This window comes from Triticum aestivum, chromosome 1B (genome assembly GCF_018294505.1).
Source record: "Triticum aestivum cultivar Chinese Spring chromosome 1B, IWGSC CS RefSeq v2.1, whole genome shotgun sequence".
Lineage (NCBI taxonomy): Eukaryota > Viridiplantae > Streptophyta > Magnoliopsida > Poales > Poaceae > Triticum > Triticum aestivum.
In genome coordinates this window covers 639,732,669-639,804,757 of record NC_057795.1, presented here as the reverse complement: position 1 = coordinate 639,804,757, position 72,089 = coordinate 639,732,669, and the positions used below count along the sequence as shown (strand labels likewise).

The following is a 72,089-nucleotide window of genomic DNA, read 5'->3' as shown; positions in this document are numbered from 1 at the left end:
TCGTTCCCAAGGTTCAAATATTCGTCTGCCGCTAGGTAGACGTCGTCGCAATCACCAGAACCATGTCCTTCATCATTGCTAGCCATGTTTCCTACGATTAAATCTAGTCAATTAATTCTAGACCTAATAAAATGAATAATGACATAAAAAAGGCCTATCTTTTGCAGGAACATTGATTCCTTCCCGGTGCGGCAAATCCCAGACACTCCATATGTCCTAGTTTGTAGCACAAGTCATCCTGAAATTCACGGAAAATTTCGGCATGACCTTTGCTGAAAAGTGGACAAATCGAGCACCTGAAATTTGCCGGAACGGAAATGAATCAACATTCCAGCAAAACATAGGCCACTCTGCTTCATTCCCTGGAAACAACAAAAGGCCACTTGGGCACAATCGAGGAATTTTCATATATCATGACCACTTCAATGTTTCACACTTCAAGAAAATCTACACAAATTTCAAATTATGAACCCTAGAACTCAATTCAAATTATGTCCTACGTACTACCCTAACCCTACTGCCCTAGTACTTAAGCATCTATAAGTACTAACTAATTAGATGAACCCTAGCTAGCTACTTAAGCATCTACAACTAATTAAGCACTCATTGATGAACCCTAGGAATTATACAACTACTTAAGCATACATTGGGTGCAGAACAACTATATAAGTACTTAAGCAACTATATATACAACCCTATAATATATTTAGTTAACTACTTAAGCATATACAAGTTTGTCCTAAAAATAATATTTAGTTAAGTACTTAAGCATATACAAATTTGTCCTAAAAATTCAGCTAACTACTAATTTCATTCATTTAGGTCATTTATTTAACTTCACCTAATTAACCTAGTAAAACCCTACTTCCCTAACTAAAAAACATCTAATTAACATCTACTAGTACCACTACTGCCCTAACCTAATCTACATGTACTTAGTTACCTAACCTAGTTAGTTAACCAAATTAACCTAAATTAACATCTACTTAGTTACCTAACCCAATTAACATCTACTTAGTTACCTAACCTACTTCCCTAACTAAAAAACATCTAATTAACAGTACCACTACTGCCCTAACCTAATTAACATCTACTTAGTTACCTAACCTAGTTAGTTAACCAACTTAGTTAACCAAACATCTAATTAACCTAGTTAGTAAACCAAATTAATCTAGCTAGTTCACTTAGTTACCTAACCTAGTTACTTTACCTAAATTAACCTAGCTAGTTCACTTAGTTCACTTAGTTAACCTAATGAACTAAATTCACCTAAGTTAATTAACCTAGAGGGACACTACTAGGAAAAACCTTATCAGTAGCGTGGGTTTTTCGCATACCAGTAGCGTGGGTGCCGGCGCTACTGCTATGGCGCTACAGCTAAATATTAGCAGTAGCGCGTTTTCTACCCCACGCTGCAGATATGCTAAGTAATAGTAGCGTCACTAAAAGAAATATGTCAACTTGCGACCATCACTATTGGTCACTGAAAGGTCATTGTTTTTCATTTGCGATCTTTTCGTGACCAAAAATAGAAGGTCAATAGCTGGCAGTCGTAAAATGAAATTAATGACCTTCTCTGCGAAAAGGTCGTGGAATTCCATGACCAAAACAAAAGGTCATTGATTCTATGACCTTCTGTTTTGGTCGCTAGCTCTCTGTCCAGGCCACGTTGGATCCGACGTGGCAATCTGACGTGGCAAAATTGCGACCAATTGAAAAGGTCGTTAATAAGATTCAGCCCGGTCCAATTCGACGCTTTACATGGGCCGAGCCCACTAATACAGCCTTTTTACTGTATATTTTTCTGTTAATTTTCTCTAGCTACATGGGCCTGGCCCAACAATTTGACCTTCTTTATTTTGGGCCATGGCCTTTTTGCGGACCATTTCATTAAGCTTATTTTCCTTGTTTTTCAGAAATGCACAAGGTTCTGATCCACTATAATTTGGACCGCAACCTTTTTAGAGCCCAAATATTATTTTGTCAAGTAAAACATTTGGTCTTTTTCATTCACATATTTCAATTTACACATTTGAACATCAAAATATCAATAAATCTGTCAATTAACTGATTAAATCCAAAGATCATCCAGTCAAATACTCACAAGAGCAAATACAGGTATGCACGTCCAACTTCCACATACAATCAAAAACAGATACACAAGGGTGGCACAGCGCCAGCTTAATTCCTACAGGGCCGCGGTGGTGGTATCTACGATGTGTGGGAGAAACGTTCAGGACCTCCTCTTCCTCTTCTTGTTGCCTGCGTTCTTGAGCTGCAAGAGGACACAACACCGTTAAGCACAGTTGGTCAGACCATATTGACACGAATCACAAATGTTGGCACCCAATGTATACAATGTAAGTGTTGGTATATTTTTACTAGCAAAACCATCACTACTGTGTATGCATGCTTGGTTTATAAGCTTCATCCATATGGTTGGCACCATCACTACATATTGTTGCTACCGATGTACACAAGTGTGCACATACACAGCATGCTGCATGCATATGTGCGCATGCCAGTATAAAGCTGCATCTCGATGCTTTTCATTGCTGATCAAGATATTGTAATATTTTAATAATCCACTGCATGCGCCACATAGCTACTCCTACCTAGGTAGCTATACGTAGGTGTACTAGAAGCCAGCCTAAAGGCGAGTTGATCAGCAATTCAACATACACTAGCTAGCCAGCAAGCTACTGCTATGTCCTATCCTAGCAGCAGCAACGACTTTGTTTGTCATGTGTGTAAAGAAATGCATGCATTTCCAGTAAATATTAATGTATGCATGCTGCCATTGTCCTGGACCACACTAGAAAAAAATGCTCGTAGAGACCAGCAGATAGATCGACCTAGGTGTGCGCTTCTTTCCAGTCGCCAATTCTAACTGCCATCGACTTGCAAGCTTTACCTACATGGTCACCATGTAGTAATGGCATGCGCACCAAAAGGAAGAGAAGAAACCTAGCATACAGTTTCATGTCGAAGGATCGACATGCCAGAAGAGGTCAGGCCACCGAGGTACAGGTACTCCCTGCGCTTGGTGATGATGGCGGCGCCGAAGAAGCACCCTAAAGCGATGGCGGTTCCGACAAACCCTGTCACGCGGATGCTGGTCGCACAAGAGCAACAGGCAAGTTATGTCAGCCAACATAAATAGCAAGGATGAGAAACGAATGTGAGCATTGAGCAGCAACAAACTAGAACTGTAGGTACATAAATAGCAAGTTATTGTCCAAGTAACAAAACATTCAGTCATATCAATTTTGTAGAACTGTAGGTACACAAATTCAGAACCACCAACAAAAATGAAGGCCCAAAAAGTCCATGCTCAGGCCCAAAGTTCAATAACAATAACCCAGACACAGGGTCCAAACCCCACCGCGAAGGGCCCATGTACAAACTGTCAATATAGGTAGCATCAATTAAAAGACTATAATGATAGCAGCCCATCCAAACAGCAGACAATGTAGGAAAAAGGAGGGTCTCACGAGAACAATAGACTAATCCAGAAGCAGAATTTGGGACCTACACAACCTAACTAATAGTGCTTGCAAGAACAACCAGACAATGATGGATAAGGACATATAATCAGCAGATATCCAATAATCCAATCGCAGGCATTCACAAACAGTACATGTCACACTCCCATGACACATGGTTTTGTTACTCTCTACAAGACAGGGACATTTACAGCAACAACAAAAGCAAATTCGTGTTTACCTTGGGTCAAAGTCTATGGGGAGCTCAATCAGAGGTCCAACCGAAGCCCCATCCAGGAGGGCTCACACAGCTCTTTACGCTGTATCAGAATTAACACATATTTTAGATGACGGAAATAGAATCCTGAACACACCAGTAATAATTGACTTCTGACTAGCAACGGAAAACAGATTCGGGCACAAGCAATTTTATAGCAGGATGAAAAATCTATGTGCAGAATTCATGAATGAAATTATAGTAGTAGCACAAAGGACCCTCACAAACATTTGTAATAGTACGCAAAGGTAAATAGAGTTTCCTAGCAGACAATGTATTCCAGTTATTGAACAAATGCTCACCAAGATAATCAGTACAGTGGTGAACCAAACACAGTAATAATCCAAAGCTGATACTAATAAGCAGCAGGAACCTCCCTACTTTTGTGATATAAAACTAATATCAGACCAATTTTGTACCAAGTTGTACATAATCAGTGATGTACAACATGGGAATGTCCAACAGTCAGTTGTTAAAAACGTTCAACAACCTTTTAGTTAACTATAAGAGGGCTTGTAGGCTTTCCAAACTATTAATTGACAGAACCCAAAGTTGTATAACGAGATCATGTTTTTATTATATGACAAAAAGTTAACTAAAGCCAACAAAACAGTAAGGATCAGTGCAATATTAACGTTGACATATTTACATATTGTGGATGTGGAGATCGACATCATCAAGGAGCAGGGGTTAATAATGGACAGGTTTAATCTAGACATCTACTAGTTAAATCAGCTTGATTAGCGTCCAAGCTCTATATTGTTTACCACTCACTTAGACTCAGCGGCACCTACTTACCAGTCCTAAATTGACAAGAGAATGCAGTTGGATTTGTTGTGGAGCATGTGTGTGTAATACAGTTGGATTTGCTGTGGAGCATGTGTGTGTAATACGTACTAGCAACGAAATGAAGTGTCGATTGGAAAATTCCCCGTCGACGGGTGAGAGCTGAGAGGATGATTTTGCATGGGAGGGAGTGGAGTGGTGAAAAGTGTACAGTGATGCTCATATTGCCGGCTTTGGCATAGCAGAACGCAAACTGAATAAAAATGACTTAGTTCGCCCACTTGAATAAGAATAGCAAGTCATGAAACTACTGGTGCCACCACACAGATAATGTGTATAGAAATGGTAGCTAGAAACTGACCCAGTACCACGTGAATGATATTTATAGATGATTCATGAAACGAATATTGCCCCCTGCATAGTTATTAACAGGACTTAAAAGTGTATAAGAATTCACCTTCTTATTACTCTCTCCGTCCCATAATGTAAGACATTTTTGCAAGCAATGTTAGCTTGCACAAATGTCTTATATTGTGGGATGGCGGGAGTATGTGACAAGAAGGTAACTAACGCCAACAGAGCAACAAGGACCAGTGCAATATTAACAATGACACATTTTATATCCCGTGGAGATAGACACCATCAAGAAACAGGGGTTAGTTAATAATGGACAGGTTTCAACTAGTTAAATTAGCGTCCGAACTCTATACTGGGTTCCACTTGGACGGTGTTGGCGCCAGCCGGCGGCGCTTGGTCCAGCAGGGGCAGCAGCAACACAGGCAGAGGCACCAGCCGCTGGCATAGGCGGCGACGATGACCTGGTTGATGAACACCAGGAACACCCCCAGGATGCCGAGACCCATCGCCGGCGGGCTTCGGTACACGCAGTTCGTCCCGTTGTACTGCACGGACTAACATATACTCAGTTAGCACAGATCTATTGAATTGATGAAAAGAGAATTGTGATGTTCGATCTTGGATCCATGCCTTGGAGTTGTAGTTGTTGGCGACGAAGCCGAGGGTGACCGCGACGGAGCCCAGAAAGCCCAGGACCATGCACACCAGCACCGCGTCTTTCTCCATGTTGCCCCTTCTCCTTTTTCTTCTGGATGAACTATCAGCAGTTAGAATTGCATTGAACTGTTTACACAGATGTATAAAAACAGGGTCTTATAAATGTGCAGAAGGACTTAAAAACAGAGTCGCATTGGCTATTTAGAGTCTTGTAAAGCATTTAATTACCTTGAAGAACTTGGCAGCTGGTTACTTGGTCCATCAATTTCGTTGGGATGGTGCCAATGCCATGGGCCTACACTAGAGGAAATCATGGATACGAAGTTAGTATTAGTATGGTGGTGCTCGACCCCCCAGAAAAAATGGAATTGGTAATTAACACAAACAGGTGGCGTGCTTCGAGGACGGATGTTCACGCATTTACCTCCGTGGGCGTGGAGCTCCTGCTGAAGCCTGTAGCAGTCGAGCTAGTCGACCATGTCGTCGGCGTGGTAGAGCAGCTGCTTGAGGGCTGCGAGGGATCTGGCCACCGACCTGTTTCGGGCCGCCCTGCCGTTCACGGCAGAGACGACCCCGTCGACTTGCTCGATCTCGTCCCTCAGCCCCTCCACCTCGCCGGAGGGCCCTGCTTGGCGAATCCACCCGTCCAGCTTGCCGAGGCTCGGAAGGATGGTCTGAAGCATCCATCGAATCACCGCCTGCATAGAACTGGTGTTGTCTACCGCCTCCATTCCGTCGGCAGATCCCGATGGCAGCGGACAGCGAGGGAAGAAGACGAAGGCGAGAGGGGGAGCACTAGCCCGCTTATATGGTCGGAGGAGCCTGAGCGGAGGCGCCTCGTACTCCTCCACGGTCGCGGTGGTGGTGGTGGCGGCGCGAGGGAGGGGAAGGGAGAGAGGAGGGCCTGGGGGAGGCCATGGACGGCGGGGAGCTCCGCGGGAGGGAGGTGGCGGCCACGATCTGGAAGGAAGGAGGTGGCGGCTGCGATGTGGAAGGGACGAGCGCGGATCCGACCGCGGCCGTGGGAAAGAAGGGGAGGGGAGGGGTTGTCGGTGACCGGGGTTGGGGGAGAGGACGGAGGACAGCGGCGGCGGCTGGGTGGTTGGGATTGAGAGAAGGTGCGAGAGGGTTGGGGGTGGCGGTTGTGGGATGAGAGGGGGAGAGTGGATTGGGGGAGAGGAGTGGATTGGGGAAGTTAGGGTTTGGGTGAGAGGGTGAGGGGGTGAGGGCTGTCGTTGGATCCAGAAGCATCCGACGGTGGTTGATGTGTGATCTGCGTGATATGCCTATGGACCAATCACAGCGCATCAAATAATTTGAAGATTTTTTGACCATATAAATTGGTCATGATTGATTATATACAAATTTTTCATTTCATTTTTTAATGCTCAAAATGAGTTTTTTTGTGAAAGACCTATCAAATATTTGTTCAAATGATGTCATATTTTGGACAAGTTTACATCTTAGGTTGGCAAACAACAATGACAAAGGGAGTTTTTATTTCTTTTGCATGAAAAACAATTTTCCATTTTTTGAATGCCCAAAACAAATTTTTTTGTGAAGAACTTACCATATATTTGTTGCAAAATTGTACCAAATTAATTTTCTAAAATACTAGGCCATATATAATGCACAATTGACCAAATAGTTAGGTGTCAAAAGTTTCGATGCACCTCTCATTAAAAAAAACAAATTTCCACCGATTCAGTAGAAAGCGGGTAATTTGTACTACAGCTGCCTCATAGTTTGCTCTTTATTTTTTCCAAAAATCATTTCTAGGTACATAAGTATCTATTTAATCATAGAAACACAAAAAAATCCAAAATTCATTCACTATCTAGGAACGACCATGCCCGCCGTTTTGACCCTATTTTGAAACGTGCATAAAAAATTCAAAAAAAATCAAAAAATTGGAAACCTTCGCATTGTGTCATTATACGTGACCAAGTTTCTAGGAAAAATAATACACTTGTGATACGGAAATTATTTTAAAAAAATGTTCTCAGAAATGAGCTATCATGCGTGAAGATTCATGGCTTTCAAGCCAAATGGTCAATCGTATGGCCACATTCATGGCATAGTTATTTCAAATGATCTCATATTGTGCACAAGGGTGTATCTTGGAATTCCAAACAATGTTGCCTAACGGAGTTTTCACTTTCATTGCACAAAAAAGCCATTTTCCATTTTTCGAGTGCCCCAAATGAGGTTTTTTGTGAACGACCTACCAAATAATTATTGCAAAATTGGACCAAATCATTTTTCAAAAATACTAGGCCATATTTAATGCACAATTGACCAAATGGTTGGGTGTAAAAATTTTTGATCCACCTCTGGTGAAAAAGACAATTTCCCGCCGATTTAGTTGGAAGCGGGTCAAATTTGAACTGCAGCTACCTCATAGTTTGCTCTTTATTTTTTCCAAAAATCATTTCGAGGTACATAAGTATCTATTTAATCATGGAAACATCAAAAGTTTTCCAAGATTCAACCACTAGCTAGGAACGGTCAAGCCTGTCGTTTTGACCGCATTTTGAAACGGGCATAAAAAATTCAAAAAAAATCAAAAAATTGGAAAACCTTCGCATTGTGTCATTATATGTGACCAAGTTTCTAGTAAAAATAATAAACTTGTAATACGGAAATTATTTTAAAAAAGTGTTCTCAGAAATGAGCTATCATGCGTGAAGATTCATGGATTTCAAGCCAAATGATCAATCTTATGGCCACATTCATGGCATAGTTTGTTCAAATGATCTCATATTGTGCACAAGGGTGCATCTTGGAATTCCAAACAATGTTGCCTAAGGGAGTTTTCACTTCCATTGCACAAAAGAGCCATTTTCCATTTTTCGAGTGCCCCAAATGAGGTTTTTTGTGAACGACCTACCAAATAATTATTGCAAAATTGGACCAAATCATTTTTCAAAAATACTAGGCAATATTTAATGCACAATTGACCAAATGGTTGGGTGTAAAAAGTTTTGATCCACCTCTGGTGAAAAACACAAATTCCTGCCGATTCAGTTGGAAGCGGGTCAAATTTGAACTGCAGCTGCCTCACAGTTTGCTATTTTTTTTCCAAAAATCATTAATAGTTACATAAGTACCCATTTAATCATAAATACATGGTTTGGTGGCGATACGTCGAGGTCTCGATGGTGGCCGAGGGCCCCAAATCTAGAGCGCGTAAACTCGCATGCCCGCCGCGTGGTCACCGCGTGACCGTGGCGTTGCCATGTGTTCTAGGCTGCCTAGGCATGTCTAGTGTGTTGGGCACGCCCCAGGTAGGTGCTAGGAAGAAAATCACAACATAAGATTCTCACGAGGAGACCGATCGATGCTCAAACATGAATAAGCAGCCAAGTGTTTGATTAGCGGTACGGGAAATGCACATGGCTAATGTGCGTGAGCTTTGGCTGACGATGATCAGTTACTAAGAAGATTGTCTTCACAAATTTTCAGCTCAAAAGGAGGACCCTAGGTGGTACTTGCTTTGCAAAGTACCACACTGGACATAAATACGAATGTTGAAGCTGGGCTTAAAATGTTGAATGGATTGAGCTGGCATTTGGTGGAGGATGGTTATTTGGGCATAGGAAAGCACTGTAGAAAATAGATACCATTTGGACATGCCAAAGTAGCACTTCCTTCACAAAGTGTTTTTCTGAACAAAATAGGAAAATGAATATTTTTGTATTATTTTTGAACTAGGCAAGGAAGGTTTTTTACATATTTGATGAAGATATGATCCAAAGAATTTATGAGATTTTTTGGGAATTTTGGGAATGACAGAAATATAGGTTGCTTCACAACCTAGGGCAAAAACTGCCACATGGACATGACACATAGGCAAAACTGATGAGGTGGTGCCTAGTCATGGCAACCCACCATAATTTACAAGGTTATGACCATCTATATTGGTCATGATCAGCTAGAAATAAGGCAGCGGACTAGTGCTATCTGCTTTATGACCATTTCATGTAAGGAAATTACGACCTTTCTGACCAAAATGGTCGTTATTGTTTAGAGTTTGGAGCCCCCCGAACAACTTTTGACCAATTGGTCTGAAATGGTCATAGATCTATGACCAATTCTTCCAGAGTCACTGACAGAAGGTCATTAGTTGACATATTTCTTGTAGTGCGCTGCTTCCTCCACACACACGCTACTGCTATCGTATGTACTAGTAGCGCTTCTTTCTCCACCCCACGCTACAGCTAATTAATTAGAAATTAAAAAACAAATGCAGTATTCATGGATGGAAATTTAGATGCATTTGTTTCACCAACAATGATTAGTAGTAGCATCAACATAGCCTCTAATTCAGCATAGGGGTTGCAAGTAAGGGAAAATTACCACCGACACTAGCTAATAATCATCATAGCTAGTCATTACCACTAACATTGTCTAATGATCATAGCTACATAGTGTAGCACATCATCATCCTCTTGAAATTCATTCTAGCTAGCTAATCACTCATGCTGCTCTCTCTCAGGTAAAATAGCATAGAACATGTGGAGCGCTCCTGATTCATCATATTGAAGCATGCAAATGAACCTGTCTCCTAATTGTGGGCTACGCTTCTGATTGCTGCCCCCTAGTACTTCTCTGCGATCCTTCACAATTTTGTTCCAGTCTTTGACTATTAAGACTTGCTCGCTTCTAGAAATCTTGAATGCACTAATGTGCAATGTAGGAAGTCTTGGCCGTATGCTAACTATGGACATGCGACCTTTAGTTTCGATCCACTGAGGTACAACTATCATCAGGAGTCCCTGTTGAAGAACATCATAGTAACATACTTAGCAATGAAGTTTAGCTTAAAAATAATGTATGCAAAAGATGCACTGAGGACAAATAGTAAAAATCTTACCATCTTTCCTAAATAGATGTGACCGTAGTTCAATACGAACACTATTGATGTGAGTACTAACATTTCTAAGTCCAGGAAAATAATTTGTCTTGACAGTATGAAGATCCTCAAGCCATGAAATATAATGACTTGTCTCCTCGCAGTTTAGTTCAGCCCCGAGACAGTAGTAAGTCATGTCTACCAAGCGCCGGACATGTTTGCTTGAATGGAAATAAGCTGACAATAGAAATTAGTTGTCAACTATTTTTGAATAAACAATATCCAAGACATAAATATGGTTGAGAAACTTACATAAAGGTAGAACTAGAGGCGTCTACACATCGACCGAGATGTCGATATTATCTTCAATATCATCTTCTGGACAAATATCAAAGGTGATAAGCATATCAGGCTCAAATGCATAAGCCTTGCATAGTGCTCTCCATTGTTTGCATTCAAAATGGGTGTAGGTGTCTGTATTGTATAACTTTGTGAGAGAACTATAACTATGCTCGGTCCTCAAGTTAACTCTTTTTACCTCCATAGTTTCCATAGTATTGAAACCAATCTTATCCAAGACATATATTCTTGCATGGCATGGGATACGCTAGTAGAATAGTAAAGAAAAAACTTAAATTATAAGTTGAAGCAGAAGTCATGCTTAATTATGAAAAAAGACTTGTCGTTGTGACTTACTGTATGCACTTCGAAGTTCTCATCCAGCTTGATGCTGAAGCGCCTACCACCAACTAGGTGAGGCATGTCGCACTGGCCGCGCTCATCTTTGCAGTACTCATACATACCGAATTCCCTTTCGCTATCATCGTCAGACATTTCCTATGTTCATATAGTTGAAACAGACATGCATTCAATAAGCAAACTAAATCATAAAACAAATTAGTATTCAAATTAGCATGCATTCAATAAGAAAACTAAATCATCTCTTGCGTCCATACATCATCGAATATTATCACTAATACATCTCGAATAGTATCATACATATAACATCACTAATACAGCTAGAACCCTAGCGAACGACGGGTATCGGCGCGGGCAGTGGACACCCAAAGAGAAGGAACCACCACAGGATCATAGCTCCAGTGAGATCCCTGAAGAACCATCCAGGTACTGTCGGGCCTGCCGTCCAACGCAACCATGTAGCGACGGACGTGCTCATCCTCATCGTTGACACGGTGAGATACCACCTCTACGGTGGACAAAAACCTCCCCACCATCACTGGCCCACACGACCGCCACCAAATAAGGTCCGGGTCAACGACGGGCTGCCTCCTCACCAAGCTGCGCACCCCGGAAGGTAGCACCTCCAAGTACCAGCCAGGCGGAGCCCAGTCCCGGACATGGCCCCTATAATCAAGCAAGCCCCTCCGCCGAGTCGACGACGAGGATGCGGGCCAACCATCGTCGATGTCTAGAACAAATGCTTAATTATGAAAACAAAATTAATAAACACTTAGCAAAATTCGACATGACCTGTGCTAAAAGCAGGACATATCGAGTGCCTGAAATTTTCCATAACGTAAATGAATCGACATTCTGGCAAAACATAGGCCACTCAAAAAAATATGACATGTCCAAAATGTGACATGTTCAAAATATGACATGTCCACTGCAAATTTGCATATAACAGGAAAAATTGCTTTAACTAAAAAAATAACAACAATTGCTTTAACTAAATAAATACCTAGAATTTGTTAACTACACCTAAAACAACTAAAACACCTAGAATTATGTTAAATACACCTAAAACACCTAAATTCTATTAACTACACCTAATTAAAAACCTAGATAAATTTCTGTCCTAATTTTAAAACCTAGCTATTAAAACCTAGGGTTCATACAAATTAACTAGGGTTCATACTACCTAATCTGTCCTAGCTAGGACTTGATCATAACCTACATTATTCTAAGAACCTACATTTTTTCAACTATAAAGGATTCAAAATAACTACTCTCTAATAATTATAACTAGGGAGGGAGGGAGGGGAGGAGGAAGGAGGGAGCAGTACCTCTCGGTGGAAGAGGGTCGGCGCGGGGGAGGGGAGGATGACCGCCGAAGGGGAGGGTGGTCGGCGGGGGAGGAGGGCCGCCGCGGGGAGGGCGGCCGGTGGGGAGGAGGGCCCGCGCGGGGAAGGGCGGCCAGCATAGGACACGGGGGCGGCGGCCGAAGCGGGGGATAGAGGGATCGAGTCTGTGAGTGTGAGCATGTGAGTGTGAGAGTGAGTGAGAGAGAGGGGCGCGCGCGCGGGCCGGAATAGGGAGGAAGCAGAGGTGGGCTTAGCAGCAGTGTGGGGGAGGAGGCCCAGCGCTATATCTAAAGCTGCAACATGGGGCCGAGTGCGTGGCCCATTAACAGCAGCGCTAGCCGGGAAATCACGCGCTACTGCTAACGCACGCTTGCAGCGCTGGTTTTGGCTGGCACTACTGCTAAGTAGCAGTAGCGTGGGGTATATAACCAACGCTATTGCTAAATGTCTACCTATAAGCATTTCCCTAGTAGTGGGAGGGGTGTGGGGCTTACAGAGAGGATGGACAATGAGGGAGCAGGGGTGACGAGGAGCGGGCGAGGGTGGCAGGGGCGAAGAGGGAGCAGGGGCTCCGGTGACGTCGACGGCGGCTCTGGCGGTGATGGGGCAGGGGCGACAAGGGAGCAAGGGCGACGAGGAGTGGACGAGGGTGGCTCCGCGGGCGCGCGGCTTTGGTGGCGGTGATGGCGTGCGGCTCCGGTGGTGGCTCTGGCGGCGACGGAGGTAGGGCGACGAGGGAGCGCAGGGGCGGCGAGGGAGAGGTTGGGGTCTGGCGAGAATATTGGGGAATTGGGGGAAGGAGGGACGCCTACGAAGCGGTAAGTCAAACATAGTAGTAGCAATTTTACAAAACATGCACTATAGCTACTTAGCTATAGCGCTTTCTTCATAAACGCGCTACGGCTATAGATAAGTTAGCTATAGCATGTGTTGCGAAAACATGCTATAGCTAAAGTAGCTACAACGCTTTCGTAGAAACGCGCTGCTGCTATTGCTTTCATTTCTTATTTTTAATTAACTTTCCTTTTATTTTTTCCTTTCATTTTTTTCCTTTCTTTTCCTTTCGTTAGTTGCAGCACTGTCGCCTTAAAACACGCTGCTACTATTTTGTTAGCACTAGCGCGGTCCTTAGAAGCGCTCTGCTACTATACCAAGCCTGATAGCAACCGTTCTGGTCGTCATAGTAGCAGCGAGTTTTATGGTGAACGCGCTACTGCTACCTTTGTGGTAGTAGCGCGCTGTCCTGACACGCGCTACTACTACGTAGCAGTAGCGCTACACTTTAACAAGCGCTGCTGATAAGTGTCTGTGTATAAGCTTTTTCCTAGTAGTGTGACTGCATGCGCTCCAACCTGCTCTGGGATGTCGACACGACCTGTTGTGACACAGAACAAGAGGAATATCCCCAGGTCAAACACCTCTGGCATCCAGTCAACGCTGTAGACCATTGTCGGTATCAAAACCGGTGGATCTCGGGTAGGGGTTCCCGAACTGTGCGTCTAGGTGGATGGTAACAGGAGACAAGGGACACGATGTTTTTACCCAGGTTTGGGCCCTCTCGATGGAGGGTAAAACCCTACTCCTGCTTGATTAATATTGATGATATGGGTAGTACAAGAGTAGATCTACCACGAGATCGAAGAGGCTAAACCCTAGAAGCTAGCCTATGGTATGATTGTTGTTCGTCCTACAAACTAAAACCCTCCGGTTTATATAGACACCGGAGAGGGTTAGGGTTACACAGAGTCGGTTACAATGGTAGGAGATCTAAATATCCGTATCGCCAAGCTTTTCTTCCACGCCAAGGAAAGTCCCATCCAGCCACGGGACGAAGTCTTCAATCTTGTATCTTCATAGTCCAGGAGTCCAGCCAACGGTGATAGTTCGTCTATCCGGACACCCCCTAATCCAGGACTCCCTCAGTAGCCCCCGAACCAGGCTTCAATGACGATGAGTCCGACGCGTAGATTGTCTTCGGCATTGCGAGGCGGGTTCTTCTCCAAATTCCATATACTTGTCGAATAGTGTCCGGCTTCTGATAAATGCTGCGCTCCTTGGCTTCCATGCCCAATAATGGCCATCTTCCACGTGGCAAACGAATGCGAGAAGCCAGGGTATTTTTACACTTTCCCCCCTAACTGCACAAATGAGCTGCCTATAAAAAGAGACGAGGATCTAGATCCAAATCACACCATCCCCCTTTCGCAAGCTTTCATCGGAGCGCCTCTGACAAAAAATCCATCCTACCATGGACAGTCGACGCGGCTCCTCCTCTCGCGCTCCCAGCCCCAAGCCGGGGGATTGGGAGAGATGCTCCATCCCGCATAGCAAGCTAGTGACGCTCCAAACCAAGAGATTCCTTCCCCCGGCCTTCGTGGTTCCGGTTCGAGCCGGACTTGCCACCTACAAGGGTGGAAAACAAGCGGAGAGCGTCCCCGATCCTTCCAAAGGAGAGCTGGTATGCTTTGTCTCTTATCTGATGAGAGGACTCGGATTTCCAATACATCCGTTTCTCCGGGGGCTCCTGGAGCTCTATGGCCTCCAGCTGCACCACCTTACGCCTGCCTCCATTCTGCACATCGCGGGCTTCGTAGCCCTTTGCGAACTGTTTTTGGGCATCGAGGCTCATTTTGCGCTGTGGAAGAGATTATTCTGCCTCGTACCCCGTTCTCATGAGGGGTCAATATATCAAGTGGGCGGAGCCGAACTATGGCGCATCGTCGGGACCGGATATCTATCCGGAACCCCGAAGAAGGCGTCGGAAGACTGGCCTTCAGAATGGTTTATATAGAAGACGCCCCGCTACCGGATCCCCTTCGGACCGGTCTCCCGGAGTTCAATAATGCTCACTTGAAGAAACGCCTAAGTTGGCGTCCACGAAGCCCCCCGAGGAATAGCGACAAGGACGTCCTTTACCTGATGAGCCGAATAAGGTTGCTGGCTCATTCCGGACTGACCATGATCAGTGTCATGGCCACATGCATTATGCGGGGGGTGCAGCCACTTCAATATAGGGGCCACCCCATGTGGGATTTCAACGGGGAGGACGATGCTACCCATCATGGCCGTAAGGGGCCGGGATCGGTCGCTGAACTGGTGAAGATCTTGTCCGTGCTGTACAAGGGGGAAGAGGAGGACTTTCTCCGTGTCAGTCCATTGAACGGATTTTCCATGTACAATCATCGAAGCTGGGTAAGCGAACATCTCCTTTCCCGCACATCCGATCCATACTCCCATGGTTATATATCTCATTTTATGAGTTCGACACAGGAACTGCGTCAGGCCGTAAAAGATATAAACAGCCTGCCTCCGCAACCCGAGGATCCGGAACGATTCCTCGATCCGGCCTCCCAAGAGGATCCGGACATATCGGTGGAGCTGATCGATGGGGTATTTCACCAACTAAGCATCGATAATGCCTTGGTCGCCATTACGGCCGACTACCCCGGAATACTTCCAGCCTCACAGGTAGCTGAGACCGAAGCCCCAGTACCTTGCTAATTACCCATCTGTGCTTTATTTTTTATCACCGTATATCAATGGTGTTTTGCAGGGGGTGCCTTCGAGGCGGGAGGCCGAGCCCATGGCGGCTAGCCAACAAGAGGCAACACAGCCAAGCAGGCTGAAAAGAAGTGCGGTCTGGACTGAAATGCCACCGCAACGGTAATGTGTGTCACCATATTCCCAGGATTGATTCCGGGAAGGTATATTAACGCTGGTGCTCTTTTCAGGAAAAAGAGCGCTCGCCGGACTGTGTCCGGAGAGATGGCCAATCGAGCCTCCGCCAGCCAGGCTCCAACGCCGGGTCCGGAAACGGAGGTAAACACGAGGCGTGCGTCGGATGCTCCTCCGACAGAGGATGCCGATAGATTGTCCGCCACCAACTCCGAGGTGGAGAGTGCCATGAATCACAGGTGCCGCCGGACAGTTCTTCGTGACGCATGTTTCTCCCAAGAAGCATTGAACGCCTTCAATTCGGGAGACGCGCACCTCCGTGCCGCTCAAGATGGTCTAGCCAGAGCCACGGAGCAGTATGTAAAGGACATACGGGTGAGGAAATTTGACAGTTATATATGCCAGTAGCCCCCAAGACTTAAAATTAGTTAGGAGAACTGATTTAAGGATCATTTGTTATGCAGGATCTTACGGAAAAGAATACCCAACTGTCTCAGGAGCTTGAAAAGTGCAAGGCCCAGCTTGAGGCCGCACTAGCCGCCCCAGGGGGAGCCATAGAGACCCCCTCCGGTAATATATACTTCGAAATATAAGAATTTTGTGAAGTGCGGCGTGTGTATAAGTATGACAATAATATTGCAGATGGCGCCGGACTAGATCCGGACAAGCAACATCTCCTGCGCCAGTTAAAGGCCGGCGTGAATGTGCTTACAAGGGTGAGGCAAGAGAAAAATAATCTCCAAGATGCCAACACCAAGCTGGGTGAGGAACTAAAGGATGTTCGAGCCCAGCTGTCTGACTCCGTTAAGGAGAATCGGCGGCTTCGTCGCGGTATTTATAGTAAGTGCTTGAGCGAGCTTTTTTGAAAAGAAGAGTTCGGCAAGGAAGTCGACTAACAGAAAGATGTCTGTAGGTATGCTCACAGGTCGTCCTGTAGAGGAAATGCCCGGTTCAACGGGTGACCTACTTCCCGAGCTGCTGCAACTGCACAACGAGTTCGGCAGGTGATGAGAGACGTCGCCCAGGCCTTGTGGCCATCCATCTTCCTACCCGAAGGCCTTGGAGAGATTGCAGAGAGGCTTCAGGGAGCACGGTGGCGCTTCCGACTATGGAAGATATCGGCTTGCCGTCAAGGCGCCAGGGAGGCCTGGGCCATGGTGAAGACGCGGTACACGAAGGCTGACCCAAACCACATGGCCGAGGTCGGACCTATGGGGCCCGATGGGAAGGAGATCCCTGTGAGCTTAGTGTACAGCCAAGTAGAGTTGGCCGCAAAGTATTCCCAGCGGGACTGTAAACTAGACAGCCTATTAGATGGTATTGAAGAGGAATACAATCAGTCAATTTGACTATGTAAAAAATGACATGTAAAATGCCTTCTAGCCGGATTGTAGATCATTTGTCGTAGCAGACCCTTTCGCTTCAACCTCGGGACCCTATCGTCCAGAGTGTGTCCAAATACCCTCGCGGTTATGTAAGAACCAGGGCATGCGTGGAGACCAGGCGTAGGGGTCATTGGTGCTCTATCAGACAAGTGCCCAACTAGTTATGTTATATTACATGGTTAGTAAGAAACATCTTCCAGGGAGAATAGTTCCGTTAGGGGTTCCTTTCCCTGGGAGGCATGCCCTAAAGTGCATGTCCGGACTGCGAAAAAAAAGCAGAAAAACATCTGGGGGCAGATAAATGAATAAGTAAGAAATCGTCTTTTAATTCACCGACCGAATATTCCCTTAAGAACGCTAGCTTTCGGCTTCACCCAGTCTAAGGTACGCGTCTGGCTGACCCAGCGGTAACAATCGCAGAGGTGCTCCCTTTACCACCTAGCCGAACAATCGGGAACGTAGGGGTAAGCACAGGAGCCAGGCAACCCAGCTTGGCCAAAACTTAAGTCATATCGATGCATATAATGGTGAACAAAAGGTACATGCGGAAGTGTGACACATGTGTTGGGCATAAAGCCCGTAGAAATAAGCTTCTGTTAAAGAAGGTCCCAGGTATATTGAGCGCGAACAACGCGTCAAGTGTGTGCGAACAATGCGCAAACGAGCCTTCAACGGCTTCAGAAAAAGGAGGGAGAAGGAGAGAAATAAAAGACAGTTAAAGTATAAAATATAGACGGAGGAAGGAAACGAACCCCGAGTCCGGCGCTAGGCGTAAAATCTTCGGAGACGGGCTGCATTCCATGGGTTCGGCTCCAGTCGGTTATCCGATGTGTTCCGCAGATGGTATGCACCGCCGGTCAGGACTTGGTCGATGATGATGGGACCCTCCCATTTGGGCTTGAGTTTGTCCTTTTTCTTGTCCGACAGGCGTAGAACTAATTCGCCAACATTGTAAGCTTTGGCCCGTACTTCTCTGCTTTGGTATCTTCAAGCCTGCTGTTGATAGAATGCGGAACGGGCTTTTGCTACGTCGTGCTCCTCCTCCAAGGCGTCCAAACTGTCCTGCCGATCGAGCTCGGCTTCTCTTTCTTCGTACATGCGCACGCGAGGTGAGTCATGAATTATGTCGCAGGGCAAAACTGCCTCTGCGCCGTACACCATAAAAATGGTGTGAATCCGGTAGTGCGATTTGGCGTGGTCCGCAGCCCCCAGAGTACGGAGTCGAGCTCCTCTACCCAGTGCGTATTAGATTTCTTGAGGGACCGCACTAGTCTGGGTTTAATGCCGCTCATGATTAGACCGTTTGCTCGCTCGACCTGACCGTTAGTTTGAGGGTGATAGACTGAAGCGTAATCGAGCTTGATGCCCATGTTTTTGCACCAGAGTTTGACCTCGTCGGCTGTGAAGTTCGTGCCATTATCAGTGATGATGCTATGGGGGACGCCATAACAATGTACTACCCCTGATATGAAGTCTATCACCGGTCCGGATTCGGCCGTCTTAACAGGCTTTGCCTCTATCCATTTGGTGAATTTATCCACCATGACCAGTAGGTATTTTTGCTTGTGGGTTCCTCCTTTAAGGGGTCCGACCATATCAAGCCCCCAAACCGCGAACGGCCAGGTGATGGGTATAGTTTTGAGGGTGGTGGGTGGCATGTGGATTTGATTAGCAAAGAGCTGGCATCCTACGCATCTTTGGACCAAGTCCTGAGCGTCTGCCCGGGCCGTCGGCCAATAAAATCCTGTACGGAAGGCCTTGCCTACAAGGGCCCGGGCTGCGGCGTGGTGCCCGCCGAGTCCGGCATGAATTTCAGCTAGAAGATTTCACCCTTCCTCTTTGGAGATACACCTTTGAAGGACTCCGGTTGTGCTTTTCTTATAAAGCTCTCGCTCATGGACCTTAGGCTTTAGATCGCCGCACTATGCAGCGGGCCTTGTTTTGGTCCTCGGGAAGTTCCTGCCTAGTTAGGTAGGCTAGGAATGGTTCTGTCCATGGGGCAATGACTGCCATTATTGTGTGGGCTGATGGTGTTATTTCATTGGCGGGGCCACCAACGGTGTCAGAATGTTCGGTGAGGGGTAGTGTGGTTGGGTCCGGGCTGTTATTTCCGGACTCTCCCTCCCATAGTATGGGTGGCTTGAAAAGCCTCTCTAGGAAGATGTTGGGAGGGACGGCATCGCTCTTTGCGCCAATGCGTGCCAACACGTCTGCTGCCTGGTTGTTCTCCCGGGCTATATGGTGAAATTCGAGCCCCTCAAACCGAGCTGACATTTTTAGGATGGCGTTGCGATAAGCTGCCATTTTCGGATCCTTGGCATCAAAGTCTCCATTTATTTGGGATATCGCGAGGTTTGAATCCCCGCGGACCTCTAGGCGATGAATGCCCATGGAGACTGCCATCCGGAGACCATGTAGAAGGGCCTCGTATTTGGCTGCGTTGTTGGAGTCATCGAAGTGCATGATCCAATTGGAATATGCGCCATACTCTTTAGGGAGTTCGGCTTCAGTCCATTCGGCGATGAAGTCGGCCAAAACCTGCGACTTAATAGCTCACCTTGGCTTGTAAGTTATGTCGAACGGGAGGAGCTTGATGGCCCATTTGGCAATCCGGCCCATTGCGTCGCGGTTGTTTATAATGTCATTAAGAGGTACTTCGGAGGCTACTGTTATCAAACACTCTTGGAAATAGTGTTGCAGCTTCCGGGATGCCATGAACACTGCGTATGCTATTTTTTGATAATGCGGGTACCGTGACTTGCATGGAGTTAGGACAGTGGACACGTAGTAAACTGTTTTTGGAGAGGGAACTTGTGTCCGTCCGTTTCTTGTTCGACAACGAGCACCGCGCTTACAACTTGATGGGTTTCCGCGATGTATAATAGCATTGGTTCGCCCGTGTTGGGCTCGGCCAGGACCAGATTTGTTGCCAATATGGCTTTGATTTCTTCGAGTTCGGCCATGGCGGCATCCGTCCACTCAAAGTGTTCGGTGCGCCGCAGGAGGCGATAAAGGGGTAATGCCTTTTCTCCTAAGCGGGAGATAAAGCGGCTTAGAGCCGCCACGCATCCAGTCAATTTTTGTATTTGTTTGAGGTCTTTTGGGATATCCAATTGCGACAGAGCTCGGATCTTGTCTAGGTTTGCTTCAATTCCTCTACCGGATACGATGAAGCCCAAGAGCTTTCTGGCTGGTACGCCGAAAACGCATTTTTCCGGGTTGAGCTTAATGTCATATGCTCAGAGATTGTCGAATGTGAGCCTCAAGTCGTCTACTAGAGTTTCGACATGCTTGGATTTGACGACCACATCATCTACGTATTCCTCTACTGTTTTGCCGATCTGGTTTGCCAGACATGTCTGAATCATGCGCTGATATGTTGCGCCGGCGTTTTTGAGCCCGAAGGGTATTGTGTTGAAGCAGAATGGGCCGTATGGAGTAATGAATGCCGTTGCGTCTTGGTCTGGCTCTGCCATCTTGATTTGGTGGTAGCCGAAGTATGCGTCGAGGAAGCACAATGAATCGTGTCCTGCGGTAGCGTCGATAATTTGATCGATGCGGGGGAGGGGGAAGGGATCCTTTGGGCAAGCCTTGTTAAGGTCCTTGAAATCGACACATAGGCGCCAGGATTTGTCCTTCTTTGGTACCATTACCAGGTTTGCTAGCCAGTCCGGATGTTTTATATCTCTAATGAATCCGGCCTCCAATAGTTTGGCTAGTTCCTCTCTCATGGCCTGTATCTTGGGTTCGGAGGAGCGCCGAAGAGTTTGTTTGACTGGCTTGAATCCTTTTAGGATATTTAGGCTTAGGGGCCAAGACTCAGGGGCCAAGAAGCTTCCGAACTTGGAAGCTTGGGTTCTTGGACGTTGTCCGATGAATCTGGCCCGCTGCCTGACTTTAAGTTCAGGGCTTGAGTGGTGTTCTCCCCTCCGCGGGAATCCGGCATGGAGGGGTCAGGAATCCGGACATAGCTAGTCCTTAGGATAGAAGAAGGGTCGCCGTATTGTTCCTCTACCACAGCAACGTGGTGGGTAGCCTGGGGAGAGTTAATCTCTCTCAGATCGGTTTTAGGCCCAATCTGGTCGTAATCTGTAGTGACTCCCAGGGAGGCGATGCGATCCAAGAGCTCGTTCAAGGAGGAGAGCTCCATCGGATCTAACTGCTCGGCGAGTTCCGATTTGACGTGAAGATTGCTTTTGATGACCCGAGAAGTCATCATCGGCGCGGCGGCCGAACAGGCGGTCATAAGAAAACCCCCTAGCCAGAGAGTTTGGCCGATGGCCAAAGCTCCTTTGGCAACGGTGCCATCTTTAAAGACGGGATGAGGCATCCTTCCTGATGGCGACGGCACAGAGGAACTCTCAATGAAAGCACCATTGTCGGTGTCAAAACCGGCGGATCTCTGGTAGGGGTTCCCAAACTATGCGTCTAGGCGGATGGTAACAGGAGACAAGGGACACGATGTTTTTACCCAGGTTCGGGCCCTCTCGATGGAGGTAAAACCCTACTCCTGCTTGATTAATATTGATGATATGGGTAGTACAAGAGTAGATCTACCATGAGATCGAAGAGGCTAAACCCTAGAAGCTAGCCTCTGGTATGATTGTTGTTCGTCCTACGGACTAAAACCCTCCGGTTTATATAGACACCGGAGAGGGTTAGGGTTACACAGAGTCGGTTACAATGGTAGGAGATCTAAATATCCGTATCGCCAAGCTTGCCTTCCACGCCAAGGAAAGTCCCATCCGGACATGGGACGAAGTCTTCAATCTTGTATCTTCATAGTACAGGAGTCCGGCCAACGGTGATAGTTCGGCTATCCGGACACCCCCTAATCCAGGACTCCCTCATCATGCATATCACGAAGAACGTGTGCGAGAGTCTGCTTGGTACCCTGCTCAACATGCCAGAGAGGACCAAAGATGGGCTGAAAGCAAGGGCGGACTTGAAATCAATGGGCATAAGGGAGGAGCTTCACGCTAATGATGATGATGATGATGAGGCGAAGCAGGACACGGAAAGTCGTCGCAAAGGCAAAAAGGCCAAGAAGACCGGAAATGACTACCCTCCCGCGTGCTTCACGCTAAGTCAGGAGGAGATTGATCAGTTTTTCACCTGCCTCGTAGGAGTAAAACTTCCTTACGGTTACGCGGGGAAGATAAGCAGATACCTAGACCCAGCAAAGCAGAAGTTCAGCGGGATGAATTCTCACGATTGTCACGTGCTGATGACACAGATACTTCCAGTTGCAATCCGTGGCATCATGGACGCGCACGTCCGTGAAATGCTATTTGGCCGATGCAACTTTTTCGACGTCATCTCTCGGAAGTCGGTTGGCGTGAGGCAACTCAGAAGGCTACAGGAAGAGATCATGGTGATACTATGCGAGCTTGAGATGTAATTCCCGCCCGCATTCTTCGATGTTATGGTGCATCTGCTGGTCCATATCATGGAGGATATCATCCAACTCGGGCCGACGTTCCTGCACAGCATGATGCCGTTCGAAAGGATGAATGGTGTCATCAAAGGATACGTTCGCAACATGTCACGCCCAGAGGGAAGCATAGCCAGGGACTTTCTGACCGAAGAGTGCATCTCCTACTGCACGAATTATCTAGGCATCGAGAACCCCGTTGGTCTGCCCGTCAACAGGCACCTCGGCAGGCTCGCTGGATGGGATCACCGTGAGGGTCGCCGCGAAATGCATATCGACTTCGAGGGTCGACTCGCCGACTTTGAAAGAGCAAACCTAGTCGTGCTACAACAAATAGACGTGGTCGATCCTTGGGTGGTAGAGCACAAAACCTTTATTGAGAAGACGTACAATGACCGAGGCCAACAGAGGACGGGCGGAGATATAATCAAAGAGCACAACTCATGTCTCATGTGTTGGTTCAAGCAGAAGCTTCTATCATACCCTTTACATGAGGAATCTTCCGCGGAAGAACAACTCATATTCGCCTTGTCACAGGGCGTCAAGCACAACCTGATGACATATGAGGCGTACGATATCAATGGCTACACATTCTACACCGAGGGAAAGGACATGAAGAGTGATGGTTATCAGAACTCCGGGGTAACGATGGAATCCTACACCGGTAACGACAAGGACAGATACTACGGAAGGATCGAGGAGATTTGGGAGCTGAGCTACGCTGGAGAGAAGGTCCCGATGTTCCGTGTCGGATGGGCCAAGAGCGTCATAAAAGAAGACCGGTATTTCACCATCATGGTTATAACCAAAGCCAAATCCAAGACCGTGGGCACAAACGTCACCGCGAAAAATGAGCCATGGGTACTGGCTTCCCAAGTGGACCAATGCTTCTTCATTACCGACCCGCCAAAGCCCAGTCGTGTTGTCGTGAGGAGAGGCAAAAGGAAGATCATTAGAATGGATGGAGTCACCAATGAGCAAGACTTCGACAAGTACGGCGACCCGAAGATGGAACATGACGACGACGATGAAGTATCAGCATACACCACAAGAAGAAGCAGGACCACCCTACCTAAAGGACGTCCGTTCAAGAGAAGAACTCCATTTACGAAAAATAAGGGCAAGAAGATTGTGAACAGATAGCTAGCTAAGATCGATTGTATTTAAATTGTAGCCTTCATTTCTCGATTGTATTTCATGGGCACTTTAATTTTGAACTCATGAAGATTTTTTAAATTTCATGGACACTCGATCTCGACCCGGCCCCCTCCATCACGATCGCTATCCCACCTCGCCAGATCCGGTCCCCCTCGCCGTCGAGCACCCCCGGCACTCTCTCCCCCGTTCCACCGGCCGCCGCCGCCGACCCCCCGGCCCCGCACCCTCCCCCGCTCCACCACCGTCGACAACCCACCGCACCCTCCCCCGCTGACCCCCCGCACCCTCCCCCGCTCCATCGCCGCCGCCGACCCACCGCACCCTCCCCCGCTCCACCGCCGCTGCCGACCCACCGCACCCTCCCCCCCCCGCTCCACCGCTGCCGAGCACCCCCCCTCCCCGCACCCTCTCCCCCGCTCCACCGGCCGCCGCCGCCGACCGGCCCCCCGCATCCTCCCCCGCTCCACCGCCGACGACGACCCACCGCACCCTCCCCCGCTCCACCGCCGCCGACGACCCACCGCACCCTCCCCGCCTCCACCAGCCACCGAAAATTGCAAAAAAAACAAATTTGCTTATATTTTCAAATAACAAATTTGATGATATTTTCAAATAATAAATTTCATGATATTTTTTCATGTTCATAAATATTTTTAAATAACAAATTTGATGATATTTTTTAAAAATTATTATTGTTTTTATTAAAAATTATTATTGTTTCATATTCATATTCATTCTCTAAAAACTTATTAGATGCAACAAAAAATAATAATAATAAAATTACTAATGGCGCACCTCTGGCTGGTGCGCCATTGCTATATATAAAAAAAGATTACTAATGGCGCACCGTCCGCTGGTGTGCCATTGCTATCTAAAAAAACATACTAATGGCGCACCGCTGCGGGGTGCGCCATTAGAAAGCTTCCCCCCTTAGCTATCCCTCTCGCCAGATCCCCTCGTCCCTCTCCCTCGCCAGATCCACCTGCCCGCTGCCCCAACACCGCCGCCCCGACCCCCGCCGGACTCCACCCCCGCCGCCCCCGCGCCCCCCACCATCGCAGCTCCCCGCGCCACCGCCCCCGCGTCCCCCACCACTGCAGCTCCCCCGCGCCGCCGCCCCAGCACGTACGTCCCCTCCCTCCCTTCCCCCTAGCTTCTCCTCCTCCTCCTCTCATCGCCCGTGCCTTCTTCTACTCGAAAGGTCAAGAAGGCGGCCCCTTCCTCCGGATCGCCGCCCACAGCCTCCTCGACGCCGGCGCCCGAGAAGGCCGTGTCGGTGCCCCCCGCTGCCCTCGCGCCGGACTCACCGCCCGCGCCCAAGCTCAGCCCCGCCCCCACGCCCTACGAGGCGCACCACCGGCCGACCAAGTCCCAGACGTCCCCGTACCCGCCGTTGCCGGACTACGCGCCGCCCCCGCCGCCCAAGCCCAAGCCGGAGCCCAGGCTATCCAAGCTCGAGGTATCCCCCTTTTTCTTCTCTCTAAATTTTCAAAATTAACAAATGTTCACAAATCTTTAGATTTTGCTCTCTAAATGTCAGTTAACAAATTCTTATTCTTACTGTCAAATCTTCTTTTCTTCTTGGAACCATGCATACTGTGTTATGTTAGTATGTTCAGTGGTTAGTTTTTGCCACACCCACATTCCAGATATGTCCAGTAGCACTTGCTCGTCTCCATCTGATAGAACGCAAAAAACTGCCTTCAGTTTGGTAGCATGATTTCCCTTCAGTTTGGTAGTTTCAGTGTCTAGCTAGCTTAGTGCATTTTGATCTTGGAGGTTTCTTTCAGTGTGTAGCTACCGCAGATGCTGAGGTTAGAAAATGTGTTCTGTGTTCTCTATTTTTGTTGAAGGAAGGCTAAATACTCCTTGTTCCCAAACTGTCAAGCTGCATTTTACTCCATCTCTCTCCAAACTGTCAACTGAATTTCGCTCACTGAAATTTGACAGTGGAGTACTGTCCAAACTATATTCACTATCTAAATTTCATTGATGTCAAATTTTATTTATGTATCAAGTCTGACATCAACTTGTAAGAAGAATAAGGGTGAGTCCAAGATCAGGTGAGTGAGTGAGTGATGTGGTTGCTGAAGTTCAGACATGTTCAATGAGAACAACTACTATGGAGATTAAATTCAATGAGAATAAATTCAAATACATCCAAATAAACCCATCATGTCAGGATTCTTGATCAAAGACCCACTTAGGAGTAGTTTGTCATTGTTAAACACAAGTTTAAAATGAATATGCTTCTTTTGCTGTGATAATCCAAAATGCTACTTTTGAGTACAGTAGCTGTAAAATTTAGTCTATCTTGAGCTTGAGCTTGGGAGCTTCTTTAGCAAGATCACTTAATACAGTGATTTGTTGCGTAGGAGTAGCTGTAAATGCTTAAGATTATTTCCCCCACAATGCATAGCAATTGTCTGCCAGCAGTCATGTGGCTTCACATTGCTGGCATCGGTTGTGTTGTGTCACATGGCCCAGATACAAGTGTCGCTTTGCTTTGAATGTGTCGATGAAGTAGATATAGATAGGCTTTCTACATTTTGTCACATTTGCTTCAAGTAGATAGGCTTTGCTTTGAATGCTTCTGATAATCTGAATGTTGCTGGATAAGAAACATACAAGTTTGGAACTTCTCTCTCTTGTGAGCTTTGTTGTCAAACTGAATGTTGCTGAATAAGAAATGTACTACAAGTTTGGGACTTCTCTTATGAAACACAAGCTGCTTCATCTTTTGCTTTGGATCAGATGGAATAACATGATCACGATGTTTCTTTTTAATCAGTAAACCTAGGTGTTCGTCACCTGTGGCCTTAAGATCGATAGAAATGTATGTTGTTATTTTCTGTTGATTCTTTCTGGCCAGTTCATTCATCATTTAGGGCTTGATGTATGGAGGATTGTCTACTTGCTGCTAATACAACATAATATTTGATATGAGCAGGGTGAACAACCTTCAGGTCCCGGGAATCTACTCAAGGCTGCAGACACTTCTTGTCTCACTTCTTTTATCATCGGTATAATATTCATATTAAGGAGTTTCTATAAGTTCATTGTTCTTATAAGCATCAGGACTTTTTTTAATGGAAATTTACAGTATGTTTGAGGGTTAACATTAAGCAATGTTTGTTGTCAAACAAATTAAGAATCTTTTTAATTTATGTATTTACTATTTTTTTTATTTTACTGATCAAGATGGTGTATTTGAGCTCGGGAGCAGAGACTCCACGTCCTGAACTCCTGATTTGTCCCTCTATGCATGGTGTGCATATACTATTTGCCTATTTGGTAAAAAAACAGTTTAGTTGCCTATTTGGTATGCTTGTCATGTCACTTGTAGTACAAGATTAGTTAGGAGTACTCCATCTAGTAGTAAATAATTTGTGTGGTTGTGGAAGTCACTTGCTTTGGCATAGTAATGTTTTTATTCCAGTATTATTTTGTGGTGGTGTGGGTAGCAAGGTGCATGCTACTTGTGATGATGCTACTTGTGATCTTCTGAGATGTCGAACCATTGGGGACTTCATTACACGGGGATAATGATTTTGCAGGTACCCCGAGAGGCCCTTGAGTTTGCCGGAATGTCAATTAACTTCCGTTCCGGCAAATTCGGGTACTCCATATGTCCTATTTTCAGCAAAGGTCATGCTGAAATTTTCCGTGAATTTTAGCATGACTTTGCTAAAAATCGGACATATGGGGTACTTGCTACTAATGCATGGGCCGGGGTATCTTAGTACTTAATTTAGTAGGATCAACTGCCCCTTTATTCTTTGCTGCATTAAACCATAGGTGGCAATAGAGCCAAGTGATTAGGTCAACTTAGAATTCTCCTTAGCATCGATAAACCCTAGATGATAAACCCAACATAGGTGGCAATAGAGCCAAGTGATTAGTGCCAAGTGATTAGGCCCAACCTAGGGTGCCTCGGCATCGATAAACCCTAAATGATGAAAACTTAACTTAGCATTTAGGGTGCCTCGGCGTCGACAAACCCTAAATGATGAAACCTTGGCTTTTAGGATGCCTCGGTGTCGATGAGAACCTAAATGATGTATGCTTAGGCTTTTAGGGTGCCTCGGCATCGACAAACCCTAAATGATAAAAGCTTAGCTTTTAGGATGCCTCGTTGATGACAAACCCTAAATGATGAGACCATGATCTTGTTCCTTGACAATAACCAACTTTTTGACCAAACTTTTTTCCTATTTAGAGCGAAACATGGCCCACAACGATGAGGCCGGCGGTTCGGGCGGCAAGCAATTCTGGGAGTTGTCCCAGGAGTTGGAGGAAGAACCTCACCGCTATGAGGACGCCGCGGAAGACACCGATCCTGACTACACAACCCCTAGTGGCGTCGGGGATGACACCACTGATGGTGCCGCCGAGGATGCCACCACTGATGATGGCGGCGCACGCACAGATGGCAGCCAACTGAAGAGGCAACGGAAGGACCAGCGCTCGAACGTGCTCGGCACCATCAAGGAGGAATTTACTAAAGTGAACTCCGACGGGCATCCGACGGCGCCCAAAGAAGTAGTCAAGGGGTACTCGGTTTAGCTCGGGTGCATTCTCCGGAGCACCGTCTCGATCAACACCGAGAACCTAAGGCATAAGGACCGAGGGAATTTGCGCAGCCTCCTCTTCACGAAGATGCACGAACGATACAAGTTCCCCGCTGAATTTGCAAACACACGCCTCTCAGGGAACAAAGTGAACAGTGCCGCCCTCACGAGGATGAGCACGGCCATGTCTACTTGGAGAAGCGCGGTGAAGGCAATGATTGAAAAAGGTGATAGTTATGATAAGATCAAGGCAAAATATCCTTTGATGAGCGAAGATGACTACAAGGAGTTCAAGATCAAGTGCAAGAGCAGCGCAACCTCCGAATCAAGTCAGTGGGGGAAAGAAATGCGGCAGTTGAACTTAGGGGTCCACCAACTCGGTCCCGGCGGTTACAAAGTGGCGGAGCCTATATGGGACAAGAAGGACGCGGAGCGTGCCGAGCAAGGCTTACCGCCCCGCTTCGAGAAATACCATGACAAGCACACCAGGAACTTTCTCAGGGCCCGGTACAAGGAGGACCCGGTAACAAAGGAGCTTACCACGGATCCGAAGACCAGGGCGCTCGAGCTTGTTCTGGTAAGGAATACACCCCCGCATAATTAGCTCCATATGGTTGCATTCTAATTAATCCCCAATATTTCTAAATGGTTCACGTTCCTTCTGCAGGACACTGAAAGCAGTAGCACGGGGTCGTCTCAGAGCTCCCCTTTCGACACCCCTTTAAATAGGGCGTTGAACGTAATGAAAAACAAGGATAAGCTCAGTAAGCCGACGTCAGCTGGTCGTGTGGCCGGCAAAGGCTTGTCCACAAAATGGTCGTCATACTATACCGCTGGTGGGCGAAAGGAGAAAAAGACCAGCTCGGAAAGCCAGTCGCGCGAGGTTGAAGCACTCAAGGCACAAGTGGCGCGGATTCCGGAGATTGTCCAAGAGCAAGTGCAACAACAACTAGGAACGACACTCACCGCCATGGTACCTACGTTGATTCATGGGCTGACGACGTGGATTGCGGGTGGCCAACAGGGGCCTCCCCCGGTTCCCAGCTTCACGGCCAGCAACTCGCACAACGCGCAGGCGGCGCCATTGGTATCTCCGGCGGAGGCGGTATTCGTGTCTCCGACGCCGGCACGGGCATTGGATCTTAATGCACCCGGGTGTACGCCGGTCGGCACCTCGCCAGCAAGCGGCCCCTCCGTCAGTTGCACGCCCGCCGTTGGCAGTGCCTCGACATTAGCTGAGCTCGACGGCAACACGGTAACGAAGCCTCTCGGCCGATCACTTCATCTCCTTGCCTTTGACTGGGTATCCCTGACGCCCTACATGTTTTTGCAGGGCGTCGCCGATGTTCCTTGCACTCTCCTGCACTTTGTGGGCGGCGAGTTGGTCGATGTCGCCAAGGGCAGAATCGTTCAACCAGGCAACCCTGTGTTCCACGGTAATCCGATGCCACCCACCTTGTATAGGGTTGAACTGGTTTGGGTGCTGCCAGGCTGCGACGAGCTGTTACCTTCGATTCGACCCGCTGGGGCCGATGAAGAAGATGAGATGACCCTCAGCGCCTGCGTAAGCTGGCCCCTGCTTTGGCCGAAGAGCCAGATTTGTTTGGGCGCGGGGTACACCACCCCACAGACAAGACCGCCAGCCGTGCCGGCGCCAAGCCATGGCAAGAACGCCACAACGCTACCGGACATGTCGGACATCCCTATGGCACGGGATCCGTACATGCATATCGCACAGGATCCGGACAACAACGACAGTACATTTACCAACGTCGATAAGTACTTTGCCGAACATGGGTACGCTGACGAGTTCTGTGGGCCTCCTTCTCAAGAACCCAACCAAGACGACCGCGATCTAGCTAGTACGGCGGAGAAATCCAATTGCAATAGGCATCGTCTGGCGTTCAGTTCTCAGGAGACGCCTCCAGCTCCCGCCTTCACCGAGCCTCAGATAGCTGAGGTGCAAAATATTATCAGCCCCAACACGCTCAAGAAGGCGGTCTGTGAGCAGAACTCGGTCCCATTACAGCAGATCAAGAAGAAGGGACAGAAACGGAAGACTAACAAGGGCGCCGGTGCGAGCCAGCCGGCACCGAGTACGATCCGTGCTCAGGACGGGCCACCTTCACCTAAGGATATCTCGAGGAGGGTGCATGTGGTGGGTAGGGCGATGCTACCGACAAATATGCTCAGTGCTGCAACCGGTGCTATGCGGAGTCTGCATGACAGTGTTCTTTCTTTGGAGAAGCGGCGTCTCTCCCAGAATGATGTGGCATACCCGGTTTTCGTGGCCAAGGTGCCAGAGGGCAAGGGCTTTGTGGATGGCTCCATCGGGGGTACGATCGTCCTGCGGTTTGATGACATCTTTGCTATGTTTAACCTTCATCCGCTGCACCACACCTTCGTTCGGCTGTTTTCGCTGAGTATGGAGATGCGGATCATTCGAGACAAGACCCCGGACATCGTGATAGTCGACCCCTTCTACATGCATGCCAAGATCTTGGGCAGCGCTGGGGACCGGCAAGTCGCGAGTTCACACCTCGAAGGCGTCATTCTGGCAAACCCAGATAAGGATAACTTCCTCGTGCCTTACTTTCCCGAGTAAGTCATCCCCTCACTGCCCCGTAACATATGATTTCTTAGATTTCGATCGTTCTTTTTTTCTAACATTCCGTGTTCTGTGCAGTGACACACATTGCACACTCATCCTCTTAAGTCCGAAATATTCCACGGCCACGTATTTCGACCTGGACCATGACTCCAAGATAGACTACACAAATATCAAGAAAGTTCTTGATGATGCTCTCCCCGGCTACGCCAAATCTGGAGGCACCTTTAAGAAGCCAGTTCGTAGGTACGGCAGGCACGTGTTCACCCATAATACGACGTTTCCTTGCGTCAAGCAGCCGCCTGGCGGTCAGAAGGATGCCTACTACGCCCTCCATCACATGCGGGCGATCGTACGGGACCATAATCACCTTCTGCTACCAAATAATGTCAAAGATTGGGCCGCAAGCTTGGCGGCAATCCAGGACGCGGACCTCCGACAAGAATTCTTTCGCATCCAGTCGGAGTTTGCAGAAATCATCCATCAAGATGTCCTTCGTACATCGGGACAGTTCTACCTCAGATATCAACCGAGCAACAGTGAGATTGACACAACGCTACAAATGCAGGCTGACAACGCCTGCGACTTCATGACCATCACGAAAGACGGTGACTTCATCCACGCTCCGGTCCCATGAGTCGAGTCGAAAGTAGTGATGCTATTTGTAGTTCTCAAACATCGATTAGCTCATGTTGTAATTAAACTTTAATGAACTTGTATGTCTCTTTGGTTTGGACAGTCGTTCAACTTAGATGTAATCGATGCTATTTATTAGTACGACCATGAATCGTGTTATTAATGTTTTGCTTTTCTCTTTCGATCCTTTTGTTGCATACTTATATATTGATTATGTATTGTCTATTGTTTGGCTTGTGCATAGAGATGACGTCGTATGTCGTGTACAAGGGTAAGGTTCCCGGAGTCTATGACGACTGGGAGGAGTGGCGGAGATAGGTTCACCGTTTCAATGGTAACAGTTACAAAGGGTACACCACTAGGGCAGAGGCGGAATCTAGATACGCCCGCTATCTAGCGGGAGAGAGGAGGGAGCGTTGGAGGAACCGGATGAAGACCAGTTTCATCGCGATGATGCTCATCGTGATGACTGCAGCTCTCTTCTATGTGATGGTAGTTTAGATGATCGATATCGACTTGTAATGTGAAGATAAACTTGCTGCTCGCAGTCTCCGAGACTTGTAATGTTCTGTCTTTGTTCGGTCTTTTGAATTCGGAGACTAATATGATGAATTGTATTCGGAGACTAATCTTCTATTGTATTCGATGAATCTGTTGTTGTTGTGTGGTGCTGTCTATATTCTGTCCAATAATACATTTTGTAACCTGTGCAAAAATCAGAAAAGTAAAAAAAAACTAATATTCATACTAATGGCGCATCACCACAAAGTGCGCCATTAGTATGCCTAAGGATACTAATGGCGCATCACCCTACAGTGCGCCATTAGTATGCCAAAGGATACTAATGGCGCATCATACCACAGTATGCCATTAGTATGCCAAAGCACCTGGGTAAATATGGCCCCCTGGGAGGCATACTAATGGCGCACCGTGGGCTATACTAATGGCGCACCTGTTGTGCGCCATTAGTATACCAGATACTAATGACACACCATAGGTGCGCCATTAGTAAAAAATACTAGTGGCGTGGTACTAGTGGCGCACCAGTAGTGCGCCATTAGTAGGCAAAACTGGTGCGCCACTAGTAGCCCTTTTCCTAGTAGTGGATGTCCGCCGTGTTGAAATCTGGCCAGGGAAGGCGTGGACACCGGACCGTCCTGCATGGGGCCCGAATATATCAATGAAAGGGTGGTGGGATGTTAAAATACCCAGTGCACAACAATGATATGTGGCACCAACGTCACAAACCGGACAGTCAAGGAGGAAGGTTCAGGATATCGGGCGGTAGTCCCCCACACATCGAGCACGTGGGAGTGATTCCTGTGACCGCATGCGCTCCAACCTAGTCTGGCATATTGGCATGACCTTCCATGACATGGAACAAGAGGAATATCCCCCGGTCAAACCCCTCTGGCATCCGGTCAACATCGTAGACCGCGCGGGACCAAAGATGGTCGCCGCATCAAAAACCGGCCCAGAGAAGGCCCGGACACCGCACAGGCCTCATGGTGCCAGGATATACCAATGAAAGGATGGTGGGATGTTAAAATACCCAGTGCGCAACATTGATGTGGCACCTCCCTCACAAACCGGACAGTCACGCAGGATGGTTCAGGGCGTCGGGTGGTAGTCCCCCACACATCGAGCATGCGGGAGTGAGTCATGTGACCGCATGCCCTCAAACCATGTCTAGCATGTCAACATGACCTCACGTGGCATGGAACAAGAGGAATATCCCCCGGTCAAACCCCTCTGGCATCAGGTCAACGCCGTAGACAGTACGGGCCCATGCATGGCCGCCGCATCAAAAACCGGCCCAAGGAAGGCCCGGACGCCGCACCGGCCTGCATGGGGCCCGTATATATCAATGAAAGGGTGGTGTGATGTTAAAATACCCAGTGCACAACATTGATGTGGCACCTCACTCACAAACCAGACAGTCATGCACGAAGATATAGGACGTCAGGTGGCAGTCCCCCACACATCGAGCAGGCGGGAGTGAGTCATGTGACTGCATGCGCTCCAACCCGGTCTGGCATGTCGACATGACCTGTTGTTACACGGAACACGAGGAATATCCCCCGGTCAAACCCCACTGGCATCCAGTCAACGTAGTAGCCCACGCGGGCCCATGGATGGCCGATGCGTCAAAACCGGCCCAGGGAATGCCCGGACACCGCACCGTCCTGCGTGGGGCTCGGATATATCAATGAAAGGGTTGTAGGATGTTAAAATACCCAGTCCGCAACATTGATGTGGCACCGTCCTCGCCAACCGGACAGTTACGCAGGAAGGTTTAGGACGTCGGGTGGCAGTCCCCCACACATCGAGCAGGCGTAAGTGAGTCATGTGACTGCATGCGCTCCAACCCGGTCTGGCATGTCGGCATGGCCTGATGTGACACGGAACAAGAGGAATATCCCCCAGTCAAACCTTTCTGGCATCCGTCAACATTGTAGACCGCGTGGGCCCATGGATGGCCATCGCGTCGAAATCGGCCCAGGGAAGGCCCGAACACCGCACCGGCCTGCGTGGGGTCCGGATATTTCAATGAAAGGGTGGTGGGATGTTATAATACATAGTGCGCAACATTGATGTGGCACCTCCCTCACAAACCGGACATTCACACATAAAGGTTCATGACGTCGGATGGTAGTCCCCCACACATCGAGCAGGCGGGAATGAGTCATGTGACCGCATGCGCTCCAACCTGGTATGGCATGTCTACATGACCTGTCGTGACACATAACAAGAGGAATATCCTCCGGTCAAACCCCCCTGGCATCTAGTCAATGTCGTAGACCATACGGGCCCATGGATGATTGCCGCATCAAAAACCAGCCTAGGGAAGGCGCGAACACCACACCAGCCTACGTGGGGCCCAGAGATATCAATGAAAGGGTGGTGGGATGTTAAAATACCCAGTGCGCAACATTGATGTGGCACCTCCCTCAAAAATCGGACAGTCGCGCGCGAAGGTTTTGGACGTCGGGTGGCAGTACCCCACACATCGAGCAGGCGGGAGTGAGTCCTATGACCGCATGCGCTCCAACCTAGTCTGACATGTCGGCATGACCTGTTGTGACACGGAACAAGAGGAATATCCCCCGTTCAAACCCCTCTGGCATCCGGTCAATACCGTAGACCATACGGACCCATGGATGGTCGCCGCATCAGAAGCCGGCCTAGGGAAGGTCCGGACACCGCACCGGCCTATGTGTGGCCCAAATATATCATTGAAAGGGTGGTGGGATGTTAAAATACCTAGTGTGCAACATTGATGTGGCACCCCCTCACAAACCAGTCAGTCACGCGGGAAGATTTAGGACGTCGGGTGGCAGTCCCCCACACATCAAGCAGACGGGAGTGAGTCATGTGACCGCATGCGCTCAATTTGGTCTGGCATGTCGGCATGACCTGCCGTGACAGAGAACAAGAGGAAACCCCAGTCAATCCTCTCTGGTATCCGGTCAACTCCATAAACCGCGCCGGCTCGCCAGCGGCAGCTCCACCGACCAGATCCGCCCACAGGCCACTTCCCTCCACCCGCACTCCACCCGTGTGCCCCATCCAACCGCGCGAGCTCCCCGCCACCCCGATCACCTTCGGTATCGACCGCCGTTGCGATCTCCACCCCGTCGGAGATCGACCCGAGGAGCTCCGCCTCCACCGCCGCTGCCCACGAGCTCCTTCCGACTGCCCATCTCCTCTCTGCAAGGTGATCTCCGGCCCCTACTACTGCTTGCCTATTGCTGCTGCTGTCGAGTTCTACTGCTGCTTGCCCCCTGCTTCCTGCTGCTGCTGCTTACTTGCTTGCATGTTGTTATTGTTGTTGTTGTTGTTGTTGTTGTTGTTGTTGTTGTTGTTGTTGTTGTTGTTGTTGTTGTTGTTGTTGTTGTTGTTGTTGTTGTTGTTGTTGTTGTTGTTGTTGTTGTTGTTGTTGTTGTTGTTGTTGTTGTTGTTGTTGTTGTTGTTGTTGCTTCCTTACTGTTGCCGCCGCTGCTGCTTGCTGCTTCCTTACTGTTGCCGCCGCTGCTGCTTGCTGCATTTTTTAGGTAGGTTAGATTTATAGGTTGTAGATAGGTTCTAGGTAGGTAAGAGTTTAGGGGTTAGGGTTTTAGTTAGGTTAGATTTATAGGTTGTATAAATGATAGTATTAAAAATTATATCTAAGGTCGTACTCCCTTTGTTCCTAAATATAAGTCTTTGTAAAGATTCCACAATGAACCACATACGCATGTATACAGATGCATTTCAGCATATAGATTCACTCATTTTGCTCCGTATGTGGTCCATAGTGGAATCTAAGACTTATATTTAGGAACAGATGTAGTAGATAATTCTGTTCATTTTATATTTTGGTTAGGGTTTAGGGGTTAGGGTTTTAGGGTCATCTTGCCGACATCGACATTAATTAAGGGTGGTTGATTGAAAGAGTCATGTGTGTGTTCTTAACTTCATTACTATTTGCACTTATTGACTTTTACTATTACTACTTGTGCTTTATGAACTTTGTTATACTGAACATTTTCAAATTCCCAACCGCACGAATGATTGGCCAATGCTGGTCGTTGAGCAAGAGAGCTCTCGAGGAAGCTCATAGAGCCGTGGAGACAGCGGATAGATACATCAAGGGAAGGGTTCCCTCGTCCGTTCAATTTGAGGTTCTAGGGCCCTGTAGTCGATGTCATATTGGGAAGTAGGTACCAGTGGATCAATGACACGGTGGTTTATCTTTCTCCATCCTGGTCTGGTAAATATGTATCCTTAGAATTTTTAGCCTAATTTTAACCCAAACTTTGACTGATAAATTATGAGCTATGTACCACAAAAGGTACATCATTTGAAACTTATTTTGAATACGAATCTAGTGATTGTTCTCTATCATATGACTCATATTTTGTGAGTCAAATTTAGGCTAAATATTTGAGGGGTGCTAATAGACCCAGATGGAGGGATCTCGGTAGCAAATAACTTTGGCCCTTTTAAACCTCCCTACTGGCTGGTGTGTCTATTTATTTGGTGACTGCGAACGATAAGAGGTTGATTGGCCTTTGAATTGGAGATGTTCACCTCTGTAAGTGGGACTATTTGCTATATTGAGTTATCTGTTCCTGAAGATATTAGAAGTAGCGTTAATATGGTATTAAGAAATTATCAGTGGCTGTTTGAACTAGAGATGCTAGTGCAGTGTTGTTTTGTTGTAGAGTTTCGAATGGCGATGATGTTTCATCCCATCATTCCACGTTCAATGGTCGATGAGGGTTGGCAATCGGGGAATATAAAGCCTCGACCATTGATGTACTACTTCTCTGGAAGTAGCCGTGAGCAGTTTAGATTTAATCATGATTTTCTTTTCTTTCTTTTTTGTATCAGCGTGTTTATTTCACTTTGAAAGTAGCATAGATGGTCTAGGACACACTAGGCCGGTTGAAGCTTCAACTGTGCACGCAAGGAACACCAGATTCCGCTGTCCTAGCTTCAGTCTAGGGTCTGCAAAGTTGACATCATTAAAAAAATTTAAAAATTATTACCAGCCAGTCCATCACCTTATAACAAGGGCACTTACAAAAATATGAGAAAATAGTATCACCAAATATATCCTCCACAAATAGGACAAAAAGTTCAGCCTACTTTTTGAGCAATATTCACCAATTACTAGCTAAGTTTCAAAAGCATTATGTAGTTACACTAACTATTTGACCACAATCATAATAGATTCTTGACCCAGTTAGAATCTACACCAAAGAAAATAAAACACACCAGTAAGCAATTCACGGTTCAGACCAAAATATTCAGTCTCAGTAGAAGTTCAAACTTTTGAAACAAAACAGGTTAAAGTATTGTTTTATCTGAAATAAAGCAGAATCCAGCATTTGCAAGATTGTGAACCATCAGTGCAGTGGAAAACCTGGTGCAGCACAGTGCAGAATCTGCACCAAAGAGAGAAAGCACATCGGTAGCCAATTCGACGGTTCAGGCTGAAGCATTCCAGTCTCAGTAAAAATCAAATATGTGCAACAACATAGGCAGAAGTACTCTTTATCAAGAAATAGCAGACACCCAACATTTGCCACAGAACAGACTGTGAAACGTAAACAACAGATCAGTACAATGCAGAACCACCACTCTCGATTCGTAACATTAAGACACCATAAAAGGCATGGAGAACAGACCATTAGCACCCCAACTCTGATCATTGGCCGGCGGCAATGGGCTTAATCTCGTCACACGTGACGTTCTCTAGTGGCACCATCTGTGGCTCTACTGGAGCCGTCTGTGGTTCCGGTGAAGTCGGTTGCTGCTGCTGTTCTGCATCCTGCTGCGGCTGTTCTGTGCTCGTGCCAGGTTCAGGGTGGAAGTTGATGGGGAACTTGGTGACACGGGGCTTGTCGGCCAAAATGTTTCTCTGCACCCTGTCAAGCAATAGCTTTGCTGGGGGCTCTTCTCTCAGCTGCTCCTCGTCATAATCGTTGTTCACATAATAACCCACCCTCATGAACTCCTGACCCACGTAGGAGCATGTCAATAGCAGCACGGTGACACCAATGATGTCTTGTTCACGTATCTTCAAAGGGTCCGGTGGGTCAGCCTGAAATGGAAATGGAACATTAACTTCTAGATGCATATTTAGTCTTTTAAACTATGAAGTTCTCTTCGAAGTAACAAAAGGAAAAATAATGTGATGAATGAAGATTTGAAACAGTGCAAGGAATTCTAGGTTTACTGTCATTATGAAGATATTGGACTTGACTGATCAGTACAGCACATCTGTTTTACCTGGAATACGAAACGGTAGGTCCCAACATTGACAGGTCCAACAAGCACACTCTCAAGTTGCTGATCATAGGTTTCATCTTCAGCTGATCCAACATATGTGAGCTTCCATTCCAGATCTGACAGGTCAAACAACAAAAATCATAAATAGTTTAGCAAGTCTGTACCCTCAAGAATGAACATATAGCAATATCTGTACCCTCAAGAATGACAGAGCAAACTACTAGCCTATTGAAGCAAAGGCAAATATCTCTGAAGTCTGAACTAAAGCATGGTTTCCTTGCTAATGATCCACATTCCCACACTACTGAATGGTTTTTTGCAGAACTGAAACAGACATCACAGGAGAGAAGTCCCAGTGGACAAGTCAGAATGGCATAAAAACATGACTGCATACATTAAGGCAGATGTGATTTTCGTACAGCTACACTACTGCAGGCTGCTTCACTATTTTCGAAGGAACAGGGATGCATATTATAATTAAGGGGGCTAGGAAGCTAGCACCAATGAACTGCCTAGTCTGCTGACGAATTTATTAATAAACTGCTAAGATAATAGATTCAGTCCCACCTGTATCAGGAATTAAGTGAAGGATAGGATAACCAAAAAAAGCCCAGATAACAGAGAGGGGTGTAATCAAACTAAATTCATTGTTGAGCTTTATCCCTAACAAAGGCGGCAAGCGTTGGTTCCACGGTTTTGTTTTGGGGTGTGGGGCAGCAGTTGCGACACGATCTTTTAAGCCCTGTGCTCCTCCTCTTCGCAATTCTTGGCTGGAGGCTGGGCAAGGTGAGTTTACTGTCACTGCAATGAGTGTTTGGCAGCGTCTGCTCACCTACTCTGATCCTAGGCTTGCTGAAGATCTGCCTACATGGGTGGGAGTACGTCCACTCATAACTCGGAGGTCATGTCCCTGTGTTGCTCCAGCAGCAGTTTGGTTGTGAGCTTTCGTGGGCTCTGGTGCGGCTGCCAGTTGGCACTCGGGGTGCCTTAGGCCATCTCCACCGCGCTACCCTATCTTGTCCGGGGTTGTCCGTTTAGGGTAAAACGGACATACCAGACAACCCAGCGGCAGACCCCATTTTATTTTTTTGTCCGTTTCATGTCCGGTTCACCCCATCCCTGGACCAAAGTTGGTCTCGCTTTGGGTTCAAAGCGGACAAGAGCCAGACGTTTTATGCGTCCCTACTGTCCGTTGTGTCCGTCTGCACATGGGTCTGCCCCACCTGTAATTGAAACCAGACGGACCCACCCACCCACCCACCCATCCCCACTCTCTCCACCATTTCCACTGTTCCTTGCACACCTCGTCGATGCCGCCGGAGCAGGGCACGAGCACGCCCAGCCACTCGACCGGAGTGGCGCGGCGTCGGCCGGAGCAGGGCACTAGCACGGCGGCCGGAGCATGGCGCGGGCACGGGTGGCGGCCGAAGCAGGACACCACGTGGAGCAGGCAAGCGGCGAGTGCGCGCGGGCGCGGGGCTGCCGGGCGGCAAGCGCGGCAAGGCAGGCACGCGCGGGCGCGAAGGCGAGCGCACGGGCGACGGGGCGTGCACACGAGCGGCGGCGCGGGAGAGGGCGGCGCTGCTCCCATGCGTGCGACAGGGCGCGGCGGGTGGCGAGCGGCAGCTGTGGGCGCGCGAGGAGGCGCAGGGGCGTGGCGGTGGGCACGGTGGGTGGCGAGCGGGCGCGGCAGCTGCGGTCACAGCGAGCATGCGAACGCGAGGGCGAGCAGGCGAGCGCGAGCTGCTGCAGGACGCGACGGAGGCAGACTGCCACGCGGGCGGCGAGCTGCTACAGGGCGGGCCGACCTCGCGGGGAGCGAGTGCGCGCGGAGCAGGGCGGGCCGAGCTCGCGGTGGCCGGGCGAGCTGCGGCGCAAGCGCGCAGGCGACGGCGGGTGCACACGGGCTGCGGCGAGGGCGAGGGACGGCCGGAACGTGCGCCTCGGCAGCCCCGGCAAGCTCGCGCGGGGGTGGGCTGGCGAGCTGCGGCAGGGGGCAGGCGCAGGCGCAGGTGAGTGTGCCGCGAGGTGGCCGCACGGTCCAGTACGGCGAACCCGGCCATGTGCTCGTGCAGTGTTTGATGAAATGTCTAGGCCGGACAAAGCTGGATGCATTTTTGGGATGGGGCAGACGCGCTGGGCACCATGCTGGGTCGGTCCGACACGGACATCGGTCACCTCATTCCCACCCCAAGCGGACGATTTCCGTGCAAAACAGACGCCCATTTGGGGTCGCGTGGTGGAGTTGGCCTTAGGCCTCGGTTCCTTTGTTCTCATATTGTGCTAGATCTAGGTTAGCTAGGGATTCAGTGAGGATGGTAGTTTTGTTTTTGTTTTTGCCAATATCCGTTTATTCTCATTTGCACTATGTCAGTGCTTTCTTAATAAAAATTACACACGCAAGCGAAAAAAATGCAGGTGCTATTATTCTTTCAGCCTCTAGAAAGGCCATCTGACTATGTAAATGACAAGTTAACAGAAGGGGAAAAAATCCTAGCTCAGTGTAATTTCAGCAAAAAAAAACAGAGCAATAGCTTCTGTCCTAGAACAACAAGACAGCAGCTTAAGACTTGGCTCCACAAAATCCTCTGTAATCGGTTCCCCTGGTCAGGGATCAACATCGATCTAGTAGCTAATCCAGATGAGTAAATTGATCCATCCGGTCTGAATCCAGGACGAAGCAGCGAGCAGAGCGTTTCCGTTACACAGCCGGGCCAGTCGTTTACCCAGTCACAGCTGCAGAAATCGCCAAGATGCACTGTACTAGAGGAAGAACTCGGCGAGAAACGCGTATTCCGTGATATTCACAAACGTACACGCCACACCAATCGCTGCTACCTCTGGAGGCGACAGAGTAGAACAGAACAGAACCGAACCGAACCGAAGGCCGGCGGCAAGGTTCGGCGGATCCGAGAACGGCGCCTCCTAAAGCGAAACCCTGGCACGCCGCGGCCGCGCGCGAATCGAGCGAATCGGGAAGAGGGCGCACGGTACAGAGAGAGGGGGCGAGGGGATGGGGGAGCGGGACGTACCGTCGTCGAGCGGGACGAGGCACTCGTAGGAGATCTCGAACTGAAAGGGGTTGAGGAAGGCGGTGGGGTTGTCCAGCACCGCCACGTTGGTGATGTTCACCGCGCTCATCGCCGCCGCCGCCGCCTTCCGCCCACCCGGCCGCGTCTGGTATCAACCGATCGGGGGGCGCAGCGGATCGAGATCTTGCTGGTCCGGGTGGAGGGGGGGAGGGGGGGGGGGGGGGGGGGGGCGGTGAATCAGGCCGAGGGAGGAGTGGAGTGGGGCGCGGCGGGGCCTTTTTGGAGAAGGGAGGGAGCGCGGGAAGGGGGGGTTGGGGTTGGCGGGAGACGATTTCGAGGTTGGGACAGCGGCGGACAGGACGCGGGCATTTCCTAAACGGCGCCCGTTGCGCCCGTTACAGGCATGGGCGCAAACGGGCGCACACCCCTTCGATGCTCTGGGCCGGCCCATCTAAAGTGTTCTCTTTTATGTCTTAATCTGCAAAAAAAGGGCGCCGCCAGGTTTCGAACCAGCTACCTCTCTCGTGAAAGATCATTGACTAACCACGAACCAGATCTCTCGTGAAAGATCTGGTTATGTTTTACTTTTTCCTTCTATTATTCGTTTTTCTTCCTTTTTCCCTTTTTTTGTTTCCCATTTTCAATTTTTCGTTTTATTTTTTTCTTTCGTCTTGGTCCGATGAATTGGTTTGCAAATACATGGTAGTTCATCGTATTTGAAAAAAGTTCATCGTATTTGGAAAAGATTTCATCGGATTTGAAAAAAGTTCATCGGATTTGAAAAAAGTTCATTGATTTTTAAGAAAAAAGTTCACAAATTTCAAGCAAAAACATCAAGCTAGAGAAAAAAAGGAAAAGCAAAAAACAAAAACGAAAAAAGGAAAAAAAAGAAACACTGAACATTTTTTTTAAATACGCTGAACTTTTTTTTGAAACATGCTGAACAAAATTTCTCTACATGCTGAACATTTTTTCAATGTACGGCGAACAATATTCAAATACACATAGAACTTTTTTGAATACGATGAACTCCTTTTGAGTGCATGCTAAACAAAATTTCTATACATGATGAACATTTTTTTATACACACTGAACATTTTTTCAAAATCGATGAACTTTTTTCGAATTCATGAACTTTTTTTTCCAAATTGTTGAACTTTTTTCAGAATTGGTGAACTTTTTTCGTTTTTTTTTCTTTTGTTTTGGTCCGATGAATTGGTTTGCAAATACATGGATGTTTTCTTCAAATTGATGAACTTTTTTCAAAATCAATGAACTTTTTTTGAATTTCGATGAACTTTTTTTGAATTTTTATGAACTTTTTCTAATGTTGATAAACTTTTTTCAGATTTCGTGAAGTTTTTTTCAATTTCGATGAACTTATTTCAAATTTGATGAACTGTTCTCAAAATCGATGAACTTTTTTTCCAAATTGTTGAACTTTTTGCAAAATCGGTGAACTTTTTTCAGAATTGATGAACCTTTTTTGAATTTTGATGAACCTTTTTCAAATCTGTGAGCTTTCTTCTCTAGATTTGTGAACTATTTTTCAAACGGATAAACCTTTTTCAAATCGATAGACATTTTTCTTAAAGTCGTGAACTTTATTTTCCAAAATCAATTAGTTTTTTCAAAAAAAATGAGATTTTCTGTAATTCATGAACTTTTTCCAAAATGTTTTCACAAAAATTAAATCAAAGCGCGACAGTAAACATTGCCATGTGTAATAAATAGCGCGGCTACAAGTGCACTTAAAATGTTCGCCCTGTATTTGTTCAGTAACACGTCGTAGGTCAGGTGGTTAGGCATACACGTTAGCTGTTGTCACGGCGCGAGTTCGATCCTCTCTGAGGGCCATTTTTTTGCGGTTCTTTTGCTTTTTCGTGCTACCCCCTGTAGCGGGCCGGCCCAGTTGCATCGCTTTTCGGGCGCCAGTAGAAGGAACCGGTGCTGAGAGCCCTGCGGCTAGACTGCTACCGGGCCTGGCCAGGCCAGGCCAAGAAACCAGCCTGTTTTCAGTTTTATTTTTTTCTAAGTTTTTTGTTTCCGTTTTTTGCTTTCTCTTTTTTACATTAAAATATTTTAAATATACATATTACAAAAACACTCTTTAAAAACAAATTAGAAAAATGTTGAACAAGTATTTGAAAAATGTTGGATAGATATAAAAGAATGTTGATCAAGAGTTTTAAAAATGTTGAAAAAATAACTAAAATGTTTGATCAAGTATTTGAATAATATAGAATGAGCATTTTAAAAATGTTGAATGAGTATTTTAAAAATATTGAATAAGTATTTCAAATATTGATCAAGTATTTGAAAAATATTGAATAAGTATTAAAAATGTTGAACGAGTATTTGAAATTTTTTGAATAAGTATTAAAATGTTGAGCAATTATTTGAAAAATGTTGAATAAGAGTTCGGACAATGTTGAACATGTGTACAAAAAATGTTGATCACTTACTAAAAAAATGTTTTTGACATGTACGAAATGTAGACCATAAACAAAAACAAGCATGAGAGAGAAAAAATGAAGAAGAAGAAAAAACCAAACAAAAATGGAGAAGAAAAAAAACTAAACAAGTATTTAGGAAATGTTGATCAGGTATCACTGGTATAGTGAGGTGCTATACAAACGGTTTTTAACCCCCTTCCCCGACTGCATTTGAAATCATCGCCTAATGAGTGTGGGCGATTAGTAACCCACAAGTATAGGGGATCGCAACAGTTTTCGAGGGTAGAGTATTCAACCCAAATTTATTGATTCGACACAAGGGGAGCCAAAGATTATTCTCAAGTATTAGCAGTTGAGTTGTCAATTCAACCACACCTGGATAACTTAATATCTACAGCAAAGTATTCAGTAGCAAAATAGTATGGAAGTAAGGTAACAGTGGCAAAAGTAACAGTAGAAGTTTTGTAGTAATTGTAACAGTGGCAACGGTAAAGTAACTAAACAAAGATCAATATGTGAAAAGCTTGTAGGCATTGGATCAGCGATGGATAATTATGTCGGATGCGATTCCTCATGCAATAGTTATAACATAGGGTGACACAGAACTAGCTCTAGTTCATCAATGTAATGTAGGCATGTATTCCGAATGTAGTCATACATGCTTATGGAAAAGGACTTGCATGACATCTTTTGTCCTACCCTCCCGTGGTAGCGGGGTCCTATTGGAAACTAAGGGATATTAAGACCTCCTTTTAATAGAGTACCAGACAAAAGCATTAACACTTAGTGAATACATGAACTCCTCAAACTACGGTCATCACCGGGAGTGGTCCCGATTATTGTCACTTTGGGGTTGCCGGATCATAACACATAGTAGGTGACTATTGACTTGCAAGATAGGATCAAGAACTCACATATATTCATGAAAACATAATAGGTTCAGATCTGAAATCATGGCACTCGGGGCCTAATGACAAGCATTAAGCATAGCAAAGTCATAGCAACATCAATCTCAGAACATAATGGATACTAGGGATCAAACCCTAACAAAACTAACTTGATTACATGGTAAATACCATCCAACCCATCACCGTCCAGCAAGCCTATGATGGAATTACTAACGCACGGCAGTGAGCGTCATGAAATTGGTGATGGAGGATGGTTGATGATGATGACAGCAACGGATTCCCCTCTCCGGAGCCCCGAACAGACTCCTGATCAGCCCTCCCGAGAGAGATTAGGGCTTGGCGGTGGCTCCGTATCGTAAAATGCGGTGAATCCTTCTCCCTGATTTTTTTCTCCCTGAACGTGAATATATGGAGTTGGAGTTGAGGTCGGTGGAGCTCCAGGGGAGCCACGAGGCAGGGGGCGCAACCGGGGGGGTAGGGCGCTCCCCCACCCTCGTGGACAGGGTGTGGGCCCCTGGTCTTGATTCTTTCATCAGCATTTTTTATTAATTCTAAAAATTCTCCGTGAAGTTTCAGATCATTCCGAGAACTTCTATTTCTGCACAAAAATAACACCATGGCAATTCTGCTGAAAATAGCGTTAGTCCGGGTTAGTTCCATTCAAATCATGCAAGTTAGAGTTCAAAACAAGGGCAAAAGTGTTTGGAAAAGTAGATACGATGGAGACGAATCCGCGATGGGAGGGGTCATTCCCACACGACCCAGAAACCGTCCGGGATAGGCTCTCCTGGTACATATGCTCGGCAAAATGAGGTCGTGTGCGACAGCGAGCTATCAAATAAGATTATACAGGCCCAATCAGTTCCGGTCGTAAGTACATCCCATACAATCAGTCCCAAACAAACATTTTGCGCTTGTTATGTACATTCCACACAGTCAATCCAAGAAATATGTTTCTGTTCTTATGTACATCTCACACAGTCAATCCAGGGAAATCGTTTCCGTTCGTATGTACATCCCACACAGTCAATCGAGAGAAAACTTTTCCGTTCGTATGTACATCTCACACAGTTTTATGTATAGGCTCATGTGTGATAGGTGTAACTATCACACACGCTCTGCCTCGATTAGCTGTTTGCTTTTATTCAACCACATCACCCACGATTTGATGAAGAAAACTGTGTGGCATTGGGCTATCCATCACAAGTGCTTTTATTGCTAGAACTGTTTGCAAAGTTTTGAGACCCATTTAGCAGGTTTATTAGTTTACAATTAATAATTATAGTATTACGCAAATTCACATTTCATATCGAACAACTGTTTGACAAATTCATATCAGACACATAAATATATTTTAACATTACAGTACGATAGCTACCTGAAAATAGCACAATACAACATATAGCTAGTTCATCTTCATAAGAACAATATTAGAACAACATATTCATTTCCCTAACCTAGATCATCCAGGCTCGTCTTATCCACCTCTGCTTTCAGTTCAGTAAGAACATGTTTTGCACTAGCCAACTGTAAAAGTGCCTCCTCCTCTGCGAACACCATCTTAGCAAAGTATGATTTAAAAAATCTGAGCTCATTCTCCACCTTCCTCTTTTTATCCCACATCTTCAAATATTTTTCAGCATTGACAACACTTTCTCTAAGCCTACCTTTCTTCTCTTCCTCATACACGCTCCAGAGTTTTGCTATGCACATCTTCAAAGACCGTGTCCACTCTTGATCAACCCACTCCAAGTAAGAACACTTCCGTTCATTCTATAATAAAAACTAGATCATTAACAATTGTAGGGGAAATGGGTTTATAGCAACATAGAAAATCACCAATACTTATTTTGAAAAATTGAAGAAACAGATTAATTATGACACATCTTCTCAAAAAGATCAATGTGCAAATGAATTAATTGCTACGGAGACAACAACCAAATTCTGAAACATCAGAAGCTATAATTAACTACAACAACACAAAAAGTTCTTACTCATATACTATAAATAACAAATTAAACATTTTATGAGGAAGCTAAATATAACTGCAACAGCATAGTGACAGTGTTTGGATGACATCAAATTGATACTAATAGGTGTGTACATGCACAAATTTAGTAACATAGAACTAATAACACTAAGGCCATCCACTATGTATGCCAAAACTGGTGTAAAGACAACTGTTGCTACATTTTGCACCGGTACCCTGCACTGGCGAGCCGATGCAGCAGAAAAAAAATCAGGGACACGGACTCCGGAGCACCTTGTTGCTTCGATGTCCAGTTCCTTCGTGCCATAAAGATTTAGTTTTTTTACTGCTTGGATGCTCGGATGTGTGGACCAAAGTTGGCTACACAAACTGCTAAAGCGGTGCCAAATAATTTTCTAATGGCACCGTTGATGAGATGGCAACATTTTTAGATACTAGGTACAATCTGTGACATTGTGTTAGGATGCATTTGGTTGAAGGTGTGGTATGAATGGGTTGGGACTGTAACAGTGTCTGAATCACATCTAACAGATTGATGGTGACAACGAGAAGGCGGATCTTCAGCCACCCACTCCATTTGTTGCAACTGATGGTCCTAGGGAGCTATAAGAGGAAGAAATGACTCAAATCGACCGCCGGGTTAAAATCCTTCATTGCAAGTCATAGCCCGAGAGAGAGAGAGAGAGAGAGAGAGAGAGAGAGAGAGAGAGAGAGAGAGAGAGAAGAGAAGCATATATACCCGGGTGGTGAAGGAGTCATCGTCGGAGGAGGAACCGCTGGAGAGGTCATTGAAGAAGACCATGGCGACCTCGGCAGTAGGATGCGAGATGGCGAGAGCGAGGAAGCAAGCGAGGAGTAGCTATAGCTTAGGAAGGAAGGAAGGAAGGAAGGAAGGAGGAAATAGGGGAAATGTGGCTTGTGGTCGTGGAGAAAGGGGGTGGGGAAGGGTGGGCGGGGTAGATAATTTGGCGGTAGGCCAAAAATTTCGAAATATGGAGGGAAACTTTGCACGCGGTGCCGCCGGACACCATTCACTTTGAACGATTGTGTGCATCGCAAACAATTCTTCGTCTTTACGCGCATGGGATGAGTTTGATAATTCAAATTTTGGTGGAAATTTCCCTGGGTACTTGATACGTCTCCAACGTATCTATAATTTTTATTGTTCCATGTTGTTATATTATCATTCTTGGTTGTTTTACAACCATTTTATAGTCATTTTATATCATTTTTTGGTACTAACCTATTGACATAGTGCCCATTGCCAGTTGGTGTTTTCTGCTTGTTTTTTACATCGCATGAAATCAATACCGAACTGAGTCCAAACGCAGCGAAACTTTTTGTAGATTTTTTGGACCAGAAGACATCCAGTGGGCCAGGAAGGTACCTAAGGGGGAGCTCTAAGGGGAGCACAACCCACCAGGGCATGCCTGGAGGCCCAGGCGCGCCTAGGTGGGTTGTGCCCACCTTGGTGGCCTCCCGCACTGCCTCTTTGCTCTATAAATACCCCAATATTCCAGAAACCCTAGGGGAGTCGACGAAAATCAATTCCAGCCGACGCAAGTTCCAGAAACACCAGATCCAATCTAGACACCATCGCGGAGGGGTTTATCATGTCCATTAGTGCCTCTTCGATGATGCGTGAGTAGTTCTTTGTAGACCTACGGGTCCATAGTTAGTAGCTAGATGGCTTCCTCTCTCTCTTGCTTCTCAATACAATGGTCTCTTGGAGATCCATATGATGTAAGTCTTTTTGCGGTGTGTTTGTTGGGATCCAACAGATCTATGTTTTTATCCATGAAAGTTATTTGAGTCTTCTTTGATCTCTTATGTGCATGATTGCTTATAGCCTCGTATTTATTCTCTGATATTTGGGTTTTGTTTGGCCAAGTTAATCTATTTATCTTGCAAAGGGAAGAGGTGCTGTGTGATGGGTTCGATCTTACGGTGCTTGATCCCAGTGACAGAAGGGGAAATGACACGTATGTATCGTTGCTATTAAGGATAACAAGATGGGGTCTATTTATACATAAATAGATCTTGTCCACATCATGTCATCGTTCTTATTGCATTACTCCGTTTTTCCATGAACTTAATACACTAGATGCATGATGGATAGCGGTCGATGTGTGGAGTAATAGTAGTAGATGCGGGCAGGAGTCAGTCTACTAATATTGGACATGATGCATATATAATGATCATTGCCTGGATATCGTCATGATTATTTGAAGTTATATCAATTGCCCAACAGTAATTGTTTTCCCACCATTTGCTATTTCTCTCGAGGGAAGCCACTAGTGAAACCTACGGCCCCGGGATCTCTTCTCATCATATTTGCCTTTGCGATCTATTTTTCTTTGCTTTTATTTTCAGATCTATTAAACCAAAAAAATACAAAAACACCTTGCTGCATTTTATTTCATCTATGATCTATTTATCCTATCTATCACAACTTTATCACGTCTTCTCGCCAATTTGAGGCACCGTTACCCGAAAGGGATTGACAACCCCTTTAACACGTCGAGTTGCGAGTATTTGTTATTTGTGTGCAGGGGATGTGTTGTGTTGCATGGTTCTCCTACTAGTTCGATAACCTTGGTCTCATCACTGAGGGGAATACCTACCGTCACTGTGCTGCATCATCCCTTCCTCTTTGGGGAAATACCGACGTAGTTCAAGCAGGCATCAAAAGGAATTTCTGGCGCCGTTGCCGGGGAGGATCATCAACATCAACCAGGTTCCTAATCACAAATCTCATCTCCTTGCAATTTACGTTATTTGCCATTTGCCTCTCGTTTTCCTCTCCCCCACTTCAAAAAAATGCCGTTTTATTCGCCTTCTTTCCGTTTGCCTTTTTCGTGTCAGATCTCTTGTTTGCTATCTCTACTTGTGTTACCATGTGCCTTCTATTTGCTTGCATCTTTGCTTGCTAAGAATCTATTATTATGGATCCTCATCCACTTGCTAATCTTTTCAAAAGATCCAACTATGATGAACCAATTGCTAGTGAATTGAGTTCACTAGATTATCTTTATGAAGTTTTACTTGAGATTTATGAATCTGAAAATTGTGATGAAGTGTTTAAAGAAGAAAATATAAAGTGATTCATGATAGCTCCTTAGATGAAAAGCATGATTGCAATGATGTTATTATAAATTCTATTGATGTCAATTGTGCTAACGATATGCGAAACTCCAAGCTTGGGGATGCTGATTTTGCCGTGTCCATTACTTATTGCAATGACCATGATTGGGGTGATAATGCTTCTTATGATCTGAAAAATTTATTTGAGCCTCATGATGAATATGTTTTTGACAATAATGTTTGCAACAATATTGAAAATGGGTTTGGAAGAGTGTCAACTTTAGGTAAAAATAATCCCACTTATTTGGAGAGTGTTCAATCTTATGAATTTTTTTATAAAAGTGGGCTTGGAGAGGTCATTACTTCATTTGATAATGATCCCACTATTTTGGAAGAGTGTCAACTTTGCATGCATGTGGATCATGAAGAGAATATTTTATGATAGCTATATTATTGAATTTGATTATGGTCCTACATGTAATTATTATGAGAGAGGAAAATATGGATGTAAAAATTTTCATGTTACTAAATCACCTCTCTTTGCGTTGAAATTATTAATGGTTCCTTCTTCCTATTTGCATATGCTAGAAATTGCTTGTCTTGATAGAAATTTTCCCTATAAAATGCCTATGCATAGGAAGTATGTTAGAGTTAAACTTGTTTTTCAAATGTTTCATGATGCTCTCTTTGTGTTTCAATTACTATCTTTCATGTGAGCATCATTGAAATCTTATGCCTAGCTAGGGGCGTTAAACAATAGCGCTCATTGGGAGACAACCCAACTTCTATCTTTTTGCTTTTTGGTTTTCTTGCTGTTTTCAATAAAATACCCAATTATGCCTCTAATTAGATCTGTTTTTGTGGTTTAAATTAGTGTTTGTGCCAAGCAAAGCCTTTGGGATGATTTGGGTGAGAGTTGATTTGATCTTGCTGAAAATAGAAACTTTTGCGCTCACAAAATTATTTTTCATTTTTACCAGGAGAGTGCTTTTGAGTTGATTCTTTTTGCAAAAGATTAATAAACAAATTATTCACGTCTTCCTATTTTTTCAGAATTTTTGGAGTTACAAAAGTATTCGAAGTAGTCAGATTGCTACAGACTATTCTGTTTTCTTTATGTTGTGTGCTTGTTTTGATGATTCTATGGGTTTTTTTGAAGAGTTTTTGCCATAGAAAAGTTGGAATACAATAGATATAATGCACAAAATATGAATGGTTTGCAACAGTACTTATAGTAGTGGTTTGCTTTCTTGTACTAACAGATCTCATGAAGATTTGTTGAGTTTTGTGTGATTGAAGTTTCCAAGTTTTGGGTGATCTTACAATGGATGAAGGAATAAGGATTAGCAAAAGGCTAAGCTTGGGGATGCCCGAGGCAATATTCAAAGAAGTAGCAAGCAACTAAGTTTGGGGATGCCCCCGAGTGGCATCCCCTCTTTCTTATAACAACCATCGGTATTTTACTTGGAGCTATATTTTTATTCATCACATATTATGAGTTTTGCTTGGAGTGTCTTGTGTGATATGAGTCTTTGCTTGTTTTGCTTTGTGTTTTAAGTCTTGAATCCTTGCTGGACACACCTTTTTGAGAGAGCCAAAAATTATTGTCACATCCCTAGCTTAGGCCCTGTCTGTCATTGCATAAGCATCCATGCATCATGTTTAAATTTTATGAAACTTTGAAATGAAGGATGATCAAACCCTAGCATCAATGAAATTCAAATAGGTTCAACTAAAAAAATAAATATATTTTAGGAACCCAAATGGCCTTAGAAAATTTTCATCATTTTTTGGAAAATAATGGAAGCAGTAACCAGAGATGATGCACATTTTTCCATGACATTTTGGATTTTGAATCAAGTCAAATATATTTGAATTGGAACTATTTAAATGCTATATATATATTTTAGATGCTTCAAAAATGTTGGAAATTGTTAAGGGTCACTGGAATAATCCAGAAGACACCCATAATTATTTCCAACATTTTATGAATTGTTTCTAAATGTAATTTTTATTATTTCTAGTGTCTGTTGTACTACCATGATTGAAGATGGATCGATTGGAAGTTTTTCTTGCAAAAAATATAGTCATCAAAGGACTGAACGCCATGGTAGAGATGATCGTAAAGAATTTTGTGCATCCGAAAGCGCCGGCATAAATTGGTAGCAAAGAGGGCATTGGGGGTAAATTAGTTGTCCATCAACGTCAAATGGTCGCATGCCCTATTGCGGTTGACCACTCGATGACCCTTGATCGATCCTTTGAAATCAAAACATGCTCCTCCGCACGCTCCGCATTTGCAAGCACGGCCTGCATCAATGTCATCTCATCCGTGTAGTCCTCCTTGTCGGACATGCCGTCGCACGACTCAATATAGTGCTCGTATATGTACTCAATATCCATACCCATTGCTTCAAAGAAGAAGGGATAAAAAAAATTTAGCTCGGGCAATTCAACGAACAGTTGCGGGGCATGGTGAACATCGCAGGAGCGGATAGTACATGCACGACGGTCGGAGAAGAGGTGTGGAACAACGGCGGAGGAGAAGCGGTGTGGAGCCCATGTGTACCGTTGGAGGTGACGGACTCGTTGAGTTCCGACAGGGGTGTGGCATGGCGGCTAGGGTGGTGGAGCGACGGCGAAGGCAAGAGGGAAAAACTGAAGGAGAGAAAATGGGAGGATGGAGGCGCGGGTCTAGGAGGGGTTCTGGGCGCACTGGAGGTGTTCGAGTCCTACGTGACTGTTGTCCGAACTCCCGCAAAGCCCCAGTTTGTCCCGGATTTGCTCAAAAAAATATGTACAAATCGCTCGACAAACCGATACAAATCCGCGTTGGACGGCTCCACACATCCGGACGGTTGCGAATGGTTTGGAGGTATATGGATCAAAGTTGGTTGCAGCGAAGTTAACTTTGGAGGTATATGTGTGGGCCATGGGAAGTCTGTTGGCACCTGAAAAATTCCCTAGTTCTTCACTTGTTCGATTCTTCTTGGTAAGAGACACGCAAGCATTTAAAACTAGCGTGTGCAGACGGATGAAAAGACAACTCGTAGTTTTTCCCTTTTGCTGTCTATTACCTTTTTATTTTGGGATACTGCTGTCTTATTATTTTAACAGGCAAATTAGAGTGTTTATTTGCGCAAATTCAATTTGGCTACCGGCGTGCGAAAAATAATTTTTAAAATGTCAAAAAATCCTAACAATTTTTTTATGTATTCCTTGTCACATCCAAATGCTGCCTGCAAAGTTTTAGGCCAAAAGGTTAAACATTTTAGCCTGTGTAAAAAAACAAAGTTGAACACAAAATGTTACCTCAAATTTGTTTCTTCAATGACGAAACACTACTGCTCCATTTCACATGAAAATTGCCAAGCATGCTTGCGACACTAACACTAACATGAATATCCATAAAAAAATTCAACATCTTTTGAAAACATTTTACCACTTTTTTTGAGGCACTGTTCATCTGGGAGCAAGTGCTCCCGAGAGCCAAAACGCCTACCCTATTTATTTGGTGTATTATACTCCTTCTTACAACTTTGTACTACTAGTGAGCTGAACATGCTTTGCACGTGGGTTGTGAGATGTCATTACAACACAACGTTGACAAATACTCTTAAGAAAACACAAATTTGACAAACAACTAACACTTCAATATTATGTGCATAAAGTTCAAGATACAAATTTCTTGCTAACGATAGCTAAATTTGTTGAAAAAGAAAAACGTTTGCGGCATAGTGCTCCAAGACGTGTATATAACACATTATATGTATGGACCTTAAGGATTATTTTGTTTGTATGAATATGCAAAGATAGTGTTGCGATATTTGGTTGAAATTCTCTTAAAAGATATATGTACTTTGAGAAATTATTGATCATAAGTCTTCTGCCTTGAGTAAAAGTTGACACGTAATCTCATAAATGGATACACTTTTATTCAAGCGAGAAACTCTAATGAAGCAAGATCATGCATGGAAGATTCTACAATAAATGAGAAGTGTGTAAAGATAGTATATGTGACAATTACAAGGTTGTACTAAGTTTTTAACTATAAGAAACTTCTAGACATTACACATGGCAGAAAGTCTGATGTAATGGATAGGAAATCAAGGGGTCAGCAAAGCTAGGATTTTCCACCTCTTCACCGTCGGATAGAGTTCATCCAATGATCCATATTCAAACTTATTCACACACTATATAATGGTATAGAAATCAGCGACACTTATTTTGAGTCAGAGGGAGTACTTGGTGAGCTACCAATAGAAATTTGCAATCAATAAATTTGCAATGCATGATTTAATGTATTATAATTATTGTTACAAATAAGAAGAATGATAAAATGATGTTTGATGAATAAATTAAATAGATGTTCACCAATACATAAATTAGACAGTAGTAAAAAATATTTAATCTTAGTTCAATGGAAGTGCATGGACCGATAAGTACATGACTAACATTGGAAGATTTTGGTGGAGACGGGGTTGATTAGTTGTAAAAAATATAAAATTGTTTTCAGAAAAAGTTGTACTAAAAAAAATTAAGTGCATATTGCATACCACTAGTAGAAAACAGGGCTACCGTTCGGGCCTGGCCAACCCATTAGTCCTGGTTCTTCAAGAACCGGGACCCATGGGGGGTATTAGACCCGATTCGTGAGCCCAGGGGGCCGGCCGGGGCCTCGTGGGCATTGGTCCCGGTTCGTGTGGAACCAGTTGTCCCGGTTCAAGCCACGAACCAGGACCAATGGTCTTCGCTCCTGGCCCACAACCATTGGTCCCGGTTCGTGGCTTGAACCGGGACAGAAGGGGTGGCTTTAGTCCCGGTTCATGCCACGAACCGGGACAAATAACTTGCCTACATATACCCACCGCCGCGGCAGAGCACTCCAGAGTGCTCTGTTTTGTCAAGCCGGCGAGGGGAGGGCATTTGGGTGCACTAGTTCACCTCCTATGCACATGAGGTGTTCGATGAAATGCCCGAGCCACACTAGTTAAGCTTTCTCCTCTCGAAACTCGACCTCCGAGCTCCATTTTCAACGAGATTTGTCTAGATTTAGCGGTCCGTCACGCCCCGTCCCCGCCCCGTCTTCACCATCGTCGATCGCCCGCGCCGATCTCGTCGCCGGCACCACCGTGGTGAGCCTCTTGTTCTTATCTTCTTTTCGAAAGAAAAAAATTCTGACTTCAGATAGATACTTGTCTAATTTTCTTACTTTTAGTATTCCTTGTTATTATATAGTGCGATGGTTTTGGTATCCGCCCCCGTCGGCCCTCGTCCTGTCTATGATTCAGATGTGGCATATATATTATCTTCTCATAACTATTTGGTTCATTTATTGTTTATGACAATTATGCCGACCAATGTGACATAGATTTTATTTATCTAGGAGGTTGTTGAACCGGAAATTCCAACCGACCCTATTGTCGAGAGGTTAAATTTAGTTGAAGAAGAAAACAATTACTTGTAGGAAAAAATAAGAAAAATTAAGGAGGAGAAGATGATATTGGAGTTGCATGTTGCGGATGTCATCGATGATCACCGGATCAAGATGGATGCAATGCGGTTGAAGATTAAAAAGATTAGAAAATATGCCATTCATACCGAGGCTTGGTATCATTATGTAGTTGGATCAGTTGTTACCTTGTTTGCGGTTATGATAGCATTTTTTTGCCTTGAAATGTTTTACATAATTTCAATGGATGGTTTATTTAGATGCTCTGAAGAGCTATATGTTGTTCAATGAGAACTATTTATGTACTTTGGTTTTAATTCTCTAGAGAACTATGTATGTACTTTGGTTTCAGAGTTTATTTCAAATGCTTTTCAACTTCATGGTCTTATAACTTTAAATGGTAAATTTTGAACACAGAAAAACAAGGGAGTTCAAATAAGTTCAAAAGAAATGAAATCCCTTTGTAACAGACGAGTTTCTGTATGAAACCCTGATACTTCGAAAGAGATTGTCCGTTTTGTACACGAAGTGCATCCAGTTTTTGTCGTAAGCCTCTCTACTTTCTTGCACATGCTATGTGGGTGAAATGATGATACCATGCCAACTTGGAACCTTTTCAGAGTTCATTTCAAATGCTTTTCAATTTCACGGTCTTATAGCTCAAAATAATCAGTAAATGCATGAAAAATAACAAATGAAGTCATAAAGGGTTGTAAATTGATGATGTGGCTTTGAATGGTGCATTTTGAACATAGAAAAATAAGGGGGTTCAAATGAGTTCAAAAAAATGAAATCCCTTTGTAACAGACGAGTTTCCGTATGAAACCTTGATACTTCGAAGGAGATTGTCCGTTTTGTACACGAAGTGCATCCAGTTTTTGCCGTAAGCCTCTCTACTTTCTTGCACATGATATGTGGGTGAAATGATGATACCATGCCAAGTTGGAACCTTTTCAGAGTTCATTTCAAATGCTTTTCAATTTCATGGTCTTATAGCTCAAAATAATCAGTAAATGCATGAAAAATAACAAATGAAGTCAGAAAGGGTTGTAAATTGATGATGTGGCCTTGAATGGTGCATTTTGAACACAGAAAAACAAGGGGGTTCAAATAAGTTCAAAAGAAATGAAATCCCTTTGCAACAGACGAGTTTCCGTATGAAACCCGGATACTTCGAAGGAGATTGTCTGTTTTGTACATGAAGTGCATCCAGTTTTTGCCGTAAGCCTCTCTACTTTCTGGCACATGCTATGTGGGTGAAATGATGATACCATGCCAACTTGAAACCTTTTCAGAGTTCATTTCAAATGCTTTTCAATTTCATGGTCTTATAGCTCAAAATAATCAGTAAATGCATGAAAAATAACAAATAAAGTCAGAAAGGGTTGTAAATTGATGATGTGGCTTTGAATGGTGCATTTTGAACACAGAAAAACAAGGGGGTTCAAATAAGATCAAAAGAAATAAAATTTCTTTGTAACAGACGAGTTTCCGTACGAAACCCTGATACTTCGAAGGAGATTGTCTGTTTTGTACATAAAGTGCATCCAGTTTTTGCCGTAAGCCTCTCTACTTTCTTGCACATGCTATGTGGGTGAAATGATGATACCGTGCCAACTTGGAACCTTTTCAGAGTTCATTTCAAATGCTTTTCAATTTCATGGTTTTATAGCTCAAAATAATCAGTAAATGCATGAAAAATAACAAATGAAGTCAGAAAGGGTTGTAAATTGATGATGTGGCTTTGAATGGTGCATTTTGAACACAGAAAAACAAGGGGGTTCAAATAAGTTCAAAAGAAATGAAATTCCTTTGTAACAGACGAGTTTCCGTATGAAACCCTGATACTTCGAAGGAGATTGTCTGTTTTGTACATGAAGTGCATCCAGTTTTTGCCGTAAGCCTCTCTACTTTCTTGCACATGCTATGTGGGTGAAATGATGATACCATGCCAACTTGGAACCTTTTCAGATTTCATTTCAAATGCTTTTCAATTTCATGGTCTTATAGCTCAAAATAATCAGTAAATGCATGAAAAATAACAAATGAAGTCAGAAAGGGTTGTAAATTGATGATGTGGCTTTGAATGGTGCATTTTGAACACAGAAAAACAAGGGGGTTCAAATAAGTTCAAAAGAAATGAAATCCCTTTGTAACAGACGAGTTTCCGTATGAAACCCTGATACTTCGAAGGAGATTGTCTGTTTTGTACATGAAGTGCATCCAGTTTTTGCCGTAAGCCTCTCTACTTTCTTGCACATGCTATGTGGGTGAAATGATGATACCATGCCAACTTGGAACCTTTTCAGATTTCATTTCAAATGCTTTTCAATTTCATGGTCTTATAGCTCAAAATAATCAGTAAATGCATGAAAAATGACAAATGAAGTTAGAAAGGGTTGTAAATTGATGATGTGGCTTTAAATGGTGCATTTTGAACACAGAAAAACAAGGGGGTTCAAATAAATTCAAAAGAAATGAAATTCCTTTGTAACACACGAGTTTCCGTATGAAACCCTGATACTTCGAAGGAGATTGTCTGTTTTGTACATGAAGTGCATCCAGTTTTTGCCATAAGCCTCTCTACATTCTTGCACATGATATGTGGGTGAAATGATGATACCATGCCAACTTGGAACCTTTTCAGATTTCATTTCAAATGCTTTTCAATTTCATGGTCTTATAGCTCAAAATAATCAGTAAATGCATGAAAAATAACAAATGAAGACAGAAAGGGTTGTAAATTGATGATGTGGCCTTGAATGGTGCATTTTGAACACAGAAAAACAAGGGGGTTCAAATAAGTTCAAAAGAAATAAAATTCCTTTGTAACAGACGAGTTTCCGTATGAAACCCTGATACTTCGAAGGAGATTGTCTGTTTTGTACATGAAGTGCATCCAGTTTTTGCCGTAAGCCTCTCTACTTTCTTGCACATGCTATGTGGGTGAAATGATGATACCATGCCAACTTGAAACCTTTTCAGAGTTCATTTCAAATGCTTTTCAATTTCATGGTCTTATAGCTCAAAATAATCAGTAAATGCATGAAAAATAACAAATGAAGTCAGAAAGGGTTGTAAATTGATGATGTGGCTTTGAATGGTGCATTTTGAACACAGAAAAACAAGGGGGTTCAAATAAATTCAAAAGAAATGAAATTCCTTTGTAACAGACGAGTTTCCGTATGAAACCCTGATACTTCGAAGGAGATTAAGTGCATCCAGTTTTTGCCGTAAGCCTCTCTACATTCTTGCACATGCTATGTGGGTGAAATGATGATACCATGCCAACGTGGAACCTTTTCAGAGTTCATTTCAAATGCTTTTCAATTTCATGGTCTTATAGTTCAAAATAATCAGTAAATGCATGAAAAATAACAAATGAAGTCAGAAAGGGTTGTAAATTGATGATGTGGCTTTGAATGGTGCATTTTGAACACAGAAAAACAAGGGGGTTCAAATAAGTTCAAAAGAAATGAAATCCCTTTGTAACACACGAGTTTCCGTATGAAACCCTGATACTTCGAAGGAGATTGTCTGTTTTGTACACGAAGTGCATCCAGTTTTTGCCGTAAGCCTCTCTACTTTCTGGCACATGCTATGTGGGTGAAATGATGATAGCATGCCAACTTGGAACCTTTTCAGAGTTCATTTCAAATGCTTTTCAATTTCATGGTCTTATAGCTCAAAATAATTAGTAAATGCATGAAAAATAAAAAATGAAGTTAGAAAGGGTTGTAAATTGATGATGTGGCTTCGAATGGTGCATTTTGAACACAGAAAAACAAGGGGGTTCAAATAAGTTCAAAAGAAATGAAATTCCTTTGTAAAAGACGAGTTTCCGTATGAAACCCTGATACTTCGAAGGAGATTGTTTGTTTTGTACATGAAGTGCATCCAGTTTTTGCCATAAGACTCTCTTATTTCTTGCACATGCTATGTGGGTGAAATTATGATACCATGCCAACTTGGAACCTTTCCAGAGTTCATTTCAAATGCTTTTCAATTTCATGGTCTTATAGCTCAAAATAATCAGTAAATGCATGAAAAATAACAAATGAAGTCAGAAAGGGTTGTAAATTGATGATGTGGCTTTGAATGGTGCATTTTAAACACAAAAAAACAAGGGGGTTCAAATAAGTTCAAAAGAAATGAAATCCCTTTGTAACAGACGAGTTTCCGTATGAAACCGTGATACTTCGAAGGAGATTGTCTGTTTTGTACACGAAGTGCATCCAGTTTTTGCCGTAAGCCTCTCTACATTTTTGCACATGCCATGTGGGTGAAATGATGATACCCTGCCAACTTGAAACCTTTTCAGAGTTCATTTCATATGCTTTTCAATTTCATGGTCTTATAGCTCAAAATAATCAGTAAATGCATGAAAAATAACGAATGAAGTCAGAAACAAAATAAAATAAAATAAATAAGTAATTTGAAACAAAATAATATAAACTTTAATAAAATCGATAAGTAGAAACAAAAAAAATTTAATAACATATATAAAATTTATGAAAATAAAATTATCAAATTATTTTCTGTTCAAAAACATTATAAGCAACTTCTAGTATTATTGAAACTAAAATTATATAAAATTGATGCAACTAAAATTATTAAAGTATTTTCTGTTCAAAATCATTAAAAGCAAAAAGAATTTTCATAAAGAACTTTTTTTGTTAGATACTTTAATAGCAAAAAAGAATTATCATAAAATAAAATTAATAAGTAATTACAACAAAATAAAATAAAATAAATAAGTATTTTGTTGTAAGTAGAAACAAAACAAAATAAATAAAACAAAAAAGAAAACAAAAAAACTGGGAAAAAGATAAAAAATTTGCCACCAACTGGGCCACCACGGCCTGAATACGACTAGAAACACATCCACGGGCGAGGATTCAGGCCCGCAGTAGGCCCAGAAGGCCCATCAGGCAAAGCAATAGCAAGTAGGCTCGTAAGCCTGCAGTGGAGAGGAGCTCGAGAGGGGTGCGGCAGTGGGGCTTATAAACCACTGCGCGCCCCTCTCGACTAGCGAGGTGGGACTAAACTTTGGCCGCGACGCGGGCAGCACAGGGGCCTTTGGTCCCGGTTGGTGGCACCAACCGGGACTAAAGGGGGTGCATGGCACCAACCGGGACTAAAGGGGGTGCATTGGTACCGGTTCGTGGCACCAACCGGTTCCAATGCCCACCCTTTAGTCCCGGTTGCTGCCACCAACCGGGACCAAAGCCCTCTGCTTCCCGCCCTTTGGGTTGCTGAAAAGAGACCTTTGGTCCCGGTTGGTGGCACCAACCGGGACTAATGCACCCTTTAGTCCCGGTTCGTTGCACCAACCGGGACTAAAGGCCTCGCTATATAAGTTCACATTTAGGAATTTTCCACTCTCATCTCGCAGTTGCCGCTCCTGACGACGCCGACGACACCGCGCCGCCAGGCTGCCCCGACGCAGCCCGTTGCCCCCGCCGTCGCCATCGCCGTCGCCTACGCCCTCGTCGTTGCCAGGGCCCTCGCCATCGCCCGCTCCCCTGCCCCGACGCGCGCCGCCCCGGCCCGCCCCCGCCATCTCCGTCGCCGTCGCCCGCCTACCCCGCCCCCGTCGTCGCTGTCGCCCCCGCCGTCGCCGTCGCCCGCTCCCCTGCCATGATGCGCGCCGCCCCAGCCCGCCCCCATCATCTCCGTCGCCGTCGCCCCTACCCCGCCCCCGTCGTCGCGCCGTCGCCCCCGCCGTCGCCGTCGCCGTCCTCCTCACTTGGTCTGGCCGGCACAATTTTTTTTCATTTATATATATGCTTATTTTTTTCATATGTATATGCTTGTTTTTTCATATGTATGATATATGATGATATATATGCTTGTTATCATAATTGTTTTTCTTCATATATATGATGATTTTTTATAGAATATGATGTTTTTTTTTCATATATATGATATATGATGATATATATGATATATGCATGGATGTGGATGAAATATATGATTTTTTTCATAGAACATGATGGTTTTTTATTCATAGTTTTTTTTGTTCATGAGAGAGGCGGGGACGTCGAGGGATCATAGATGTAATTTTTTCAGAATTTTCTATCGTGCATAGACCGATTTTAGACCACGGGATAGGAGAAAAGAAAATAAAAGAAGAGGAAGAAAGAAGAAGAGGAGAAATAAATAAGAAGAGGGAAAAAGAAGAAAAAGAAGAGGAGAAGAAGAAAGGAATAGAGGAGAAAGAAAAAATAAATAGAAATTTCTATTTTTTTCTTCTTTCTCCTCTATTCCTTTCTTCTTCTCCTTTTTTCTTCTTCTTTTTTTTCTTCAATTGCTTCTCTTCTATTCCTTTCTTCTTCTCCTCTTTTTATTTCTTCTTTTTCTTCTTATTTTTTATCGGGTATGTCATTGTCGATATACCCCCTCCCGAGAACTTCAACACGAGGGGGGGGGCACCGATTTACCCCCTCCCTGATAACATTATTTTCCCATGTATATGTATGTCACGTCATTGTCGATATAACCCCCTCCCGGATAACTTCGACATGAGGGGCGGTCGATATATATACCCCCTCTCGATCGTGATAACTTATACCACAAGAGCACCCCCCTCGGCCCTCTTGCTCGACCAAAACTCTCGAGGACACCCAAACCCTAGAGAAAAAATCATGTTGGTCTCCTACCCCCTCCCGCCGCGCCCCTACTGGACAAACTCTCTCGAGGCCACCCAAATTTACCAAGTTAAAAGAGAGTTGTCGTTGAGGCCACCCCAAACCCTTGAAGCGTTGTGTCAAGGCCACCCCAAACCGTTGAAGCGTTCTCTAGGCCACCCCAAACCCTAGAGAAGCAGCGTCAAGGCCACTAATATGATTCCTTATTGTGATTAGCTAGCTAGTTCTACGTTTGCCACTAATATATACCCATCTATCATGTTTGAATAATAATTGACATGTTGTAAATATTTGCAGAAACTATGGAGCACTCCCGAGACAAAGCAACAGAAGCGATGTTGGGGGAGATAATCGCACAAGGAAGTGATGTCGTCGCATCGTTTCTCAACGACGCCGATGGTCAGGAAGGACGGGGTGAAGAACAGGGCTATGTTCATGATGGCTCCGGTGACCCATTAATGTCGGTACAAGAAGAGGGCTATGTTCATGATGGCTCTGGTGACCCAATGGAGGTACAAGAAGGAGACCGTGATGACGGCTCCGGTGACCGAACCGAGTCCGGCCAGGTATATATATATATTAGTTAAGCCCGTTCTAACTAGTTAATTGATGCATTCATTGTTTTCATATGTACACATATTAATTAACTCTTGTCTTTCTTCTTTTTTCTCTAGCCCTCCAGATCGAGCTCAACTTCGGTAAAGAAACGAGGCCCAAAGAAAAAGTTGCGCTCGGATGAAAGGTTTGAGATCACAGCAATCGCGCGCGATGGCAAGCTGATTGAACCCATCCGGACAAGGGATGCATTTCGTGATCAGTGTGGGGTTCTTGTTAGGGACAAGATCCCGATCAGTATCCAGCAATGATTAAAGTCTAAGAAGGAAGACCCTGAGGTGCCGACGTCTTATGTCTCCGATATGCAGAAAGAAGATCTTTGGACAACGCTTAAGGAAAATTTCACCCTACCGCCAGAGGAGGATCCAGAGAAGCCAGTTAAAGAGGAATTGATCAAGTCTCATGCTCTTAAGAAGATGGCAGAACTATTCAGGAGGTGGAAGAATGAGCTGAAAACGTTTGTCGACAAAGAAGAGACACCAGAATTCACCGGCCGGTTTGAGAAGATCAGAGATCAATGGCCCGCATTTGTGGCCAACAAGACATCGGAAAAGAGTAAGAAGATGTCAGCGACAAACAAGATTAATGCTGCGAAGAAGAAGCATCACCATCGCACGCGGTCAGGTGGTTACCTCAAAGCCCGACCTTTGTGGGACAAGGCTGAGAATGACCTGATTGCTAAAGGGGTCGAACCAGAGACATTGAAATGGCCAGACCATTGTTGGACTTGGTTCTTCGGGGTTGGCGGAACCTTGGACCTTGTATCAGGGAAGTGCGTTTGGACGGAAGAGCAACTGCGAATACCCGTCAGGAGGCTTCAGGAGTATATCGACAAAGCGCAGCAAGGGATGTTCGTTCGAGACAGAGAGAACGACGAGCTCACAATGGCCCTCGAGAATCCTGTGCACCTTGGACGGACACGAGGCACACCAGGCTCCCTTCCGTGGAAGGTTGGGTTTCCGAACGCAGGGGGTTACAAAACCCAGGAGAGGAGGAAGAAAGTGGAGCATAGCCAACTGCAGGCGCTGCACAAAAGGGTACAAGGGCTAGAGGAAGGAGAAGCAGATCGTAGCAAACGACATGCCGAAGCTTCCCCTGAAGCTACCCCGCCATCTCAGCGGAGAAGCAGCATGGCTTCGACTGAGCAGACTCAGCAGCTGGAGCCTGTCTTCACGGGCTACCCCGTGGATGCTATCACATAGTCTCAACATTGCCACCTTATGACGCGATGGATGACATTGAAAGTCAAGGCGGCTGTTGGCTCTCTTATACCTAATGAACCAGGCTCAACCTACCACGGCCAGCCGATTCCAGAAGGATATGCTAAGGTGATGGTGGATCAAATAACAGACGGATTTGAGGACCTTGAGCTTGACCACCCTACGGGTGAAGGGGAGATTCGGCTGGGTTCTTCTCTTAAGACTCCATGCCTATGGCGTAAGGAGCTGATCAACCTTCCGAACTGGAAGCCCCCGCCTCCTCCTCCTCCTCCGGCGAGTCAGGGTACTCCGCCTCCTCCTCTGCCTCCTCCGGCGAGTGATCAGGGCACTCAGCCTCCTTCTCCGGCGCGTGGCGGCACTCCGCCTCCTTCTCCGCTTGCGCCGGCGTGCCCGAGAAGCCAGCTGCCTCCTCCTTCTCTGTCTCGTCAACAAGGGCGGAAGAGACCCGCCGCCGCTCCGACTGCTCTGGCGCGTGCTACGTCTTGAGCTTGCGTTCCTTTTACTCGAAGAGGAGAGGGTGATGCAGCACAGTAGCGTAAGTATTTCCCTCAGTTTTTGAGAACCAAGGTATCAATCCAGTAGGAGGCTCCTCAACAAGTCCCACGAACCTACACAAACAAACAAAGAACTCGCAACCAACACGATAAAGGGGTTGTCAATCCCTTCACGGCCACTTGCGAAAGTGAGATCTGATAGAGATAATATGATAAGATAAATATATTTTTGGTATTTTATAACATAGATGCATAAAATAAAGATGCAAATAAAAGTAGATTAAAAGCAAATATGATAAGAGATAGACCCGGGGGCCATAGGTTTCACTAGAGGCTTCTCTCGAGAGCATAAGTTTTACGGTGGGTGAACAAATTACTGTCAAGCAATTGATAGAAAAGCGAATAATTATGACGTTATCTAGGCATGATCATGTATATAGGCATCACATCCATAACAAGTAGACCGACTCCTGCCTGCATCTATTACTATTACTCCACACATCGACTGCTATCCAGCATGCATCTAGAGTATTAAGTTCATAAGAACAGAGTAACGCATGAAGCAAGATGACATGATGTAGAGGGATAAACTCAAGCAATATGATATAAACCCCATCTTGTTATCCTCGATGGCAACAATACAATACGTGTCTTGCAACCCTTTCTGTCACTGGGAAAGAACACCGCAAGATTGAATCCAAAGCTAAGCACTTCTCCCATGGCAAGAAAGATCAATCTAGTAGGCCAAACCAAACCGATAATTCGAAGAGACTTTCAAAGATAACTCAATCATATAAAAGAATTCAGAGAAGATTCAATTATTATCCATAGATAAATCTGATCATAAACCCACAATTCATCGGATCTTGACAAACACACCGCAAAAAGAGATTACATCGAATAGTTCTTCACAAGAGAGGGGAAGAACATTGTATTGAGATCCAAAAAGAGAGAAGAAGCCATATAGCTAATAACTATGGACCCGTAGGTCTGTGGTAAACTACTCACAACTCATAGGAGGGGCAAGGATGTTGATGAGAAGCCCTCCGTGGTGGATTCCCCCTCCGGCAGAACGCTGGCGACGACTCCAAGATGGGATCTCGCGGATACAGAAGGTTATGGTGGCGGAAATATTTCTTCAGGTGGCTCCTGGATGTTTTCGGGGTACGTAGACTTATTTAGGAGGAAGAAGTACGTTGGTGGACGCCCAAGGGGCCCACGAGATAGGGGGCGCGCCCTATAGGGGGGGCACCCTCCTCGTGGAGGCTCCGGTTGTTTCTTGACTTGCAATCCACATCCTCTGGATCACGTTCGTTCCAAAAATCACGCTCCCGAAGGTTTCATTCCATTTGGACTCCGTTTGATATTCCTTTTCTTCGAAATACTGAAATAGGCAAAAAAACAGCAATACGGGCTGGGCCTCCGGTTAGTAGGTTAGTCCCAAAAATGATAATAATGTATAAAATAAAGCCCATAAACATCCAAAACAGGTAATATAATAGCATGGAACAATCAAAAATTATAGATACTTGGAGACGTATCAAGCATCCCCAAGCTTAATTCCTGCTCGTCCTCGAGTAGGTAAATGATAAAAGAAGAAATTTTTGATGTGGAATGCTACCTAGCATAATTCTCAATGTAATTTTCTTTATTGTGGCATGAATATTCAGATCCAAATAATACAAAATAAAAGTTCATATTGACATAAGAAATAGTAATACTTCAAGCATACTAAGCAAAGTAATCATGTCTTCTCAAAATAACATGGCCAAAGAAAGTTATCCCTACAAAATCATATAGTCTGGCTGTTGCTCTATCTTCATCACACAAAGTATTTAATCATGCACAACCCCGATGACGAGCCAAGAAATTGTTTCATACTTTAATAATCTCAAACTCTTTCAACTTTCACGCAATACATGAGCGTGAGCCATGGACATAGCAGTATATGTGGAATAGAATGGTGGTTGTGGAGAAGACAAAAAAGGAGAAGATAGTCTCACATCAACTAGGCGTATCAACGGTCTATGGAGATGCCCATTAATAGATATCAATGTGAGTGAGTAGGGATAGCCATGCAACAGATGCACTAGAGCTATAAATATATGAAATCTCACCAAAACAAAACTAGTGGGTGTGCATCCAACTTGCTTGCTCACGAAGACCTAGGGAATTTTGAGGAAGCCCATCATTGGAATATACAAGCCAAGTTCTATAATGAAAAATTCCCACTAGTATATGAAAGTGACAACATACGTGACTCTCTATCATGAAGATCATGGTGCTATTTTGAAGCACAAGTGTGGAAAAAGAGATAGTAGCATTGTCCCTTCTCTCTTTTTCTCTCATTTTTTTTTCTTTTTTTTCTTTTTTTTTCTATGGCCTTCTTTTTTTGGCCTTTCTCTTTTTTTTATTTTTTTCTCTTTTTTTTCTTTTCTTAAAGTCCGAAGTCTCATCCCGACTTGTGGGGTAATCATAGTCTTCATCATCCTTTCCTCACTAGGACAATGCTCTAAAGATCATCACACTTTTATGGATTTACAACTCAAAGCTAGAACAAAGTATGACTCTATATGAATGCCTCCGGTGGTGTACCGGGATATGCAATGAATCAAGAGTGACATCTATGAAAATTGTGAAGGTGGCCTTGCCATGAATACAATGTCAACTACATGATCATGCAAAGAGCAATATGACAAAAGTAATGCGTGTCATATGAACGGAACGGTCGAAAGTTGCATGGCAATATATCTCGGAATGGCTATGGAAATGCCATAATAGGTAGGTATGGTGGCTGTTTTGAGGAAGGTATATGGTGGGTGTATGGTACCGGTGAAAGTTGCACGGTACAAGAGAGGCTAGCAATAATGGAAGGGTGAAAGGGTGCTTATAATCCATGGACTCAACATTAGTCAAAAGAACTCGTATACTTGTTGCAAAAATTTAGAAGTCATCAAAAACCAAAGCACTACGCGCATGCTCCTAGGGGTATAGATCGGTAGGAAAAGACCATCGCTCGTCCCCGACTGCCACTCATAAGGAAGACACTCAATAAATAAAATTGTTCTCCAACTTCATCACAAAGCGGTTCACCATATGTGCATGCTACGGGATTGACAAACTTCAACACAAGAATTCTTTAAATTCTTAATCACCCAACTAGCATGAATTTAATATCACTACCTCCATATCTCAAAACAATTATCAAGCATCAAATTGATCATAGCATCCAATTCACTTTCTATGATAGTTTTTATTATATCCAACTTGGATGCTCATCATTCTAGGACCAATTTATAACCATAGAAAATACCATGATGTTCTAAGAGGCTCTCAAAATAATATAAGTGAAGCATGAGAGACTAGCAATTTCTTCAAAATTAATCCACCACCGTGCTCTAAAAGATATAAGTGAAGCACTAGAGCAAAAACTATCAAGCTCAAAAGATATAAGTGAAGCACATAGAGTATTCTATCAAATCCTAAGCAAATAGGCTTCTCCCAAAAGGTGTGTTACAGCAAGGATGATTGTGGTAAACTCGACGCTCCAAGCAAAACACATATCATGTGGTGAATAAAAATATAGCTCCAAGTAAAGTTACCAATGAACGAAGACGAAAGAGGGGATGCCTTCCCAGGGCATCCTGAAGCTTAGGCTTTTGGCTATCTTTGATTATCTTGGGGTGCCTTGGGCATCCCCAAGCTTAGGCTCTTGCCACTCTTTATTCCATAGTCCATAAAAGCTTTACCCAAAACTTGAAAACTTCAAAACACAAAACTCAACAGGAAATCTTATAAGCTCCGTTAGTGAAAAAAAAACCAACACATAATGTACTGTAATGAACTCATTATTTATTTATATTGGTCTTTAACCTACTGTATTCCAAGTTCTCTATGGTTCATAAACTATTTTACTAGCCATAGATGCATCAAAATAAGCAAACAACACACGAGAAACAGAATCTGTCAAAAACAGAACAGTCTGTAGCAATCTGTAACTAACGCAAACTTTTGGAACCTCAAAAATCCTACCAAAATAGGAAGTACTAAACAATTTGTTTATTTAATAGCAACAAAAAGAATAAATGCAAAATCTCGTTTCTGTGATTTATTGAAATTTTTCTCGTGAGCGCAAAGTTTCTGTTTTTCAGAAAAATCGAATCAACTCATATCATAGGTTATCCTATAGGTTCTACTTGGCACAAACACTAATTAAAAGCTAAAAACACATCTAAACATAAAGTACAAACAAAATTTAACACTAAACAGGAACAAAAACAAAGAACGTAAAGAAAATTGGGTTGCCTCCCAACTAGCGCTACCGTTTAACGCCCCTAGCTAGGCATTGAGATTTCAATGATGCTCACTTGAAAGACAAGAATTTAAGCATAAAGAGAGCATCATAAAACATGTGACAAACACATCTAAGTCTAACATACTTCCTATGCAGAGGCATATTATAATCAAACAAATTTGCAAGGCAAGCAAAAACAAGGATATGCAAGGAAGAAGAAAGAGACGATAGCAATCTCAACATGACGAGAGGTAATTTAGTAGGATAAAAATTTCTACGACCATATTTTCCTCTCTCATAATAATTACATGTAGGATCATAAGCAAATTCAACAATATAGCTATCACAAAACACATTCTAAACACGATCCACATGCATGCAAAGTTGACACTCTTCCAAAATAGTGGGATTAACATTAACTAAAGTCATGACCTCTCCAAGCCCACTTTTATCAAAAATTTCATAAGATTGATCAAAATACAAATATGTGGGATCTAAATTTGACACTCTTCCAAACCCACTTTCAATAATATTGTAAACACTATTATCAATCTCATATTCATTATGGGGGTTAAATAAATTTTCAAGAACATAAGAAGAATCACCCCAATCATGATCATTGCAACAAGTAGTAAACATAGCAAAACTAGCATCCCCAAGCTTAGGGTTTTGCATATTATTAGCACAATTGACATCAAGATAATTTATATTAAAATCATTGCAATCATGCTTTTCATTTAAGGAACTACCAAGTATGGGTGCAATAGCAACGATCTCATGTTTAACATAAGGAACTATAGCAAATTCATCTTCATAAATATTGGCATCATGGCCACAAGAATAGCAAGCATCATGTTCATCAAGGGATATTTCAATCAAATCATCGGAATCATCATTATCTATAGATTCATGTATATCATTATTTTCTTCCAAAGCAACTGTCATTCTCTCAATAAATTCTTTGACATAGACATTATGAGCATAGTTTCATAGCAATATTGAAGTATGCCGGAATTTTCAGACTTGTTGAGAGTAAAATCATACTTTTCAATCAAAGAAGCAACTTCATGAGCACCCTTAAAAACGACAAATTTTTCAATTTGTTCGATATCATAGTAACTATAAACACCCTTTGCATAAGAAGATAAGATTCCATTATCATTGAACTCACATAGGTAGGGAAGGTGTTTTTTAGGGTTCTTAGAGCAACAAGTAAAATCACAAATTTCACAAAGATTCCAAGCATAGCATAGCAAACTATTCATATGATACCATAAGACCTTCCCTTTTTCAGACAAACGATGACGCACAAAATGAGCATGCTCATCTAAAGATTTCCCATTAACGAGGCTAGTTGGGGTTTCAGCACGAGCGCATAAGGATCAAAGATGATCCAAGTAGAACACTTTAAGTGGATCCATATCAATAGATTTTTAGCAAGCAAAAATGCAAGCACATAGAAGGCACATGGAGACACAAGAAAACAAAAAGGCAAGCGAAAGAGAGCAGATTGGGAAAGAGAGGGAGAATAAAATGGCAAGGGTGAAGTGGGGGAGAGGAAAATGAGAGGCAAATGGCAAATAATGTAAATGCGAGGGAGATGAGTTTGTGATGGGTACTCGTTATGTATTGACTTGAGAGAAGACCTCCCCGGCAACGGCGCCAGAAATCCTTCTTGCTACGTCTTGAGCTTGCGTTGGTTTTCCTCAAAGAGGAGACACTAGTAGAAAAACGACTTTTAGTAGGTACTAAAGAGTGGGGACTAAAGTTCCCCCCTTTAGTACCGGTTCAACACGAATCAGGACCAAAGGCCCACCACGTGGCACGAGGCGCACCAAGGTCTGGGGGACCTTCAGTCCCGGTTGGTAAGGATTATTTTTATTTTTATTTTTGAAATAAAGCAAAAACAGCCCGCCTACTGGGCCGGCACCACCTACATACAACTAGAAACCCAATCTCTAGTTGGGCCAGGATGCAGGCCCGTACGGCCCAGTAGGCCCCACAGGGCAGAAGACTTGCAATAGGCCCACAAAGGCCTGCTTAGAGAGGAGCTCAACACGGTAGCCGCGGCGGGGCTTATAAACTGGTGCGAGCTCCTCTCAACTAGCGAGGTGGGACTAAACATTGTGCACTGCGGGTGGTAGCGCACCACCTTTAATACCGGTTGGTGGCTCCAACCGGTACTAAAGGGGGGGGCTCTTTAGTACCGGTTGGAGCCACCAACCCGTACTAAAGGCCACCACCTTTAGTACCGGTTGGTGGCTCCAACCGGTACTAAAGACCCCCCCCTTTAGTACCGGTTGGAGCCACCAACCGGTATTAAAGGCCACCACCTCTTTAATACAGGTTCGTGGCACGAACCGGTACTAAAGGTTTGCCACGAACCAGTACTAATGAGCGCCGCCCACCTGGCCGTTGGAACCGACACTAATGGTCACATTAGTGCCGGTTCAATTGCAAACCGGGACTAATGAGTTTCACATTAGACCCTTTTTCTACTAGTGAGAGAGTGATGCAGCACAGTAGCGTAAGTATTTCCCTTAGTTTTTGAGAACCAAGGTATCAATCCAGTAGGAGGCTCCTCAACAGGTCCCACAAACCTACACAAACAAACAAAGAACTCGCAACCAACGCGATAAAGGGGTTGTCAATCCCTTCACGGCCACTTACGAAAGTGAGATCTGATAGAGATAATATGATAAGATAAATATATTTTTCGTATTTTATAATATAGATGCAGAAAATAAAGATGCAAATAAAAGTAGATTGAAAGCAAATATGATAAGAGATAGACCGGGACCATAGGTTTCACTAGAGGCTTCTCTCGAGAGCATAAGTTTTACGGTGGGTGAACAAATTACTGTCAAGGAAATGATAGAAAAGTGAATAATTATGACGTTATCTAGGCATGATCATGTATATAGGCATCACATCCATAACAAGTAGATCGACTCCTGCCTGCATCTACTACTATTACTCCACACATCGACCGCTATCCATCATGCATCTAGAGTATTAAGTTCATAAGAACAGAGTAACGCATGAAGCAAGATGACATGATGTAGAGGGATAAACTCAAGCAATATGATATAAACCCCATCTTGTTATCCTTGATGGCAACAATACAATATGTGTCTTGCAACCCTTTCTGTCACTGGGTAAGAACACCGCAAGATTGAACCCAA

At 44.7% G+C, this 72,089-nt stretch overlaps 3 protein-coding genes across 7 annotated transcripts; all 3 read right to left on the bottom strand.

Moving 5' to 3' along the window:
* Positions 1–2,045: 2,045 nt before the first annotated feature.
* On the bottom strand, positions 2,046–6,721 carry LOC123144508 (uncharacterized). 5 transcript variants are annotated; one of them, XM_044563692.1, is made up of 7 exons: positions 5,987–6,721; positions 5,791–5,862; positions 5,536–5,662; positions 5,259–5,450; positions 3,727–3,805; positions 2,856–3,115; positions 2,046–2,275 (listed from the first exon to the last, which is right to left on the bottom strand). In XM_044563692.1, the coding sequence occupies exons 1-5, from the start codon at positions 6,247–6,249 to the stop codon at positions 3,755–3,757; spliced, it is 705 nt and encodes a 234-aa protein (XP_044419627.1). In that variant the 5' UTR covers positions 6,250–6,721; the 3' UTR covers positions 2,046–2,275; positions 2,856–3,115; positions 3,727–3,754. The 5 variants fall into 5 exon arrangements, with proteins under 5 accessions (XP_044419627.1, XP_044419639.1, XP_044419635.1 ...); XM_044563704.1 differs by having other exon boundaries at positions 2,968–3,115; XM_044563700.1 differs by having other exon boundaries at positions 2,977–3,115.
* A 31,234-nt stretch (positions 6,722–37,955) lies between these two features.
* LOC123144502 (probable histone chaperone ASF1A) lies at positions 37,956–41,959 on the bottom strand. Its single transcript, XM_044563681.1, has 3 exons — positions 41,742–41,959; positions 38,710–38,825; positions 37,956–38,521 (listed from the first exon to the last, which is right to left on the bottom strand). The coding sequence occupies exons 1-3, from the start codon at positions 41,848–41,850 to the stop codon at positions 38,126–38,128; spliced, it is 621 nt and encodes a 206-aa protein (XP_044419616.1). The 5' UTR covers positions 41,851–41,959; the 3' UTR covers positions 37,956–38,125.
* Positions 38,839–41,735, bottom strand: LOC123144499 (formin-like protein 5). Its single transcript, XM_044563674.1, has one exon. It carries the CDS (start codon positions 40,770–40,772, stop codon positions 39,882–39,884), a length of 891 nt encoding a protein of 296 aa, XP_044419609.1. The 5' UTR covers positions 40,773–41,735; the 3' UTR covers positions 38,839–39,881.
* Positions 41,960–72,089: the final 30,130 nt, after the last annotated feature.

Excerpts from the sequence above, each read along its gene's own strand:
- LOC123144499 (XM_044563674.1), bottom strand. The coding sequence starts at position 40,772 with ATGGCCGGGTTCGCCGTACTGGACCGTGCGGCCACCTCGCGGCACACT.
- LOC123144502 (XM_044563681.1), bottom strand. The coding sequence starts at position 41,850 with ATGAGCGCGGTGAACATCACCAACGTGGCGGTGCTGGACAACCCCACC. Across the intron at positions 38,826-41,741 it reads CCTCGTCCCGCTCGACGACG|ATCTGGAATGGAAGCTCACA; the intron begins GTACGTCCCGCT and ends TTGACCTGTCAG. Across the intron at positions 38,522-38,709 it reads CCTACCGTTTCGTATTCCAG|GCTGACCCACCGGACCCTTT; the intron begins GTAAAACAGATG and ends TTTCCATTTCAG.
- LOC123144508 (XM_044563692.1), bottom strand. The coding sequence starts at position 6,249 with ATGGATGCTTCAGACCATCCTTCCGAGCCTCGGCAAGCTGGACGGGTG. Across the intron at positions 5,663-5,790 it reads CAGCTGCCAAGTTCTTCAAG|TTCATCCAGAAGAAAAAGGA; the intron begins GTAATTAAATGC and ends AACTGCTGATAG. Across the intron at positions 5,451-5,535 it reads CCAACAACTACAACTCCAAG|TACAACGGGACGAACTGCGT; the intron begins GCATGGATCCAA and ends TAGTCCGTGCAG.